Below are 72,089 nucleotides of genomic sequence, written 5' to 3'. Positions count from 1 at the left end.
GAGGCTTTTGCGTTGTTTCGAGTAGATGTCTGGCTTGAATATTAACTTTGACAAGTCAAATATGATTTTGGTTAACTGCGAGCAGGAATGGGTGACGAATATGTGTGGTTTGTTGGGATGCGCCGAAGCTACTTTACCTGTCAGGTATTTAGGAATCTCTTTAGGCGCAAACCCCCGGCTCGTGAAGACCTGGAAACCGATCATAGACAATGTGAAAGATAAGCTCAGTTTGGGGAAAGCCAAGTCCCTCAACAAAGCTGGCAAGCTGGTTCTCATAAAATCGGTCCTAAATAGTCTGCCAGTTTACTACTTAAACTTGTACAAAATGCCAAAAGCGGTGGCAAAAAAGATAATCGGGCTACAAAGAAAGTTTTTGTGGAGTAAAAAAGATGGAAATAACGGTATACCACTTGTGAAATGGGAGATGGTGCAAGCCCCGAAAAAGTTAGGCGGTTTGGGGGTGGGGGATGCGTTAATCAGGAATACGGCGCTTCTGTTCAAGTGGTGGTGGCGTTTTTTGAAGGAAGATTGTCCGCTGTGGAAGAAGGTTGTAAGTTCTTGTAATCTTTTGAACCCTTCTGTAATGATGTCAAAACAGCAATTACCGTTAAGGGGTGGCCCGTGAAAAGATAATTGTCAGCTTAATATTAAAGAGTCACATGCGAGAGATATGATGATCAGTGGATTGGCTATGGAGGTGAAAAATGGCAGACGTATTCGTTTCTAGGAGGATGATTGGCTACAAAGTGGTCCGTTGAAAGATAATTTTCCGAGACTCTTCTCTGTTTCAAATCAACAAGGATCTATCGTAGGGGATTGTGGGTTTTGGGATGGGATAGAATGGGTGTGGAACTTTCAGTGGAGGAGAGAGTTATTCCAATGGGAACTTGAGTTGCTCAATCAACTTCATGACCGGTTGCGACTAGTAAGAATGTCGCCTAGTAGAGATGATACAATTGTATGGAAATTTGATAAAACAGGTATCTATTCTACAAAATCTTTTGTGCAGGTGCTACAGAACGAGACTCTCCCAGAAGACATCACAAGCTACAGTTTCACCAGTGCCATTTGGAGAGGATTGGTTCCTCCAAGAGTAGAGCTCTTTGCGTGGTTTGTCCTAATAGGCAGGATCAACACTAAAGAGAGGCTGAGTAGGCTAGGAATCATACATCATAGCGATAACATTTGTGTTTTGTGTAAAAAAGAAATAGAATTTGTGCACCATTTGTTTCTTGGTTGTGAATTTACTTGACAGGTGTGGTGTGCTTGGTTGACGGGTACAAACAGAGCTTGGGCTATTACGGGGACTGTCAAAAAACTGTTTGAGAGTTGAATTGAAGTGCCTGATCGTAATTCTGAGAGAAAGAGGTGGTTGATAGGATTCTGTGCGGTTATCTAAAATATTTGGTTAAAAAGAAATAGCAGAATCTTCCAGAGATTGGAGACAGGTGTTGATAGAATCAAGAATAAGTCATTTCTGAGTTATAAGGAATGGTGTGGTATAGATCTATTTGGTTGTTAATGGCAATGTCAAAGATGACAAGAAATTCTACTACATAATTATGTATCTTTATTTTGATATCTTTGTTGTTTCTTATTTATGCTTGCTCCACTTTACTGTGTTGAGCTCACTTTCTTCAAAAAAAAAAAAAAATTATCTCATTTTTTGTTGTAAATTTTTAAAAAAATTTAGACAGAGACGTGATAATATCATTGCTATTGTCACGAACGGTGTTAAAATGGCTATACTTGTTGTGTGTCTAATATTTAATTCTTTAACTTTTTCTTCTCATCTAAATCAAAATATTTTTTTTAAATTAAAAATTTTGGTCATAATATATATTCTTACTGAATTGAAGAGATCAAAATCTTAAAATTTATTTAAATGATATAATTTTTCCATACTTAATTAAGAAGTTGCAGATTTGAATCTCCTATTTTTAGTAAAAAAAAATATTAAAATTTGCTGTAATTTTTTTTGTATATTTTTATAAAGTTGATAAAAAAACACGATAAATTTTATAAATTTAATTAATTAAATAAGGTTCACGACTAACTTTATGAATTTAACAAGTTTTGTTCGTGAAAAGATATCACAAATTTGTTCCCCATCTAAAGGAATGGATTCCGAAATATAATTTTAAAATGAACTTTTTTTGGAAATAATTTTTTTTTATTTCAAAAAACAAGATCATAGTGTGAACCGATAACGGAGATTCGGAAAACACAACATAGCATATGATATGATTTGACAGGAAGAATAATTACGGAAAAAAAAAAAGCAAAAAAGAAAAAGCAATTTGAAAAATAAAATAAAATAATAATATGACGAGTGTAAGAAGGTTAGGTGGGATCCACAAAACATGGCGAAGCGCGTGAATGTGGTCCCCGTTATTCTCATCGTTCAAACAAATAAAACCCGCGCGAGTTTCGGAATGCTTTTACCTTTTTTAGGATTAACGTATTATTAAATAATAGAAAAAAAGATAAATAGGTCCCTAGCCTTTTGTCCCGCGGATATTTTTGTTCTTAACTATTGAAAAATACTTTAAGTTCCTGACCTTCACAAAACTTGGACGGATCAGTCTCTCCATCCAAATGCCTCTGTCAGGGACTGATCCGTCCAAATGCTTCTATCAGGGACTGATATGTCCAAGTTTTGTGAAGGTCAGAGACTTAAAAATATTTTTCAATGGTCAGAAACGAAAATGTCCGCGGAACAAAAAGTTAATGACCTATTTATCCTTTTCTCTAAATAATATTAACTTATCCAATTTTTTTTTGGGTTATTTATAGGATACGTATGTTAAGTCTATAAATTAAAATCTTTTATTAAAATATAAAAGATTTAAAATTTAATATATTTATTAAATAAAAATATTTAAAAATTTTTATTAATAATAAATTTATTATCTTAACTAAACTATTTTTTAATAAAAAAATAGAAAATTAATATTTTTTTACTAAAAAAATAAAAGTCAAAATAATAGACTAGTTTCATGTCTAAATTATTAAGATGATGAAGTTTTTTAAAGATTTAGAAAGATAGGAGATTCAAACTCGCAACCTCTTAATTGAGTATAGAGAGTCTATGCCATTTGAGTTATTACTCATATATTCAATTAAGATGATGAAGTTTATTCTAAGAATAAAGTTATTTCACATATTATATTGTTTATAAAGGTAACTATTTTGACTATATAATTGATAATATAGTTGACAGTTTTAGTTTGGTAAAATTTAAAAAAAAATATTTGTTTTTAATTCTGTGTTTAGTAAATCAAAAAGATTTTGTATTTGTCGCTTTTAAAAAATAATAGTACTTTTAAAAATATATAAGGTGAAAATTTTTAAAATTAGCTTATACTTATCAAATTAAAAAATCTAATATAATTTTGTAGTTTAATTAATTTTCAAATTTTTTTATTTTTATATTTATGTCTATTATGATTTTTTTTAATTTTAAAAAATATTTTATCAAATATAATTGTGGTACTTGTACTTGTTGAAAGTTACTTTTAGTTTAATTTAATAAATATAGATGTTACAACTTTAAAAAAATTATCTTTTAAAAGATAATTTTTATAAATTATTTTTAATAAATAAAAACTTTACAAAATTAAACATTAATCCAACTAATATTTGCTTTTCAATTATAACTTATAAGAGTAATTACCTAAATTAGTCGTTAATATTTTAAAATCGGACACTTTAGTTCTTTAAATTTTAAAATACACAAAATAGTCCTTACTCTTTAACATTTATTTTTATTAAACAATACAATTCTTCTTTATAATAGTGAATGTTGATGTAAAATATTAACTCGCACACGTAACTATTAAGTATCCACGTATATGAGTTGAACAAATCAATTTCCAAAATAAATTATAAAATAATCCTAGAATAATTTAAAAATTATCAACCGTCTTGAGAAAATTTAAAAATTTTAAAACAACCCTTTCGAATAATTTTATTAATCAAAATAATAAAATATTATTAAAAAATATATAATAAATAATAAATATAAAAAAAATAATAAATATATATTAAAAATAATTTTATTTATTAATATTAAAATATTATAAAAAATAATATTATTTAATTATTAATCTATCATATTTATATCAAAGTGATATAAAAATTATAATAATAATAACAACTAATTTTTAAAAAATATGAGAGATTTTTATAATTTATGTATATGAGACAAAAAAAAAAAATCCCTAATTTAAAAGAGAAACCATGTTAAAGAGTGAAAACCATGTTGGACATTACAATCAGATGTATTCATCATATGAGTCTTTATAATAATAATTGCTAAAAGTGGGGGGTTTTTAAGTCGCTAGTCTAAGCGTACGGCTCAATTTTATGGATATTGGGCCAATGTGCGTGCTATGCCTGGATATGAATTTGTGGGGAGTTAGATAAATATGTAGGACAGTTCTTTTGTCAGTGCGATAAAGAGGAATTCGGAGGGTGCGTGTTCTTTGTAATGAGTTTTTTAGTCACTAATCGCAGGGTCCGATTAGTGTGGGAAGGAAAAAATTTTGTGGCCTTGAAATCGGACCCTTCGATTTCTTTAGTGGGTTGCATATCGTACGGTCCGATTTCTAAGTGGAGGAGTTGCATCGAGGGACAAAGTAATCGGACCCTACGTTTTCTTGAAGAGTATTGGAACACGGATGGTCCGAGTTGGCTTCCTTTTTTTTTTTTTAAAGAACATTTCAGTTTAACCTAGTCGAAGGGTGTGAGTTCGTCAAGGTTGCTTATATAAAAGAGTGAAGTAAAGTGGTGGGAGCTTAGTGCCGTCTTCGTCCTTCGTGAACGGCTGCTTGTTCTCTTCTTCTTGCTGGGTTTTTTCAGTTTTGCTTTTAAAAACTTAGTTGTTAAGACTAAGCTTATGCTTATTTTTTGTTGAGTGAAAAAAATGAGTGATAGAGTTTTACTAAAAATATATTATTTTGGTCAGATTTTGTTACAAACGAGTGAAGGAGTGAAATTTATTTGTGAAAATCCACTAGATATTGTTATTCCTTTTATTATCTCATTTGAAGAACTCAAAGGTGTAATCTATGAAAAGATTAATTCTGAGAGGGCAAGAAAGATATCCTGTATTCTATATAGATATCCTGTACCGGTGTTTGGTGGGTTCATTCAGTATGAAACCAAATATGTGACGGACGAAGCAAGCATGCAGGATATGCTTTCAATGTATATTGGAAATCGGTCTCAGATCTCGTTCCTCGAGTTGTATGTTGAGTTTGAACAATCTGAGGCTGACCGGAATATTCTACGGGAAGAGTATAATAGTGACAGTGAAGAAGAGTTCGAAAGCAACTACGAATTTGTTGGTCCAGATGGAGATGAAGATCAAGGCGACGGAACCATGGCCCCAGATGTGACAGAAGTGACAAATGCATTCGCAAACGAAGTGCCGTTTGAGGAGCCATCATTCATGCGAGCGTTGGACTTGGAAGCCATGCATGCACTAGAATTTCCGGAATATATGACTGCAGGTAACGTAATCGTGGTGTTAGTGTTTTTTTGGGTGTCATGGATTTAGTAATTAATAATTTACTTTTTTTTAACCATTATTAGTAATTATTCATGCGTTAATTTAGTTTTGAATAATTTAAATAATAATTAAATTCTCTATAATGTGGTTACATGCGTTAAAATGCGTGAGTCACTGGACATTATTATTTGAACAGCTTCGAAGCATGAAACGGTTTAGAGTCCGTGAATCGGACCGGACCGGTCCGGTTTGTGTGGTTTATCGGTCCGGTTCGGTTGGTTTACCGGTTAAACCGGGCGGTCCGGTCTAATTTTTACATTTGCCCTGGATGTTCTTATTTTGTTTAGAGTGACATAATAACATGTTGCCAAATCTGGATTTATATCGTACTAGTTGCAGTGAAATTTGATTTTCCTTTTAGAATTGGTTTTTAAATACTTGTGGATTAATGAAATTTTTTCAATGGTGGTTGTCGCAGCAGAGGTTCCTATTGTCGCAGATGGTGAATTTGCCATCGGTATGGAGTTCAGTTCCAGGGAAGCTGTTATTAAGGCGGTAAAAGAGTATACGATACGACGAAGCGTAGACTACCGGGTGTATGAGTCTGAGCCGTTGACATTTTATGCCAAATGTACACAGTATGGGTCAGGGTGTGATTGGGTTATCAGGGTTAGCTTGATCAGCAGGAAGTACTGTTGGGTTATAAGGAGGTATAATGGTAGCCACACCTGTACCAGAGCCACCATTTCACAGGACCATTCGAAGCTGGATTCTATCACAATTGCAGAAGCAATAAAGCCACTGGTTGAGGCTGACCCCTCCATAAAGGTAAAATCAGTTATAGCAGAGGTGCAATCGAAGTTCAACTACACGGTGAGTTACCGGAAAGCATGGTTGGCTAAGCAAAGGGCAGTAGAGAAAATATTTGGAGGTTGGGAAGCCTCTTATAAAGCGTTACCTATATGGATGGAGGCCATGTGTCACAAGGAGCCATCTGCTGTCATCCATTTTGAGACTATGCCTGCATATCAAGGCGATGACTTGGTGGGTGATATTCGGGTTCTGCATCGTGTATTTTGGAGTTATTACCCTTGTATTAGGGCATTCAGACATTGTAAGCCGATTGTCCAGGTGGATGGGACGCACCTGTACGGAAAGTATAAGGGTTGTTTGCTTGTGGCAGTTTCACAGGATGACAACAACAATATCGTCCCGATTGCGTTTGCTATTGTGGAGGGAGAGACTTCTGATGCTTGGCATTTTTTCCTTAGTAACATGCGTCAACATGTTGTAACTCGGGATGGGGTCGGTCTAATATCGGACCGGCACGAGTCCATTAATGCAGCTGTGGAACGCAGTAACGGAGCTTGGTCACCTCCAAGAGCTTTTCATATGTTTTGCATCAGGCATATAGAGTCGAATTTTCTGAGAAAGTTCAAGGCCCCATACCTCCAAAAGTTGGTCGTCAACATCGGTAATAATTTATTCAATTTAAGCAAATAATTAACAATATCTTCCTTAAATAATTCTTTTTGACCTCCATTACTTTTCTCTGTATATGTTGTGATATACCAGGATATTCAAGGACGGTCCGGGAGTACGAAGTGCGTTACCAGCGGTTACGGGAACGTGGCGAAGCGTACACAAACTGGTTAAACCGAATTCCTCGCGAACAGTACGCATTGGCCTTCGATGGTGGGTACAGATGGGGTCACATGACGACGAATCTAGTGGAGTGCATCAATTCAGTTTTGAAGGGTGCACGCAATCTCCCGATTACTGCTCTTGTGAAGGCAACATTCTACAGACTAAACGAGTTGTTCACCCGGAAAAGAGCGGAGGCGGAAGCCCGGATCAATGCTGGCCATATGTTTTCTGATGTCGTGACCTCGAAGTTGCATGCAAACCAACTTGCATCAGGAAACATCCAGATTAGTTGCTTTGATCGCCAGAATGAGGTGTTTGAGGTTCGCGAGATGCCGAGCGGTATGGAGTTTGCAGTTGATCTACGTGGCATGCGATGTGACTGTGGTGAGTTCCAGGTGGACCGGCTCCCGTGCAGACATGTGTTCGCATGTTGTGCCAATCAGCGGCTTGATTGGCAACTATATGTGCATGATGTGTATAAGATGGACCAAGTACGGCGGGTGTACCGAGCACGGTTTCGGCCACTAGGCAACCCTACAACATGGCCAGCTTATAATGGACCTCGGTTCATACCAAATCCGTACTTGAGACGGGTCACGAAAGGTCGCCCCAGGATGACGCGCTTTCTGAATGAGATGGACACGCGGATGTTACGTCGTCCCAGGCGATGTACGCTGTGTGGGGCTGAGGGACATAGTCGTAGCAGATGCCGTCAGGTAGCTGGTTCAAATACCAATAGAGATGCCCCCTAGGTTCATAGTTTTAAAATGTTATTGTATAATATAACCTGAATGAGCCATCTGAGTTATGACATATTCATGTAACTGCTATATGTAAGCTTATAAATTAAAACATGACCTGCTATATGTAAGCTATTAAATTAAAACATGACCTGCCATATTAGTAAGCTTATAAATTAGAACATGACCTGCTATATGTAAGCTTATAAATTAAAACATGACCTGCTATATGTAACCTCACAAATTATGACAATCTAGTATTATCAAATAATTGTAGCATTATATAATATGATGCTTGATACACGAGTCCAGCAATATCTGTCTGAGCATATTAAGTTGCTTACAACATGATGATAAGAAACATGCAATATAATTATGCCATAGTCCAACTAATTAATACATAATGTCCAACACATACAAATTACTAAATACATAATCCAACACATACAAATTACTCTAACCATAACTCCACAACTACTTTCTCATCGCCCACTTTACATCCTTCACAAAGTTCTTGCATTTCTTGGCCGCTTTTTTGAAGATAGAAGGAGTGAAGCGATTGGCACTCCGACGTGGCGGATCAATCCTCAGATTGTAACCTTTGACGTTGTCCTCTGGAGTGTCTGCCTGACCTGTATATAATTATGAGTTAACAAGTATGTACAGCACATTACATATTCATTATCAACATGGATACCACAATTAAAGAAGGATAACACACTCAAGCATATGCCATGTAAGAAAAAAAATAAAAAACTAGTCGAACATATAAAGCAAAATAGTTAACATACTACCATCATTGCGAGATTCTTCATCCTCATCGAACTCTTCAATTTCATCATCCTCACCATCACCCTCGTGATCTGGGTCGTCTACTAGATAAGCATCGGTTTCTTGTTCGAGTGTCTCAGTGTCTTCCTCAATGAGTCCCATGTTAAGACGGTTAGGATTCTGAGTATTGGTCACACCGCGTCCACCCTCACTTCTACTAGAGTCATCAACAGATACGAACCCCCCGGAAGCAACGGATGAGGTATGGCCTGGATACCTCGCATCCAACGAATACCTGCCTGGCATGAACTCAGGCTGATGGCCATATTGTGATTGTGCAGCATCCGCAGCCATGAACCCAAGCAACTGGCTAAAAGAACCTCCTTCGCCTGTCTCAAACTGTGACATACCCCAATATTGTTGCTGCATTGGAAATGATGGGGTGAACTGTGTCTGAGGTACAAACGGATTTGAGGACTGAGGTTGTTCATGTGGAAGCGGATTTGGAGGTGAAATATGTGGATGCTGTTCTTCGTTGTCCTCATCCATATCCTGACTACCTTCATCGGTATCCTCATTACCCTCATCCATATCCTGACTACCTTCATCGGTATCCTCATTACCTTCATCCATTATCCTCATTACCCGCACCCATATCCTCATTACCCACATCATCTTCACCCACAAGATTCGACAAGCATAAGTGGTTCCGAAATTTTGATCGGTACCAGGTCATGTAACTATCCAATGGATGCTGTGAAGGGATGGGAACCTCAGAAAGAATATAGTGATACCTATTTGTCCAATGCATCACCCAAACTGAATGAGTCGGTGCCGTGGCCCAGTTAAGATTCTTCGGACCAGTCAGAACCTCCCCATGCGCCTTATCCAGATTCTGCTCCTCAGCAGGTACTCCCTGAACGAAACCAAACTGGCGCCTGATCCTATCGGTGGCGTGCCACTCGATACATTCAAATGACACCAACGGAACTGTGGCGCTCCATACAACCGATTGCATGTAAATTTCAGGAGGAATTATGTTCGGATCGACACGATCCACAGCATACGCAACCCAGACAAACTGGAAAATTAAAGGAAACTCATGATTAGAACCCACAATTCAAAGAACAATGTAAATTTCAGGATATAGTTTTATCGAAGACCCTAAACCCGAAACTATAACTTCTTTAATCAAAACGCACCTGGCCTTCCTGAAGTTCATCAAAGGCCTTCCTAAAGTGATCGAGCTTCAGATATCTATATCGTCGGTCACTACGCTCCCAGTTACGCCACCTAATATGTTATTTTCAATTAGCACAACTGAATCTTAATTATCAATAAACAGGTACATTGTAGCATAATATTACCTATTTGCTAGTGGAAAGCTGCGGGGTTCTCTAGGAAGCGGTGATAGATATGGCAGTCGGATCCAAGCCCAACCGAGCAGAAGTGTTAGTGGTCCATCTATTTCCTTACAGTTATAGCGAGATGCCCTACATAGGGCCCTGTAAAGGTGTGCTAGGCAGGCGGATCCCCAGCTATACTGTCCAATACTGACAAAATCACGAAGCAAGGGTAGAAACTTCCAGTGCACGCCTGCCCCAGACTTATCCCCAAACAATATCGTCCCAATCAGCAACATAATGTAGCACCTCACATACCTTTGTATACTGATTTCATCGGTCAATTCTAAATTCTCTTTTAAATTCCGCAACCAGGTCAGTTTTATGCAGCTAGATCTACAGTCCTCCTTACGCGGTGCAACGCCAAATTGAAGCAAACACTCCGCCTCCATGGCTTCAAAGCTACTCATTGTCATTCCTGTAACCGGAAGACCATCTGTGGGGAGACCAAGAATTAGAGCCACATCTTCAAGAGTCACCGAACATTCACCAATGGGAAGGTGGAACGTATGTGTGTCAGGGTGCCAACGCTCGATTAGAGCATTTACCAATGCTTTTTGACACTGCACTATCCCAATCTGAGAGACATGATAGAAACCGGTAACTCGTAGATGCTCCTCTACCCTATCGTTGTACCGATCCGGAGGAAGTGGGTGGTTACATGTCAACATTCGTAATTTCTACAGACAAAAAAAAAAACAAATTACTTGTCAGATAAACAACAACAACTACTAACCTACCTTTGTCAATCACTTTACTGAATCCTAATATAACTAATTATTCTAACTTGTAAAATTATTTAATTAATCCTTAAAAATATTCACAACTGCAAATAAAAATCATTACTAATACATATATTCCTAATCAAAATTCTCAACCATATTACAACATCTTGAAATTTATTTAATATCAACGACTCATTTGTTAAACATTTTTCCCTCAATAATATAAAATAATAACAACCAGTATATGCCATCACTCATATTCTAACAACAATAATAATTAACTTGCTAACAATAATTACGACAATTAAATAAATTTATATATTCTCATAATAAAAAATTTAACATGCCTTAATTAGAATAATCATAGTAATCATTCAACATTAACACTATCTCACAATAACAATAACATTAACATGAACTTCTCCGTCAGTAACAATTATAGTTAAATGTTTAAAAAAACATTCAAATACTAACGTTCCTTCCCACTACAATTATACTAAAATTTAATTATAAATTAAAATAAAAACTACATTCCACACTTAGTTAATATAATAAGTAAGCTTTTCCTATTGACTTCTCTTTTTTAATTTCATTGGCAGTCTTCGGACTACAATAACAATAACAAATTTCACTACATTAATTTTTATAACTAAAAATCTGTAAACATTTTCTGAAAAAATCTAACAAATTTTGAAAAATTAGTAATAATTATTCTATTTTTATTCTTTAATTGCATTTTTCATAACAACCATAATAATTAATTTTTTAGCATTAATAAGTATAAATATAAATATAATAAATTAATAAAATTTAAAAAATTTTAAAAAAACTTACATAATCAGGATCACTGAGATAATGGATAATGTGAAGCTCAGATCGATCATCTTTGATTTTGTATTTTTTTGGCATGGTTCTTGCTCTTCCACCATGCAAAGCAAGCAGAGAAAGGGAGAACATGGATGACCCTGAGAGCGAAATGTGAGAGAGACTGAATTGAATTCGGATGGAGAGAGAGAGCTGTGAGGGGTCTTTGTTGCTCTCTGTGGCACCGTTCGGGGTACAGCGTGAGCGCGCCGCGTGTCAACCCTTCCAACAACTCGGACCGTGCGATAGGGTGGGGAGAAATCGGACGGTCCGTGATGCATGGCGTTTTTGTTGGGTCCGAGTTGCAGGCTTCACTTCACCAACTTCACTCAACTCGGACCGTGCGTTTTGCAGTTTGAACACGGAGGGTCCGAGTACTTCGTCCCTGACATCACATTTTGGTGAAGCTCCTCCCACCCCCATATCAGAGTTCTCCACCTTCCTAGGCTCCATATGTAAATTATAAAGCGCTAAGCGTACTTATATTAGAATTATTTTTAATGATATTAGAATTATTTTTAAATCGCAAATTTTAAAATAAAAAATATAAATAAACATGCATATATTAGTTTAAATTGACGTATTCATATTTTTTTAAATTAAAAATTTTAAATAAATGTACCTGTATTATTTTAAATTAGTGTAATAGTATATTTTAAATTAATGTATTTGTATTTTTAAATTAAAAATTTTAAATAAACATACTTGTATTTTTTTTAAATTAACGTATTCATATTTTTTAAAATTAAAATTTTTAAATAAATGTATTGTTGTTAATTTCATACTTGTATAATTAGTAAATATTAGATAAATATATTGTTGCTAATTTTAAATTTGTATAGTAATACAAAGAGGAAAAAAAAAAGGGTGTGACATCAGAGAGGCTTAAGAAGGGAGAAAAGGCCCTAACGAAAATGTGTATAATGTGAGTCTTTCTCTTTGACTTCGTATCTTTTCTCTCTGTGCACTCTTTCTAAAATTCCCAAATTCTAACTTCAATTCCCTTTCGCAGGTGAACCTGGACTCCGCTCATTGATTTCTTCATTCTTTCATACAATTCTTCTCATCATACTCTAAATTACTAGGATTATTCCTTTTCATTACTATATTATACTTGTACTATTCTGATTCTTCAATAGAATTCTCTATAGCTTGCAATTGTTATCGTTTGGTTCTTTCATCGAGTTATAATGACAGAGAATACTCATCTCCAAACATTGCAAGTTGCGTTTCTCGTTTAACCGAACAGACGGAAGGTTACAGCGAGCAATTCGCCTCCATCACACAAACACTTGTTTCCTTACAGGATCAGATCGCGTAGCACTTGGAAGAATCCCTGAGACGCGGCCCTTCTTCCATTGTCTTTGGCCACCCTCGTTAGACGAAAGTTGATTTCTCCCACTTCTCTGGCGCTGAAGACGTTTCCCAATGGATCTATCGCATGGAACGCTTCTTCCGCGTCTATGATATCCCTGAGGACCAACGGTTGGATCTGGTGGCCGTCAATTTGGAAGGTCGGACCCTTGCTTGGTTTTAGATGTGGGAGAGACTCGAAACTATGGCCGATTGGCTCGCCATCTCCACCGCCTTGTAAATGCAATGCGGGTCATCCCATTTTGAAAACCCCCGGGAGGAGCTACTAAAATTGAAACAATCCACCACGGTAAATGCTTACTTTGAATCCTTTAATGACTTAGTTGCTCGTGCATATGGGTTAGATGATGCACTGCTTCTTGATTGCTTTGTGGGTGGTCTTGATTTAGAACTGAAACGGGAGGTGAAAGCCCGTTTCCCAATCTCATTGTTGTAGGCGGTTTCTCTTGCCAAATTATTTGAAGAAAAGTTTATGCCTCAAACCCGCTCCTCTTTTGCTCAGCTACAGCACTCTTCGGCTCGGCTTACTGCCGCCTTAACCCCGAAACCACTCACTACCATTTTCCCAGCACAGCCACCGCCTCAAAACCCTCCACTCCTTCCAACTCCTCCAAAGCCTAGCACAATGCGTAAATTAACCCCAATGGAGATACAGTTTCGGTGAGAGAAGGGAATTTGTTTTACCTGTGACGAGCATTACTCTCCTTCCCACAAATGTGCTTTCAAGCACTATTTTCTAATCCAAACTATGGAGGAGGTCCCTACTGACCAGGATTCTATAATTGAGATCACCGAAGTGGACCAAGCCTAGCTGATACTGGCTGCGGACACGGTCGAGCCCTTCCACCTTTCATACAATGCCATGACCGGCATCCCTGCCCGACGGTCGATTCGATTCTGAGGTCTAGTGCACGGCAGGGACATCCACGTACTCATGGATGGCGGCAGCTCTGATAACTTCATCCACCCTGCTTTGGTTCGGCGTTTGGCAGTGCCCATTCATCATTCCCCAAGATTCAAGGTTGAGGTGGGTAATGGTGCTTTGTTGCAATGTGAGGGTGAGGTTCGAGATTTACTAGTTAGCATTCAGAATCAACTGCTCCTTATATCAGCTTTCGTCCTCCTTATTGCTAGTGAGGTGCTGGTTTTAGGTGACATTTGGCTTGAAACACTAGACACCCATTTGGTTATTTACCGGAAAAAATTCATTACCTTCATGGTTGGGGATAAGATGATTACTTTGCAGAGTGAAAAAGATGTCAGGCACAATTTCATCAATTGTGGCATTTGTACCTAACTGATGAGATTATGGAAATGTATACACTCCAACTCCAAGGCCCGATTACAGACACCCCTCCTCTTTTGGGATTACTTTCTGATTTGGCGCCAGAGTTGGCTTGTATATTGCGAGATTACTCAGTTGTTTTTCAGGTTCCAAAAGGCTTGTCCCCGCTGCGAGTGCATGATCACACCATTACCTTGATCCCCGGAACGACACCTATTAAGGTCCGCCCTTATCGACATCCTCATAGTCAAAAGTCTGAGATTGAGCAGATCGTCTCTGAGATGCTTACCGATGGCATCATACAACCGAGCACTAGTCCCTTCTCTTCTCCCATGCTTTTGGTGAAGAAGAAAGACGGGTCATGGTGGTTTTGCACTGATTATCGGGCCCTCAATTAGGCCACCATCAAGGATTCCTTTCTTATGCCGACCGTGGACAAATTACTCGATGAATTGTTCGGTGCTCAGTTCTTCTCTAAACTCGACCTCCGCTCTGGGTACCATCAGATTCGTGTCAAACCAGAGGATTGTTTTAAGACGGCTTTCTGAACACATCAAGGCTTATACGAATGGCTCGTTATGCCATTTAGTTTGACTAATGCTCCTGCTACCTTCCAATGTTTGATGAATTCTATCTTTTCTGAGGTTTTACGAAGGTTTGTCCTCGTCATCTTTGATGATATTCTGGTTTATAGTGCTGATTGGCAGTCTCATTCACATCATCTAGTGTATGTCTTACGCGTGCTCAAGCACCATTCCCTATTTGCCAAACTCTCTAAATGCTCCTTCGGAAAAACACAAATTGACTACCTGGGCCATGTGGTTTCACTTGAGGAAGTGAGAGTGGATGACTCAAAAATTGAAGCAATTCGATGTTGGCCGATTCCAACTTCAGTGAAGCAACTTCAAGCATTCTTGGAATTGGCAAGTTACTATCGAAAGTTCATATGCAATTTTGCTATTCTGGCAGCACCACTCACTGACTTGTTGCGCAAAGAGGGGTTTGTGTGGCCGACATCAGCCTCGGATGCTTTTGTGACATTGAAAGAGGCTCTAACTCATGCACCGGTCCTAACACTTCCTGACTTCTCCAAACGTTTTGTGCTTGAGACAGATGCTTCAGGTACCAGTATTGGGGGGATTCTCAGCCAAGACGGGCATCCCATCGCATATTTTTCAAAGAAACTCTCCTACACAGCTCAGAAACAATCCGTCTATGCCCGGGAGATGCAAGCAATTTTAGCAGTAGTGGCTAAGTTCCGCCACTACTTGCTTGGTCACAAGTTGGTGATACAAACGGATCACAAGAGCCTGAAGGAACTCTAGGCTCAGACCATTCAAACACCGGAACAGCAGACTTGGTTGGCCAAACTCTTGGGCTATGATTTTGTGATCGAGTACAAAAAGGGCTCGGATAATCAAGGTGTCGATGGGCTGTCTTGCCAATTTCTTGCTATCACCTCACTCACTTGCGACATTTTCACGCAGTTACGATCCGATCTCCAGCGCTTCAACCCCTCGAATTCATTTTCCGATGTGGATCTTCGGTCTAAAAATTTACAGCACTGGCAGGGTCTTTGGTTTTGGAAAGACCGACTAGTAATCCCTTCTACTTCTTCCCTTATCTCGAAGCTTCTTTATGAGTGCCATGACTTAGCCATTGAGGGGCATAATGGTTACCAAAAGACATTGTGCCGATTAACTCCCCAATTTTTCTGAAAGGATATGGCTCGTGTGGTCAAGGACTATGTGCGCCAGTGCTCTATTTGCCAACAGGCAAAGTACTCAACACTACCTCCTGCCGAGCTCTTCCAACCTCTTCCGATTCTTACCGATGTTTGGCAAGACATTTCTATGGATTTTGTAACTGGATTACTCGTGACAGAAGGGTATTTGGTCATCTTCATGGTAGTGGACCAACTATCAAAGTTTGCCCATTTCCTTCCATTAGCAACTAATTTTACAGCACCCAAAGTTGCTGAAACATTTATCAAACATGTAGTGAGTATTCACGGAATGCCACAGTCAATTGTGTCGGATCGAGACAAGGTATTTTCTAGCAAGTTTTGGGAGCAATGTTGCCTCCGCCAAGGCATTACGTTGGCTCGGAGCTCGGCTTACCACCCTCAGTCTGATGGCCAGACCGAGGTTCTTGACAGGTGTTTGGAGATGTACCTTCGTTGTTATACTCAAGACAATCCCAGGACTTGGTGTAGGATGCTTCCATGGGCACATTTCAGTTATAATACTTCCTTTCATTCGGCAATCGGCTTGTCTCCCTTTAAGGCCTTGTTCGGGTGGGATCCCCCGCCTCTTCTCCGATATGTGGCAACTTCTACAGACGCTCCAGCCATCCAAGAACAACTACAATAGCGCGATTCCCTGCTAACAGCCTTGAAATCCCACTTGGGGATAGTTCAGGCCCGGATGAAGGCCACAGTTGATAGCAAGCGTCGTGACCTAAAATTTCAGCTTGGCGACCTTGTCTATGTCAAGTTTCAACTATATCGTCAACATTCAGTGGCCTTTTGAAAGAACCAAAAGCTATCAATGCGCTACTTTGGCCCTTTTCCCGTAGTGCAGCGTGTGGGCAAAGTCGCATACAAGCCGGAGCTTCCATCCACTACAAAAATATACCCAGTTTTTCATATTTCTCTCCTTAAGAAGTGTGTAGGCAGGCCACCTTCGGTTACTCTACCAGCGCCTCTGACAGTTGATGAGAACGGGTGCAAATTGCTGCCTCTCTGGGTGTTAGGCCATCGAATGATCAAGGTAGATGATACTTGATAGAAGCAGGTGTTAATTCAATGGCAGCACCTTTCGTCTGAGGAAGCGACATGGGAAGGGTATGAGGACATGCGCCATCTTCATCCTTCCTTTGACCTTGAGGACAAGGTCATTGCCCGGGGCGGCGGTGTTGATACAAAGAGGAAAAAAAAGGGTGTGACAACAGAGAGGCTTAAGAAGGGAGAAAAGGCCCCTATCGAAAGTGTGTGTGATGTGAGTCTTCCCCGCTGACTTCGTATCTTTTCTCTCTGTGCACCCTTTCTAAAATTCCCAAATTCTAACTTCAATTCCCTTTCGCAGGTGAACATGCACTCCACTCATTGATTTCTTCATTCTTCCATACAATTCTTCTCATACTCTGAACTATTAGGACTATTCCTTTTCATTGCTATACTATACTTGTACTGCTCTGATTCTTCAATAGAATTCTCTATAGCTTGCAATTGTTATGATATAGCTAGTGAATGTTGGATATTAATTTTATATATGAGTCGATGTATTATTACTGTGAGGAGGTAATAAAAGATGCCATTATACAATCGCATCATCTTTTATTCTCTTATCTTCAAACTGTAGGATTGTATCATATTGTTAGGCTTCACAATTACTGGTTTAAACTTGATGAGATTTTTGTTTTTAGAAACTCATACATTTCATATGTCTTTTGGAAAGTGCATAATTACTAGTTTGAACTTTCTGTAGATGGTAAGTCTGTAAGTGATTATCTGTCTGAAATTGAGTTCTACATAAACTGTTACAGAATGTAGAGATTTACGATGTCAAGATTGACTATTATCATAAATCATTACAAAACGTAAAAGTTCATATAAAAATTAACTACCATCATAAATTTTTATGGATAAATTGCTACATTTTGAAAGGTTATATAATAGTAGTCAATTTTTACATAAACCTCTACACCTTATAAGAATTTATGATGGTAGTTAATTTTCATATAAACTTCTATACTTTGTAGCGGTTTAAGATAATAATAAGTTTTTACATAAATATCTAATAATTTATAGAAAAATGTTATTTGTACACCAAAATCAGCCATTAAAATCAGCTATCAATGTATTTATGTATAAATACAGATATGGTTTAATTTATTTTCAATGTATATTTGTATTCCAATATGTATTTTATACTAATAACTGATTTTGGTAACTAATTTTAGTATACACATAGTATAACTCCTATTTATATATAAATTTTAAAACATCTATATCCTAAAACGATTTATATAGAATAAATAACCATTTTATATAGAACAAATTAATACAAGATAAAAAAATAACCATTTTAAAAAATTACAATTAAATAAAATTGATTCATCCTTTATTTATTTATGAAATTTATCCTAATTAATATATAGCATTTATGTTATATATATAAATTAAAAGTTAATAAATTATATAAAATATTTATTAAAATATGAAATATATATTAAAAATATATAAAATAATATATATTTATATATAAACATATAATATTCGATAATTAATTTTTAATATATATATATATATATATATATAATATTTTTATATATAAGAGGGAAAGAAAGGGGGGTAATTGTTGATGAGAGACATAGAGTTGAAGGGAGATGCATTCTAACCTGGTTTTTTTTTTTTACATAAATAATGAGTTTTTCTTCTATTTTTGATTTTGTATACGTAAATAATAAAAATTTCTCATATTTTATTATTTTTTAGCGTAAAATTCAGGTTGATGTCATGATTTAGAGTTTTTAATTTGAATATGGAACTAAAAGAAGTGTTGAACTCGTGTATGGGGAGAAGGGGTGCTTCACCTCGTTGTGGGAACAGAGGAAGCAGAACTCGGACCATGCAAGTTGTGTCCCTCAAAATGTAAAAAAAAAATTACCCAGAACAAACAAAATGGAGGGTCCGAATTTCATGTTTCAGATTTCAAATTCCATCAGCTGCAAATCGGACCATGCGATTTGTGAAGCAAAATTTCATGACCAAAGAACTCGCATGGTTCGAGAGTTGTGTACTCTGAGTTTTTTCAATTTTTCCCTTTGATTTGTGTACTCTGAATTTTTTTCAACTTTTTCAACACAAATCGGACCCTCCGATTAATGTACTCCTACAATTTTAAAAAATACCAAAAATTATCATGTTAAAATATATCACTCATTTTACTTTCATATCAAAATTTTTTTGCCCATGATTTATGTTAAATGAAAAATTTGACCACTGTATATTGTCAGTACATCGTGATATTTTTTTAAATCCAATAGCATAGCAGATGGCAATTTATAGAAAAAATGTTGTCCTTTATTTAGGATAATTTGATAATTTTTATATTCGATTAGTTTATTTAAGTAATTTATCTTTAAATTAAATTTAACCAATTTGGATTGGTCAAGTGGTAACTCACTCGTCACTTTAAGGAAAAAAAAATGAGTTCATTTATTTTAAATTATTTTTTAAAAATAGTGTCTTTTCAAAATTAATTTATAATTTATTTTAAAAACATAAAAAAATTTTGTCTATAAATAATCAAATTTGATATAAATAGACCAAAAATTTTAAAAATTAAAATTTATTAATTTAAAAATAATTATATATAAATAATTTAAAAATAATATTTTAAAATTTTTCAAAGATTATTTTGATATTTTTAAAATTTTTTAAAAATTGTTTTGTACTTCACTTTAACTATTGATTTGTCCTGATCACACATGTGGATACTTAACAACTATATGTGTGAATTAAAATTTTGTGTTAATAGTTACCATTAGTGACTAATGAAAAAAAATTATGTTGTCTAACAAAAAATAAATATTAAAAATTATTTTGTATATTTTAAAATTTAAGAGACTAAATTGTCCAATTTAAAAAATTTTAGAAACTCATTTGAATAATTACTCTAAATTATAATCTCTTAAATCTTATGCACTAAGTCCCTCTTCATAATGGGAATCAAAATTTGCAGTACTATTTTGAGTACTCAAAGTACCATTTAGTCTAACATCACAATTAGACTTGGTAGAAGTTTTTAAAGAAATGCATGTATTTTTGAAAAGCACCCTACGATTTCTAGGTGAATATAGAAAAATTATGCCATTTAAGTTATAATTGACTGACATATAAAAATTAGAGATGCATTTAAAAATATATAAGGGGGAGCTTTTTAAAATTAGATTGTGCATTTTAAAATTATAAAATTTAATATAACATCATACATTAATAAATATCAAACTTTACTCATATATTTATATATGTATATATATATTTTTTAAAATTTTAAAATTATTTTATCAAATATAATTATTGCTACTTATACTTATTGAAAGTCGTTTTTCGTATAATTTGTCAAATATAAATACTATAACTCTTAAAAAATTATTTTTCAAAAATTAGCTCTAATAAACTACTTTTTAGTAAAAATTTTATCAAATCAAACCATAACTTTAATCATTTAATAAAAGAAAACCTAAAAAAGACAAAAAGAAAGAGCAGTTATTTAATAATTTTAATAAAGAAATTATTGGTTAGTAATTAGTATTGAATTAAATATATAAGAAAAAATTGATTATTTAATATTTTAATCAAAATTTTCATGTAATTTGATAGAATTAAACTTGATATAAATAGTCATTCAAATTTTATTTCAATTAAAATATCAAATTAGAATAAATAACTAAATCGATATGATATCTAAAAAATTTGTTGCTAATAAAAATGATTTCAAAAGATGCTAAGTCCCTTAAAGATAATTTTTTTTTATATTTTTTTAAAAATTAATTACTATGATTAATAAAGCAGTTGGCCCAATATATCAAGATGGACCAAGTTACAAACTTTTGTAGGTGTCTCTTCTAGCCACATCAAATTTGGTCTGGTTAGAGCAAGTTTTGCAAGAGAATGAACTACACTATTTTCATTTCTCTTGATGCGAGATATCTTATAAAACCTAAAACAACACAAAAGGGCTTTACAGTTTGAGATTATAGTACCAAAAGGCCCACCGAATGGGCTATTAGAATTTAAAGTATTGACTACTTCTATGTTATCTCCTTCTATTTCTATTTATAAGAAACAAGTTTGGGCTGCAATATTCACTCTCTGGTAGAAAGCAAATGCTTTCGCTTCTCTAACTGAAAGTGCAGGAGCCACTTCCAACGTGGCAGCAGCTACAACAACTCCATTACTATCTCTAATGACTACACCTACTCCTCCCTTGACTCCATTATTGCTAGCTGCATCCACATTAATTTTGTATCTGTCTGGTGGTGGAGTTCTCCACCCACTCGGACTTTGATTGCCTGGAAGTAGCTCTTGAATCGATGGTGATGAATTTGTTGGACACAGAGCTTCTGCAAAGGAGATGGCTGCTCTCTCCAAAATTGTTTCTGATGTCAAGTTCCCGTTCTCGAATAGGAGTTTGTTTCTACTATGCCATAGGCCATGCAAGCAACAAATGAACAACCCCTTTCTCTCCTTTTCAATTTGGTTTAGAGTTGTCGATACCCATTCTAGCAACGGCATTCCGGCAGCAGCTTCTGTTCGGAGGTTAAAAGGTGACACAAACCAAAAACGAGATGCCCAGTCACAATCTCTGAAAAGGTAAACTTCACTTTCTTCTCTCATTGAGCACCTAGAACAGATCAGGTCACAATTAATTCCTCTCCTCTAAATATTTGTCTTTGTTGGCAAAGAGTTGTGCATTAACCTCCACATGAAATTCAGAGATCTTGGAAGAATTTTCATCTTCCACAGTTGTTTCCACTTCTCCTTTTCCTGGTTATTTGGACAGGTACCTAGTTGTTGGCTTCGGTTGTGATCTCTAATTATGTGGTAAGTAGTCTTAACCTCATACTCTCCTTTCTTGCTGAACTTTCAATAAAATCTATCATCTTGTCTCTGCATGTCAATAGGGAGTGCTAGAATTTGGTTTGCTTCAAAAGGTAGAACAATTTGTAGAATTAGCTGTTGCTTCCATGTATTCTGTTCCTGGTTGATCAGGTTATCCACTGTGGCTTCCTGCTCAAAACAAGTTCTGGGGCTCCAGACCTTGAACCCGTTTTGATTAGAAAGCCATGGGTCTTCCCAAATTTTGATATTCCTGCCTGTACCAACTTTTCATAAACCACCCAAATCCAGCACCTCTTTTGCACCCCAAATGCTCTTCCAAGTGAAACTTGGATTATAGCCCTTCTCAGCTTCAGTGAACCTTTTCCTATTGTAGTACCTGGCCTTTAAAATTCTCGCAACCAGTGAGTTTGGCTTTGACATTAATCTCCAACCCTGTTTTGCAAGAAGTGCTTGATTAAAAGCTTCAAAACATCTGAATCCTAGGCCTCCTTCTTCCTTTAGATTACACATCTTATTCCAAGCCACCCAATGAATTTTTCTCTCTCTCCCTCTTTACTTCCCCAATAAAAATTGCTAATCATTCTCTCCAGGTGATTGCTTAAGCTTTTTGGAATCTGAAAACATCCCATTATATACGTAGGAATAGACTGAGCAACTGATTTGATGAGAACTTCCTTTCCCACTTTGGATAGGGATCCTTCTTTCCAACCTTTTAGCTTTTTTTCAGGTTCTTTCTTGGAAGAATTCAAATATCTGCTTCTTGGATCTCCCCACAAATGTTGGGAGTCCCAAGTAATTTGAGTGAGATTTTACTGCCTTTATGTTAATCCAGTCTTCGATAAGCATTTGTTTGGTAGGAGGCATGTTTCGGCTAAAGAAAATCTCCGACTTGTCCAAATTAATTCTCTGGCCTGATGCTAATTGGTAGTCCTTTAGGATCTCTATCACTGCTTGTATACTCTGGTCCGAGGATCTCAAAAATTATGCTATCATCTGCAGAAAAGAGATGTGTGAGTTCTGGGACAAGTCTTGCAACTTTGATGTCTTGGATTGCTTTCCTCTCTTGAGCTCGCTTCAAAAGGCTTGAAAACACTTCCGCACAAAGGATAAATAAGTAAGGAGACAGAGGGTCTCCTTGCCTAATTCCCCTCCCCGGCTTGAATTCTTTTGTCGGGCAACCATTAATCAGCACAGAGAAGGAAACTGAACTTACACAAGTCCAAATCAGATCTATCCACTTTTTTGGAAATCCCGTGAATTTTAAGACTCCTATGAAGAAGGGCCACTCAATTCTATCATAGGCTTTTTCCATATCCAGCTTAATTCCCATATAACCCTTGCTTCCATCTTTCTTTTTTTTTCATAAAATGAAAGCATTCAAAAGCCACAAGACCATTATTAGTAATAAGCCTTCCGGGCACAAAAGCGCTTTGAAACTCTCCCACAATATCTGGTAAAACCAGTTTCAGTCTATTGGCTATAGTCTTTGTAACAATTTTGAACAGAACATTGCAAAGAGAAATAGGCCTATAATTTATGGTGTGTGTTGGATTCTTACCTTTCGGGATTAGGCAAATGAACGTTTTGTTCATGTCCGAAGGGTCTTTGGCGTTGTTAAGAACATCCAAGGTCCATCTAGTAACATCCTCTCCCACTGTACTCCACATTCTTTGATAAAAAGGCGCAGTTAAGCCATCCGGCCCCGGAGCTTTGGTTGGGTGCATTTGGCTTAGCGCTTCCTTCACTTCCTCTTTTGAAAATTCAGCATGAATGATCCTCAAATTTTCTTCCGTCATCCTACCAGTAACCACCTCAGTGACATCATCAATTCTCTCTGTGCTTTCAGCTGTAAAGAGATTCTCAAAATAATTAATCATCACTTTCTCGATCTTTTCTTCACTCTCATGTAAAATTCCAGCATCATCTGAAATTTTTTGAATCATGTTTCTCTTCATTCTTTGTGTTGCTTTTTGGTGAAAAAATTTTGTGTTTCGGTCTCTAGCTTTTAGCCAAGAAGCTCTTGATTGTTGCGCCCACCAAATTTCCTCTTGCTTTAAAAGATCATCAATCTCCCTCTGGATTCCTTTTGCTTTTGACACCATTTCTCCTGATTGCGGAAGTGATTGTATCTCTTCTAATTTTTTCTGCTTCTCCTTAATGGCTTTGGGGATTTGACCAAACTTCTTCTGTCCCCACTCCTTGAGGCTTCCGCTGCAGCTGGCCATCTTTTTATCTATTTTTTCACATCCTGGAAACCAAATTTTTTTTTACTATGTCTTCACATTCTTCACTTTCCATCCAAGTTTCTTCAAATCTAAATCGATGTGCTCTCTTTCTTCTTGTATGTGGGCTGCCTAACATATCAATCAAGATAGGACAATGATCAAACTGATATCGCTGTAAATGTTTAACCATCGCTTTAGGAAAAGCCTCCTTCCAATCAATATTCGCTACAGCTCTATCTAGCCTCTCTTGCATATTGTAGACCCCTCCCTGGTTGTTTGACCAGGTGAATGTATGTCTTACGACACCCAAATCAATCAGTTCATTTATTTGAAGTACCTCTTTAAATCCTCTTGTTTGTGCATAAGTAACCGGTAGCCCTCATTGCTTTTCTTTTTGCTCAATGACTTGGTTAAAATCCCTAAAAACTATCCATGCCATATTGATAGTTTGTCCTAAGGTGTTAAGTAGCTCCCAGGATTTATGTTTGTTGACAGCTTTAGGACAACCATAAAAACCAGTAGCTCTCCATCTATTATTCCCCCCTTCTTCTTTAACTATCATGTCAATATGATTTGGTGACATAGAAGTAATCTCTACATTAATATTGTTCCCCCATAGGACTACCAAGCTTCTTGATCTACTTTGGCCTTCCCCAATACAGTCAGTAGCAATCACATTTTCTAGGCCTCCTCTCCTCCTTAACCTGTTAACTTCCTCAGCCTTCTTCCTTGTTTCCATAAGAAAAACAAGATTGGGATCTTGCTGTCTCAAGAGCTTATTCAAAGCTCTAACTGTCCATGGGTTCCCAAACCCATGATAGTTCCAGCTAATGAGCCTCATGGTTCCCGGCAGGGCTGTCCAGCAGCCACTGCCAATACATGCACTATTTGGTGCTTTTTCTTCTTTGAGCTATCCTCCTCAGTTTCCATGGATGTTAGTTCTTCCTGTTTTCTTTTGCCTTCTCTTTGTTGTATCTGCCATTTGTCACCCATGCTGCTGCTTTCTACTTCCCTTGCCCTCCTCTTCCATTTTTTTTGTTGTCCTTCTTTCTGGTCCTGCTCCGATATTTCGGTATCTTCTACGCCTTTATTTTTCTCTTCTTCCTTGTTAACAATCTCTTTGTTTTTTTCTTGTATTGTTGCTATGACATTCTCTTCTATTTCCTCCTCCTCATTGATTTGGTCCTTTCTCCCATTCTCCTCTTCTGCTCTTTGTTCGGTCATTGTGAGATTTGCTAGTTTTTCCATTAGCTTTTTGTGGGTTTCTTTTGCTCGTTCTCTTTTGTTCTGCTCAACTCTAATCCTTTCTTCTCCTTTCTCTATATTTTCATCTTTCAGCTCTACTTTTATTCCCATAATGTCTGCTCTGATCCAAGCCCCAAGCTCCTTTGATTTTCATTGCTTACCTTCTTCTTTCTCTTCAGCTTTTTCACATGTGTCTTCGTCATGTCCGAATCTACCACAAAAGTAGCATATAGTTGGCAGTTTTTCGTATTTGAAATCCACCCATGTGATGCCATCCTCCTTATTTCCAATGTTTGCTCCTTTTTTAATGGGTTGCTCTATGTTTATCCTCACTTTTACTTTGATGAAGTGCCCTATTTCTGTTCCACCATCATAGATGTTACAGTTTATAACCTCTCCTACTGAAAAGCTGCCATTTTTTTCCCAACTTTATTGTCTTGCAATGTTCTGGTAGATTTCAGATCTGCATATTAACCTCTGCTTTGTTGAAGGTCATCTCCCTGGAATCTGCATTCCTGTCCCATTTTTCCAGTAACAACCATGAGTTTCTAAACATCCAAGGGCTCTCTTTTAAGATTTTTTTCATATCAGTTTCTTTCTTGAAGAAGAATTGGTACGTTTTGCACTTGATCTCCTTCATCTGGAAGCCTTCTAGTTTCCTCCAGATATTGTACATTGCACTGTTAACCCAGTTTGGGTTGATTGTTTTTCCTGTGATTAGCTTTCTAACAATGCCATATTCACATTTCTAGACCCCTTCTTTAATGTCTCCTTCATCATAGATCACGAGAGACTCTTCTTCTTCATCCATAGTATTGTGTGTATGTTGTTCTTCTACTTTTTCTAATGAGGTTGAGGCTTCTATTTCAGGTTTCCTCCACTAAGGGTTAGTAAGAAGAGCACAAGACAAGAAACACGATTTTACCTAAAACGAAAACTGTTCACAATTTTGCAATGGACAACAGCTCACTACACTCACTGTTTCTGTTCGGACAAACCCTAGCAGAGCAAGAGAGAGAGGTTTATAGAGACTAATTTTTCCTTAAAAATAGTTAAATTTAACAAAAATAATGATTCATCAAGTGATTTTGTTTTCGTTGATGGAAAATACTCACGTCGCAAATGAAATGATAAAATGGACATTAAGTTTTCAATCGTGTTAGATAATCAACTGGAATATCAGCCAACAACAACTAACTAACAACTAACTATTAATTAGTTGGGCTACAAACAAATAAAAAAAATAATTCAAAACCAATAAAAAAATTCAAAATAAAAAAATTCAAAATTATTGTAAAAAAATATCCAAAATCTAACCAAAAAAAAAAAACATTCGAAACGTAATAAAAATTCTTTTAATTATGATTAAAAAAGAATGCATTACTTTCAAATGTTTTTTATACTTAAATTTTAGCGATTTCAAATATTTTCTCAAAATGTATAATCAAAATTAAATGAAAGCAAACTATTAATAAAAAGGCATAATTTTAGATGTTTCTTATTTCTGGATTTAAGATGTTTGAATTTTAGAGGTTTTGAGTATTTTTTTAGGAATGTACAATTAAAAATAAATAAAAGTAAACTATTAAAAAAAAGACATAATTTTAGATATTTTTTATACCTAGATTTTGAATGTTTAAACTTAGAGGTTTTATATTTTTTTAAAAAAAATGTAATTAAAAAGTAAATGAAAACAAACAATACCTTTGGATTTCGGATATTTAAATTTTAGAGGTTTCAGATATTTTTTTTATGATTTTGGATATGTTGTTATGTTAGATTTTGGAATTTTTTTCAGCATTTTTGGACTTATTTTGTTAGGTTTTAAATGTTTTTGTTTATGTTTTTAGATTTTTTTATTAAGTTTTGATGTTATTTTTTAAAATATAAGAAAAAGAAACATAAAAAAATTAAGAAAAAGAAACATCTAAAACTAGTAAAAATAATCATCAAAATCCTAAAAAGAACATCCAAAACATAAAAAAAAAGAGACATCGAAAACCTATAAAAAAGACATATCTGAAACTTTGGAAATAAATATCCAAAAGATAAAAAAAAGAAACATCCAACATTATTAAAAATAATCTTCTTGCTTCTCGATTCTGGAGAGGTGGAACGCATTTTGGAGAGTAGTGGAGGCGACGTATCTGGGAGCCACGAAATACGCAATTTTGCAACAAGGAGAGCTCCAAAACGCAACAAGAGAAACACAAATGCATCAACTTTTACATTTATGAGAGATGCGAGAAAGGCGGTGCACCAAGGTTGCAATGACAGCGGTAGGGAATGTTGCGACTAGAGAAAGAGAGGTAAAGACACAAGGAAAAGGGATAAGAAGGTGAAGGGTGCATGTTTTAGATGTTTGAAATTTTAAAATATGTGTTTTTGAAGAGCAGATTGCTAGTTAGTTGCATATAGAGTTGTTTTCTATACTTTTCCTTAAATTTTATATAATTACAAAAGTTACACAGGAAAAAAGGATAAGAAAGTGAATGGTGCGTGTTTAGATGTTTAAAATTTTAGGGTGCGTGTTTAGATGTTTAAAATTTTAAAATTTGTGTTTTTTTAAAGAGTAGACAGCTAGTTAGTCGCATATAGAGTTGGTTCTCTATACTTTTCTTTAAATTTTGTATAATTACAAAAGTTACCCAATTCTTAATTTTTATAATTTGAAAAGAACTCCAACAATTTATAAAAATCCGTACAAATCCTATCATCTTCAAAAACCCAGAAATATCTTTAGCTTAGCTCTTTCTCTTTCTACGTTAGCCTCGTTTCTTCTCAACTTGGTTAGTGGTATCTCTCTCTCTCTGATCAACCTATGACGGTGACGACGATGGTCTTGCTTGTCATTGGTGTCATCTTGCTTGATCCCTCTTCTCTATCTCATCGTTTTTCTTTTTATGGCCTTATTTGTTCTCCTTTCCTTTATCTCTTTCTTCTCAATACGGTAATAGTTCTTTCCTTGGTTAGCGTTCCTTTTCTTCTCTCTCATTCCTCTCTTCTCTTATTCTCTTCTTTAGTATCCACCTTTTTTTTCCTGTTCTCTCCTTGTTTTGTGCGTATTAGTGAATTTAAAAAATTTGGGTTATGTTTTGATTTAAGCATATAAAATGTTACGAAGTAATAAGTATAAGAAAAGAGAGACTGAAACACAAACAAAGACAGCAAGTGAATTTGGATTTTAGAATTTTCATATCTGTTTTAATTTTGTTATATTTTGTAAAAAATTAAATTGGGTACCCGGTTGAAAATAAAATTATGAAAAACTTAAAAAAATAAAAAAAATCATTTAAATATTATAAATATGTAGTAATTATAATAATAATAAAAATAATATATCATCAATTTAAACTTCAATAATTATCATAATTTGTAACATTTTAGAATTAAGAGATAAATTTATATATATATATATATATGATTAGATTTTATTTATTTTTTAGTTAATAATTTAATATTAAACTAATAGGATAATTGAGTTGGTTTGAGTTATGCGATCCCAAAATCAATACCCAAACCAACTAAGATTGCATTTAATCGAATCTAATCTAATTGTACCTGATTACATGTTGAATTCAAAAATAATATAAGTGTTACCTAGATTATTTCTTTATCAATAATAGGTTTACCATTGTAATTATTTTTTAGTGAGAGTACATAAAAAGTACATAGTATATAAGGTGTAATAACTAAACAAATATTTTCTAAGGGGATTTTTCATTCTCTCCAACAATGAGAAGAACTTATTTATCTCCCTCTCTTAATCCCTTCTGGTTCATCAAACCATCAACATCACAGCTTGAACAGCTTAGGACATGAGATTTTCTTCATGGTGCGGTGAGCGTGGAGAGCAACCAAGTTGTGAATCAAATTATTAAAAAAAAAAGTTGTGAATTGAGATCAATCCAATTTTGCCATTTTCTTTCTATCCCTAATTTTTCTTTCGACATTTTCTTTCCCCCATTCTTACCTCTTCCTTCAAACTCATCCAATAGAGTTTGATGAGATGCTATTTCGCAAGATTCTTTCTTGGTGAACATAGCTGTTCCGATCAACGAGTTGGATCCCTATTACTCTGTGATTCATTGATTTCTCAAAATAGCAAACATGGCAAACAGATCCTCCCATTGCAGAGGTCGTGGAGCTACATTGACTTGCTCTCATTGCAACAAGCAAGGCCACACAGAAGATGTATGCTATAAGAAGCATGGGTACTCCTCCCATTTCTATCAATGGCAGCAACATAACACCACCATCAATCACGTGATCACTGAGGGGCATGATGATATACTCAGTGACAAACAATCCCAACTCAATTGTCTCCAAGAGAACACTGGAATATCAAGATCTGGATTCACTCCAGAGCAAAGATTTGCCTTGTTAGAGTTGATCAAAGACAAAAGTGTGCAGCAACAACCTCATAATGCAAATCAAATTTTGACTAATTCCATTCAAACTTTCACTCCATGTAAAACCATTGCATTACATTTTAATGCGAGAATTATGAGCATTATCACTCCAAAATCTGCACTATGGGTCATTGATTCCGGTCCAACAGATCATGTGACTTTTGACTTAAAAGATTTTGCAAGTTTTTAAAATATTGATCCAATCAATGTGATATTGCCAAATGGGACCAAAACTGTTAGTACCATCATTGGCACAATCACATTCTCTAAAAAATTATTTTTTCTCAAAAATGTTTTATACATTCCTTCTTTTGATTTTAAACTGATATCTGTGTCAAAGTTAACCTCAAACTTACATTGTCAACTGTTAATCAATGATAAGTGTTGTGAGATACAAGATAGATCCACATCAAAAATGATTGACATTGCTGAGTGTATAGAAGGGTTATATACAATGAGTAGAGAACCAGAATTCTCTCACTTTCTCCCTCTTCCAATAAAGCAAGCTTCATTGGCGGCAACTACGACTACTACTCATCCCACCACACCTTCACACAGTGAGCACAACAACATTTGGCATCTTAGATTAAGACACATACCCATGCATAAATTGATTTTTCTGAACAAGTATTATCCTTTTATAGATTGTATTGCTTCAAAATTTCCTTGTGATTCATGTCATTTTGCAAAACAAAAGAAATTATCTTTTAATCTTAGTACAACTAAAATAAAAGATTGTTTTGACTTAGTTCATATGAAAATCTGGGGTCCTATTTCTGTCCCTTCCAATGAAGGACATAGGTATTTTTTTACTGTGGTGGATGGCAAGAGCAAATTCACTTGGATTTTTTTTATGAAAACCAAATCTGAAGCATCACAATTGGTTATTAATTTTGTGAATTTTGTCAGAGTACAATTTAAAAAACAAGTTAAGTGTATAAGGACTGACAATGGGCCAGAGTTCACTCTAAAATCCTTTTTTGCATCAACTGGAATTTTACACCAAACTTCTTGTGTAGAAACACCAGAGCAAAACGGGATTGTAGAGAGAAAACACCAGCATATTTTAGGTGTTGCTAGAGCACTGCTATTTCAATCAGGAATTTCACATTGTTTTTGGTAATACGCAGTTGCTTACGCCATTCACCTAATTAATAGGCTACCCAGCACTAACCTGGATAATGCTAGTCCTTATAAGCTTTTGTATGGTAACTTACCTGACTTTTCATATTTAAGAGTATTTGATTCTCTTGCATATGCCTCCACATTAACAAATTCAAGAACAAAATTAGACCCAAGAGCCAGAAAAACAGCTTTTCTTGGTTTTAAATTAGGAACAAAGGGTTTTCGACTTATTGATTTAAAATCAAAGGAAATTTTCATATCCAGAAATGTAATTTTTTATGAAACTCATTTTCCATTTTTACATTCCACTAGCACTGATATTTCTGTGGTACCCATTCGTACTCCACAATGCATTGATCTTTTTCAATATGATACACCATCCACACATCATTTGCAATCACCCACACATACCACACTCATAGATTCAAATGAACATTTCTCAAGCTCAATGCACTCACCAATTTCCTCACACACCATTGCACCCATTACCACGCCACACACTAACAATGCACCTGCATCACAACACTCTGACATCACACATGACTGCATTACTAGAAAGTCTGAAAGAGTCAAGAAACCGCCTGCTTATTTGAAGGACTATCATTGTATGACAACCCACACAGCTCACTCTAGCAACATTGCCAACTCTAACTCTTTATATCCTATCTCACAACACTTGTCATATGATAAACTAACCCTAAAATATAAGTCACTTTCTCTAGCCATCACCTCAAATCAAGAACCTAGCACTTATGAGGAAGCGGCTGCACATGAATGTTGGAGAAAGGCCATACAAGATGAATTGACAGCTCTAGATCAGAACAGAACTTGGTGTCTCACTGAACTCCCAAAAGACAAGAAGGCTGTGGGTTGCAAATGGGTTTTTCGGGTAAAATTCAATCCTGATGGCACCATAGAGAGGCACAAAGCGAGGCTAGTTGCAAAAGGATTCACTCAAGTGCAAGGAGTAGATTATAGTGATACTTTTAGTCCAGTTGTCAAAATGACTACCCTACGAGTAATGTTAGCATTAGCAGCGGCAAAGAAATGGCATTTGAAACAGCTGGACGTCAACACTGCATTCCTTCATGGAGATTTGGACAAGGAAGTTTATATGAAGATACCACCCGGTTTGGCTGTGTCACAACCAGGTTTGGTTTGTAAATTGCAAAAATCTCTATATGGGCTTAAGCAAGCAAGCAGGCAATGGAACATTAAGCTCACTCAGACTCTTGTGGATGCTGGTTATAAGCAGTTTTTTGATGATCATTCACTCTTCATCAAGAAACAATCTGAACGCTTCACTGCCATTCTAGTATATGTTGATGACTTGGTTTTAACCGGGAATGACATTGGTGAAATCAATTCCATCAAGCAATATTTGGATGACAAATTCAAAATAAAGGATCTTGGTGATCTCAAATACTTCTTGGGAATGGAAGTAGTACGCTCTAACTCTGGAATTCACATTTATCAGCGGAAGTACACCATGGACCTTCTCAGAGATTTTGGTTATCTAGATTGCAAGCCTCTCTCTACTCCATTTGATTATAGTAAGAAACTCTCAAAGGAATCAGGTACCATTTTAATAGACAACACTGTTTACAGACAGCTCATCGGCCGACTCCTTTACCTCACAAACACTAGACCCGATATCTCTTATGCTGTGGGACGTTTGAGCCAATTTTTGGATTGTGCAACCACTTCTCACCTACAAGCTGCTTTTCGTGTACTCCGATATTTAAAAGGCCGACCTGCAACTGGTCTCTTCTTCTCCTCTACTTCTAATATGCATCTCACTGGATTTGCCGACGACGCTGACTGGGCTACCTGTGCCGATACTCGTCGCTCCGTTTCCAGTTATTGCTTTATGCTTGGGAACTCGCTCATTAGCTGGAAGAGTAAGAAGCAAACCATAGTTGCCAAGTCCTCTGCAGAAGCTGAATATAGGTCTCTTGCTGTTGCCACTTGTGAAGCTAGTTGGTTATCTTTCTTAATGGATTTCATTGGCTTGCCGCTTCAAAAGTCTATCACTGTGACAACCAATCAGCCATTCACATTGCCAATAATCCCATCTTTCATGAAAGAACTAAACACATTGAAATGTACTGCCACATTGTTCGTGAAAAGCATTTGTCTGGTCTCATTCATCTTATGCCAGTTCGTTCCAAGGATCAACTTACTGATTTTCTTACCAAAGCTCTGCCACTGGATCCTTTTCTTGCTAATGTTTCCAAGCTAGGATTGTTAGATTTACACAATTCTTGCTTGCGGGAGGGTGTTACCTAGATTATTTATTTATCAATAATAGGTTTACCGTTGTAATTATTTTTTAGTGAGAGTACATAAAAAGTACATAGTATATAATGTGTAATAACTAAACAAATATTTTTTAAGGGGATTTTTCATTCTCTCCAACAATGAGAAGAACTTATTTCTCTTCCTCTCTTAATCCCTTCTGGTTCATCAAATAATCAACATCACAGCTTGAACAGCTTAGGGCATGAGATTTTCTTCACAAAGCAAGAATAATAGGTACGAGGCTTATGCCATATATTTTAATTTTCTAATATAATATATAAGAAATTATATTTCTATTGACTGAGTGTATAAATTGCCAAGCAATCAATATAATAGAATTTTCAAAAGAAATTAAAATGGGCAAAATCAACATAAATAACTATCCATTGCAATAATGATTATCTGCTATAACTTTTTCAATTATATCCTTTCTAGAATTTGATTTTCTGATAGTGTATATACTTTTCTACGTTGCCTATATGTATAAATTAAAAATTAATCTCAATAAATTATATGTTCAAATAAATAATATTCTCTGGTTTTACTTTTCTAAGGACAAATTTATATTGTCGAAAATCTTTAAACATGGTCTTACATTAGGGATGTACATTTTAAATCCTTGGATAACCAATTTTTTAAAATGGTTTTGAAAACCATAACTACGTTTATTTGAATTTAAGTTACCAAAACTAAATTATAAAAATCAGTTAACCAAAATCAAAACTAAATATGTAAGCCTATAAAATAATATTGTATAAAAACTAATTAAAATCATACTTATTAACTCTATAATACCCATAGTGTAATTAGACTCTTAATACATCAATAAAATAATATTATTTAATTAATTTTTTAAATTGTTAAAAATTAGTTTTTAGATAGACTAAAATTGACTTTGCATTAAATCAGTTTTCTTTAAACCGATTTTTCTAAAAATTGGTTTTGAAATAAATCGGTTTTTTAAAAGAATTAGTTTTTATATAAAAACCATTTTTTTAAGGGTAAAAAACAGATATAAGTCAAGGGGTGGCTTATATTACGCAAATCAGCCAAACGAGATTCTTATTCATCAATCAACCAAAACACACTATAATATAATTCGAATCAACAAAACTCGAATTATATTTCTTCATAATTCGAATCGACCTAGCTCGAATTATTCCCAACCATTGTGCCAAAGTAGTTCGAATCAAGTTGGAACGAATTATTCAAGCATAATTCGAATTATGTCAATTCGAATTACTACCATCACGTGAATAGGAGGAAGTTCGAATCATGTTGATTCGAATTACTCCCTTTTCGTTTCAAATGGTAATTCAAAATGTGTTGATTCGAATTACATATATATAGTGCGAATGAGGATGATTCGAATTATTGTGAACTAGACCTGTATATATATGATGTGAACGTGAGTTGCTCTCATTAGAGGGGTCAGATGGCTAGTGAGGACAGTTTTCTAGTGTTGGTTCACCACAGAGGATCGATTAAGAGAAAAACTCGGTCCGGTGTGAAGTTCACCGATAAGGATCCTATGTATTATCGTGAGGCCTACGACGAGCTATGATGACATTGTCAGCTATGTACTGCTGAAACTTGGTCTGGAAGGTGTGAAAAGGGTTAAGAAGTTTTTCTATCGCATTCCAACCACGGTGCTCCAAGATACCGTGAAATATGATTGTTTCACGATCGGGAGTGATGAGGACTTGCAGGTCATGTTTCATTGTCGCCGACAGTTTTCCGAGGTGAGGATACCAGAGCTGTTGGCAAAGTTGGTTGATGTGGTATCCAGCTTGGGGGTTCGAACCGGAATACCAACACTGTAGCCATGGTGGCCGGTTCTAGCTCGAGACCTGCCGTTGCTTCTTCCTCCGTCCCTGCGTACGAGCCACCCATCCAGCCTGTCGTCTCCCCTTTGTTCGCTGTTGATCTCAATGGCAGTGTTGGCAACGAGGTTGGAACTGGGGAATATCTTCCGACCTCAGTACAGTGTGCTGCACCGGCTGGTGTTGGAGACGGATTGTTTGATGATCCAGAGGACGATGATGTTGAGCCGGATATGATTGCTGATGATAGTGGCGATGATATTGGAGCGAGTGACCCGGGAGGGGCTGCAGGGGGTTCTAGCTCTGGCACACAGCAATACCCTCCACATTTTTCATCATTGGACCTGGATGCCATGAGGCAGGAGGGGGTTCCTGGGCAGCCTGTTGGATTTGGCGCTAGAGATGCGGAAGGGTCTGCTGGTCTGACAGAGTTCCAGGTTGGTCAGCAATTTCAGGATAAAGATGAGGCCCTGTTGAGTGTGAAGACTTACAGCATCCACCGAGGGGTACAGTACAAGGTAGTTGAGTCTGGACGAATAATTAGAACGAATTACAAAACCACTAACATATACAATTCACGACGTAAAGAACTAACAAATACCACATGCAATAGAAGATATAGTAAACCACTACCAAAATTGCATACGTAAACCGCAAACATAGACCGCTTCTAAAAACCACATGCAAAAGCAAAATGTAGTAAACCACTAGCAAAACCGCATCCAAAAAATCACTAACATAAACCACATGCAAAACCACTCAGTTAACCACCTCCGATACCACCACCCTAAACCGCTGACATAAACCGCTAAAATAAACCATCGACAAAACCGCAAACAAAACCTATGGAATAAACCGCATGCAATACCACTAACCCAAACCACTAACATAAACCGCCAATAAAACTGCATGCAAAACTGCTAAAATAAACCACTTGCAATACCGCTTTCATAAACCACTATCATAAACCACTATCAAAAACCACTATCATAAACCACTATCAAAAATCACTATGAAAATCCACTAACCTCGTCGTTAATCACCCCGGCGATATGAGCAACTCCATCCAAACGATACAGCCTCCCTGGATCGTCCCCCATCGCCTGAATATGCCGCTCGAGTCTTTGTCGGCCCGATTCTAGGTCGTTTTCTCTGGGATTTGGTGGGGGTATGAGAATGGAAAACTAATTCGAATGACCTTGGTTCGAACTCCTTATATAGGCGACTCCCTTGTAATTCGAATCAACACATTTCGAATTACCATTTGAAACGAAAAGGGAGTAATTCGAATCAACATGATTCGAACTTCCTCCTATTCACGTGATGGTAGTAATTCGAATTGACATAATTCGAATTATGCTTGAATAATTCGTTCCAACTTGATTCAAACTACTTTGGCGTAATGGTTGGAAATAATTCGAGTTAGGTCAATTCGAATTATATTATAGTGTGCTTTGGTTGATTGATGAATGAGAATCTCGTTTGGCTGATTTGCGTAATATAAGCCACCCCTTGGCTTATATCTGTTTTTTTACCCTTTTTTTAAGGTTTAATTACTCTGTTGGTCCTTATAGTTTCACGAAATTTTCAATTAGGTTCTTATACTTTTTTTCCTTTTAATTGGGTCTTTGCACAATTTTTTTTCAATTAGGTCCCTCTTAGCAGTAATTAACTTAATTTTATAGGGACCAAACTAAAAAAAAAGTTGGTGTAGGGACCCAAATTAAACAAAAAAAGTATAGGGACCCAATTAAAAAAAAAATTAGTGTAAGGACTCAATTAAAAGAAAAAAAAAATACAGGGACCTAATTAAAAATTTTGCGAAATTATAGGGACTAACAGAGTAATTAAACATTTTTTTTATATAAAAACCAAATTTTACATACAAAAATCGGTTTTTCATGAAAAACCAATTTAAAACCGGTTTAGTTATTAACTTAAACCAAATTTTTAGTTAACTAAATTTAAGTTTTGTTTTTTTGATTAACCTTAACCGTGTATAGCATGTATACCCCTACTTACATATGCTAAGTACTGTATTTTAGGTTGAGTGTTACAGATAATCAGATAGAATAATCGAAAGAGAAGAAAAAGAATATAATTTTACTTAAGAAGTTAATTACATATATAGTTCTTGTAATAAATTGCAAAATTAGAATAATGGAAACTCTAGTTGGTTTTTTTTTTTCTTTTAAATTATAAACTTATACTTCATTCCCTTTCAGATAAAAACTCTTATTTTATTTCGTCCAATCGTTACTTAGAAGATACTTTAACCTAAAGTAGAACACAAAACACAGGGCCAACTTTCACTTAGCTTAATACATAAAGCTTAGTTAGAATGAAACCACTTGGTATTGTTTTAGAATGTTGATATATGATTGAAGGACTTAGTCATAAGGTTTGTGCGTAATATTATTATTATAGCTTAAACTAATAATAAATATATCTATCAAGTGACGGTTCAATAATGCATAAAGAAACCGTTAATTATGATCAGCTTAACATTGATCACCTAAAGAATAAACATTATTATATGCTTCGTAAGCAACACGAACAGACACGTGAAAGAATACAAATTATTGTTAATTGTATGTTCCAAATGGTGAAGTTTGGAACAGTCAAACAATTAAGTTATTTGATGTATTCTGAGGATAATGAAGCTTACTTGTAACAAAAGAAATGGATCAGATATATACATCCACGTCATAAGCGTCTAGGCCATGTTGGCGAAAATAATTTTCTTAAACGATAAAATTGATAAAAAAATATAGAGTTTACTTTTGATGCACTAATAGTATAAAGTGTTTTATATAGTCGTACAATTATATCCGTTTTTTTAGATGACTATTCACACGATAAATGTAAAAAATAGTTATTTTTACTAATATGACATTATGTAATTAGATGTACATGTAAATTTTATACTGACAGTGGATCAAAATTAAATAATAAAAATCTAATTGTTACTAAATAATTTATATGTTTTATATTATGTGTAACTTCTACTATCTAAAATTAGAGGTAAATTAGAGTCTTGCTATATCAATTTTCAAAAACATGCATGACATATTGTTCTACATAAGAGATACAGGCATATATATTGTTCAACATAAGAGGCACGAATGTATTAAAAAAAAATTGTTATATGCACAGTAAAAATTAGTCATCAAATTAATCGCTATATATTTATGTATAAATATATCTGATATTTAATTTATTTTTAATATATATATATTATAGTAATTGATTTTTGGTACAAATATAATATAGTTGTCCTAAAAAATACCTTTTTTTTCACTCAAATTAGCATTGTTAATTTGTTACTATATAATATATTGGGTTGGTGTGTGGTTAGCTCTTATGTATGCAATAATCTATTTGGCAAGTAAAAAATTCTTAAATTGGGTTTTGATTTCTAATAGATTAGTTCTGGCCTGTTGAGTAAGGAATACCGTGAGGCGTGACCCATGTGAAACTAAAATATATTGGGATAAAGGTCACCTTTTTTTTTTCGCTTGGGTGGATAAAGGTCACCTATTGTTTTTTATTTTTGGTACATATTGGGCCAGTTTTGTAATAGACGGAGTTTTAGGTTGGGCTATTAAAGCCCAATTAGGCCCAAAATCTTTGCACACCAGCTTCAGACACTGCACACACAGAGAGTTCAGTTCAGTGCTACAATCGAAGTTGTGTGTTGAATACAGCAACGCATTAGGGATGGATGAATCCATTAGAATCCAAAGATACGAAGAGCTTCCAACCTCTAAACACTTCCAATCCTTCATTGAATCCACTAATCTTCCCGCTGTAAACATTAACCTTCTCTCTCTCCCCTACTATTATTTATTTGAATTTTAATTCATTTTTAATTAAAAAAAAAACTGAAAAAATAGGTGTTCGTTGGATGCACTAAGAGCTGGAGAGCTTTCTCTCAATGGAACCCATCCAACGGTGGTCTCAACTACTTGCAGGTTCACAACCATTCATTTATTTGAAGTTTCTATTTTATTTTATTTTGTTTTTTAAAATTCTGTGTTATGTTGAATATGAAAATAACTGAATGTGTTTAGTTTCTGGTATATGCTTGTTGAAAATGAAACCTAGGCGCGGGTAGGTTCTGCTACGGTGGAAGCTATGGTGTCACAATCTGCACCCGTCTTTTATGGTGATCTTGGAAGCCATGACCGGGTAATTTCCCACTTAATCTTGTTTTAATTTTATGGAGCGAAATTTATTTAATTCTATATGGATATGGATGTGGCTATGTAAAGTTTGAGTTTGAATTATATTTTTCAGTCTCTGTTTGGTTCAAGTGATTCAGTACTGTTAATTTTGATGTTTGACAGTTTGAGTTGTGAATGATGATTCTATTCTTATAGGGTGTTAGCTTGACTCAAACTAGATCATTCTCATTTTAGTAGATTTTAATTATTGGTGGTTGAGACTGAAAAACAAACTTTTATTTCACTTTCCCTTTTCGATTCCGTTGCTGGCAGGTTCCTCTACCGTTTTCTACCTTCATTGGTTTATGTAAGAAACGAATGCTGACGAAATGCAAGGACAAAGAAGAAGCTCTTGATCCTTGCCTTGACATGGAAAATCATGACGCAGAGTGTGGTGATTTATCCTTGGAAGGTGTTCCTGAACAAATTTATTTGGCACAGGTTGGAAATTCAACAGCAATGAGATAATATGTAATTTTGCCGATCAGTTCAAAGTGCTAAGTTCTTTTCTTTTTATTGTTTTGGGGTGAAATGTAACTTAGGTTCCAATTATGAACAGCGATCGCGAGGAGAGGGTCCAATTGGAGGCTCTAAGGGAAGACATTCAGACTGTTAGTACATTATCCAGCTATTTTGCTATGCTGTCTATATTTCGACATATCATAGCAGGAATTTTTGGTCATAGAAATCTAATTTATAATAGTTGTTTTCTGCAGCCTCCGATTTTGGAGGGAAAAGAGCTGTCTTCTATAAATTTGTGGATGAACAATGCCCAAGCCAGATCAAGTACTCACTATGATCCACACAACAATCTTCTGTGCATAGTTTCTGGCCGAAAACAGGGTATTAAATATTTATATATCTTTCTTTTCTTGATATATAACATTACATCCTGCTATGAATTTTTCCCTCTTTTGTGGAGGTTCTCTTGTTCAGGAATATACTATCAATTATTATAGGAACCTTTTACAGTTTTCATTGCTTGCTGATGTTTTGAACTACCTAATGCCTGAACTCTGAAGCAGTATTGCAGTAAATAATATAGAACTACTGTTGGAATTTTGGAACTTTATTTGCTTCTCCCTCTGTAAACATTTTCATTGTTGACTTTTCCAGATCTTATCTGGTAAACAAAAACTAGGAGAGAAGCTCCAGCTGATTTACTGCTTTTTATTATGATCCGTCAACTATTGATTCTGTGCGTGTTTCAATTACTTTGTTTTGAATAGTTTATTACAGATGAACTTTAAATTAGGCTGAAAAAAACTAAAAACTAAACACTGATAATTGTTTTAATTATGCTTATAAGTTCTCTAGCTGTTTTGTTTTTACAAAAATCCATTCTAACTTCCCAACTCCTTAATCCTTTCTGCCCTTCTTTAACTGGAACCAAATGCTTTGCAGTTGTTCTGTGGCCTCCTTCTGCTAGTCCCTCACTTTACCCGATGCCTATATATGGGGAGGCTTCCAATCACAGGTATGCTTTCAAAACGAATAGAGTGAAAGAGAGGGTAGATAGATAGCTGTTGTATAATGAATACATGAACTAGTATTTTTTGGGTACTTAGGTTCCCTGTGTGTATAGTAGTGAATGGGTTTAATACTTGTGTGAGATTAATAGAACTTTACAAGTCAGGCCCATGGCACATAACACTAACACTTTATCATACTCTAACAGTTCCCTTTTGTTTTTGTTCCTTTTTTTTTTTGCTTTTTTTTCTCCCGTAATAAAATCCATGTGGCAGTTCTGTTGCATTAGAAAACCCTGATTACTCAATATATCCAAGGGCAGAATGGTCGATGGCTTTTGCGCAAAAGGTTGTTCTTGAGGCTGGTGACGCACTTTTCATTCCTGAAGGCTGGTAAGATTGCAAATTCAACTATTTCTATTTATCTTCCTCTGATTGAGGGTAGATTACTGCCCTTTTTAATTTGGGGAAAATGGTTCATGCTGGTTGGTTTTGATGGAGGTGGTTAAACATGTGTGTGCCTCATGCTCAATTGCTTATCCAATGTAAAATCTAGTTGACCTTTGCTTTTCTATTGCAATGTAGTCTTTGTAATCACCGTTTATTGAGAATACAACCTTTAGTCAGCTAAATGGTTTTTCAGACACTTAAAAGTTTATTATGAGTTACACTTCTGCTGTAGACCTTCACTTCCTAAAGTCTCTTATGACTTCCACTTCTATATCTTTTCTTTGTGTAATCTTTATGTTGATTCTAGGACATTGATCCTGATATAATAATTTAAAAAAATATCAAGTATGACCTTGTTCATAGATGCATGAATTTATCAATAAACTATTTCTCATACACATGATAGCCTTCAAGAATTCACATTCTAGAAAGATAACGCACACTTGAGTACATGAAACAGGATCTTCCTCCTTTTTCCCCCCTTGTTATTTGTCATTTTGTTGTGATCAATATAGCGTAAGATTCAAACTTAACATGCTCTGCCTTGTCAAGATACATATTTCAGATGCAAATAAACTGTTTTTGTTTTTGTCAATCACTTGATCTGGAATTCAAGTTCAATAAGAGGTATGCTAATATTCTAGCTTAGAGGTGAAAATGGGTTATCATATCATCCTGCAAGTCACATGGTGTAAGTTCCTTGGGTGCATCCTCCTAAATGAAGGGAAAATAGAAAGAGATGTAAACTATAATTTCAAACTAAGTTGATGAAATGGAGTCTGTCTGAATTGTTGTTACTTATTAGTGATAAGAGATTGCCATTCAAGCTTAAGAGAAAATTTACTGTACAATTATAAGACCTATGTTTCAGTGAATATTGGGCAGTAAAAACCAATAATAGAATAAACTTAACGTTGTAGAGATGTTGTATTATGTTGACTGAGTGCACACATTAGATAATATATAATTAGCAATGAATACATTTTAGAAAGAAAGCTGGGGCATATGTGAAAAATATGGTAGAATTCTACCTTAGTAGTTAGATAATGTGAGAAGATCACCTGTAATATCCCTAGGAAGAAGAGTAGAGTAGAAATTCAATATTGCAAATAGTTATGGGGGAATATGAAAGACTAGAAACCCTTAAAAATGATTTAGATTTTAATGGCGTTTCTATAAATATGGTTCTTGATAGGGACCCATTTGATGCACATAGCTGATTCCACCCAATGGAAAAAGAAGTGTTTGTTGTAGTTGTTGGTACTTGTCTTCTTCCAATGTCGCTAAAGCATGGGATTTGATGCACTATGCTTCATATTGTAATTTCTGTATGTTTGGTTTTTAAAATGCTTTTATCATATTGCACTTCTTAGTCTGTATGCTTCATTAGGCAATCTACATTTTCTTCATCTCTGTAAACTTGATAGATGTCACACTTTTCCTCCCATATATCATTGGTTTATTATTTTTATTATTGTACAGGTTTCACCAAGTTGACAGTGATGATTGGACTATTGCTATTAACTTTTGGTGGAGATCCTACATAATGTCTTCCATGCAGGAACACATGGATGCATATTATTTACGCAGAATATTGAGAAGGTATTGGCTAGGATTTATTTCTTATACTTGTGATAGTCTGACTTATTGACTTATGAATAATTCTATTGTTTTATTTTGCAACCATCATTTGCGCATTGGCCAATGGACACACTTCAAGATTGATCGACAAAGAAATGGTAGGTGCTTCATTTGTATATCATTTACTACAAATAATAAAGCCTATCGTTATTCATTCATTCATTAATCAATTGGGTGGTGGGATATGCCAAAATTGATACCTGAGGATTTAGGTCAACTTTATTAACTTGTGAACACATCTGAATGTAGGTAACTGATTTACCTTTTCAAAATTCTTCAGATTATAGCTTTGAGTGCATTACCTTTACTTCTTTTTCTGTGCAAGTAATTCTTGCTGGCTGTAAACTTTCTGATTCATCATGATTTGATAGTTATTTGGTGTTGAATTACAATATTTAGAAACCTTTCATAGCTAAAGTTGAGGATTAATAGATTTGAGGGTAGTGTATAAATGGCGTGATCATCTAACTTGTCAAAATGCATTTTGGAGCTAACCATCCTGTGGTTATTTCTTTTCTCTTGTTTTTATTTTTATTTTTGTTTGGTAATTAGAAGTTTCTGTAAGGGGCTTGTGACATATATTTTTAATTTATAGGACAGGACCAGGTTCTGCTTGAGTTGGGGATGGGGAAAACTAGGACATTAACACAGAAGTTCCCTAACGGTGGAGAAGCAGGTAAGTTAATTATAGAACGACTTCTCATGAAGTTATTTTCCATATTTGTTATCTGACTAGAAAATAAGCACCCATCTTATGGTTTCTGCCATTGCCATTACCAGATCATGGGGATGACAATTGTGGTAAGATGTTAAAAGGAATGGATATTAAAGAGAAACGTCTGTGTGAGGGGAACACACTGGTTGAATTGGAACCTGCTGCAGTTCAGGTGCTTCATGAACTTGTTTCCTGGGTTCACAACTGCATTAGCGCGAGTCAGGATCAGGAATCACACTCAGCTTCTACAAGTGATCATAACCTAGGAGAGAATGATGAATGTAAGAAAGCAGTGACTGCTGACTTGAATGATGATCCAGTTGCTAAAATTATTTGGGATGTCAAGCCGCAAACTCTCCAATATGTCTTTCTTGCAATGGCAGTGAGTTTGAATTCTCTTACAAAGTTTGTAAATGTCAAAGCAGTTTGGTCTTTTAATTCACTACTTGGTAGTTTTAACTGTGGCTTTAGTGCCTTAATTATTATTAGACAACATGACAAAGTAAAGATTGAAGTATGACATTATTATTTTTTACCAGATCACACCAAAGGAATCTAGGTTGACAGATATGTTTTGTTTTATATTTCTTCATGCTTTTGGGATGATTTATGCCATTTTCTTTCTGGGAGAATAACTTTCTTATTTGAAAGGGAGCTGCTTTTGCTTCAATATCTTGGATTCATTAGAATTTAGAATTGATTCTTGGAGTGGACAAGATTGAGAATTTTGTTTGTCTTATTAGGATAGGACATTATTGCCGCTTCTTTCAGTTTTATATATTGTGCTTTGTACAGTTTTCCAGTTATCCATGATAGTGTAGCTAGTTCTGCATCTGCAACTGAAATCATATGCTAATCATCTCTTTTGTTTTTCATCCATATAGTGCATATATTTGTTTCATAGTTCTAGCCTTCTAGGCCATATAATATTTGCTAGTTTCAAGCATGTTGGACTATTTACTATTTTCAGCACAACTTTCCAAGGACTCTAGAGGCACTTGTATTGCATGTACTTTCTCCAGTTGGGGCTGAAGTGCTTACTCGGAAATTTGATGAGATGGATCAACAAATACTTGAGGAAGATAGGTACATACTAATACCTACGGGTGTTTCACATTTTTGTTTGTGATCAAGATAACATCCAGCTTTTGCCTACTGTTGTGATTACAGGAATAGATTTTATGAGGTCTTCTACAGTGCTTTTGACGACCAATCAGCAGCAATGAATTCAATTCTAAAAGGGAAGGAGGCATTTGCCCAACAGGTAATTATTTCATAGAATCTTGTATTTTTCATTTATTGTTTTTAATATTAATTACGAAACTGTTATGTTGTTTTATTTTTCTTTCCATGATTGGTGAGAAAACAGTAAAATATCGCCTAAAATTTATGTGTTTGGTTGGGTATTTGGGCCTGTTTGTTTGAGCTTTTTTTTGTTTTTATGTTTTTTTTTCTATTCTTTTTAAAAGAAAAAAAGAAAAATGGGCTTCATTGATTCAAAATAAAAGATATTTTAAAAATTTAAGATAATTGGATAAGTTTCCCTTGAAATAAAGGCCAAAACTCCACAGAAAAAGAAACTCTTTCTTATGCTGGAAGCGTAATATCTGCAATGAAGCTCTAAAATAAAACTATATCTCACAAGTCTTTTTCTTTTTGGCCCTACGTTTAAATGGACACAAGGGCAGTGTTGTTCATCTGAGTGTTAACACATTTAATAGATTTCTAATTTAATATTTTAAAGAACCTCTTAAGATTTTTTTCTCGTTGAGAATTTGTTTTCTAATTAAGTTAGTATTACTTTCTCTATTTTGAGACAATGAACGACCTAGCAGCCTCTAAAAATGTGTACTGGGGAAGTATATCTGTTTCTTTTAGCAACCTTATTCATATAATCAGTTTACTTGGATAAAAAAAACTGAATATGGTTGTTCACAATCTTATTTATTTTCACTTTATAAATGTTACTCCATGTTTTAATTGCTGTTGCTGTGAATGGCTTGCAATCCTGAGATATTACACAGGATCAAATTTCTCCCATGCCATGAAATACTCGTTCCCACCCTCCCACTTGTGATATCATTTTGATAATTTACACTAGGCACATTCTTGTTTCTGTTTGGTCCTTAGTTCATTACAAGGCTACTTAATGGTTTCAATTTGGCTCTAGACGTCTCTTGGATTGAGTAACATTCTGAATTTGTCTTAACAAATCATGAATATAAATATATAATTGTGTGAAAATTATGCCTATCAACTGTGCCTTATCTGAATGGTGCCATTAATTGCATCACTTAAAATCTTAAATACATCTCATGTTATCTTCTTTTCTACTGTGTGTCATTTTCAGTTTGGATTCAAACTCATTATGATTTCCTGACCAAACAAGCTGTTTTTCCATTTCTTGGTATCAAGTGATTAAGACAATCTTGACTGTACTGTTTCATTTTTCTGTATTTTTTAATTTTTTTTTTCCTCGAGAAGGACAGATTTCCTAAATATACTTTGATGACCACATCTTTTCTTTTTCCAAGTCTCTATCCTTATCATTATTTCAGTGCATGAGTCTCTGGCATTTGTTGCCCTGCATGTGCGTTGAGACTTTAGTTTCACTTTCATGCATCATGAGAGAGAATATATGCAGTTGGGTTAATGAGATTTCATAGTTTAATTTCAGGCTACTGTATGGTCCTTCAAATGTAGAATTTGTTAACTAAACCAGTCAAAGCCAACTATATCAGATGTTGAATAACTTTAGGCAATGTGTAATTTAAAGTGCATAAAATTGAGAATACTCATTTTCTTTTTGTTGCATGATGATGATGCAGGCATTTAAGAATGTGTTGGATAAATTTGTGGGAGTGAATCTTGAAAGCTAAAGCCAGGTGTCATTTTAGATGCTTAGTGACATGAACCTTATGGAAGAATTGGCCCACCAGGTACCCTCAGAGCAAAAAACATTGATGCATATTTGAAATACAATCTTTTTTTCCATTTGGGTCTGTACTATGTACTTCTTATATTTTGTCACTTTGTTTGAATTTCAGTAGATGATCATCACTGATTTGAACATCATTCAGTGTTGTGTATATATAAGATTACAACAATTTTTTTTACCAACTATCTCTTTAATAGTACATTGAATTATCTCAATAGATTTTGAAAATCAAATTGTACTGAATATTAGAGATTGGTGGTTCATTCCTTAAAAAAAATACTATAAGAAAAAATTATATGAAATTCTTCAAATTCCTTGAAGTTATATTTGTCGTTACGAGTTAACATCTTGCACTCTGCAGCATAAGAGAGTGTCAAACTAGTATGGCTAATGTATCAGAATATATATTATAACATCTTAGATGCCTAAATTGACATTTGGTTATTGTTGTATAAGTATGAATTTTACTTGTGTTAATGTTGAAGTTGAACTACTATTGTAACTCAAAATATTAGTATAATTAAATTGAAATATTTAGAGTTTATTTGGTTGTTTTTTTTTAATCTCATTTTTAGCTTTTATTTTATATTTTCAAGGTTTTGTAAAGAATATATTAAAAACAAAAATTAAAATTGTATTGTTTTTCGCTATATTTACGTTTTCTTCGTAAAGTGCTAAAAGTAGGAAATAAAAATAAAATTAGGGTAAATTACAGTAGCATTTTCCATAAGTAGGTATTCGTACATACGACACTTTTGTATTTGTGAAATTATATTTGTTAGGTCTTTTTTTACAAACATAAAACATGACAAATCAAAGAGTGTTGTGCCTAATATTACCTAACTTTCAGAGACATTCGGTATAATTATTAACTCTAGAAACTAAACACATCTTTAATGTTTTTTTTTAAATGATGCTTAATGAAAATTAGTTTTCTGTTTTAAGTTCCAAGAATATTGGTTCTGAAATAGGGTGAGCAAAGCATATCACCTTCCAAGATTTTGCCATTTAATTTAACTACAACCTTTACATCTGTCAATATATTGTCTGATTCTTGTGTGTTTGTGTGGAGTGGATTGCATTGTGTCTAGTGTGCAAGGATTTGCAGCAGAAGGGAGAAAAAAGGGTAGAAAATATAGCATTGAAAAGAAAGTTTAGGTAATAATTAATTCTCAGTATTTTGTAAAGAAGAAAAAGGAGGTAGATTCCCTAGTGGAAGATGACATATGCAATTAAGGTGAAGAGAGGGGAATAGAAGAAAGAAAGAAAGAAAGAAAGAAACAAGAGGATGTTGGTTTTGTCTACTTGTGCTTCTTCTTCTGCAGAGGGAGAGATATTTGTATTGAAAAAAGAGTCACTCACTCACACTAGTTCTTTTCTTCTTTAGTAGGCAAATGGGATGTTTTGTACCTTAACCCTGCAACTTATGCCATATACTTTCTAAAAGATTGGATATACCATAAAAAATAAAAACTTTTGTTAATCCCTATGTTCTTTTTTTGTTTTTTTTTTACCCTTGTAGTAATTGTACCTCCTCTCTTGTAGTTGTAGTTGCATATACCGAGGATTTAGTGGCAGTGAAACTTTTCTCCATTCCTTTTGTAGTTTTGTTTATATGTTGAGCATGCAAAGCTCACAACTTTATTTAATGCCAACCTCAATGGTAGTTTCCAAACAATTTGCTATATTTATGTTTTATTTTGCTATTTTTTTCTTTTGGCTCCATTTTTCAATATGGAATTCCATTTTGAGAAGCTTTATTATGAGATAGCCAAAGCCAAATTATGAATTAGATTATACTATTAGGATCCGTCGTGGTGGTGGTCCTTTTTAAGAAAATTATGAAGAACTAATGGGTATTATTATTAGGGGAGTGTTAGGTAAACAATGATCATTTTAAACAATATGAACAATCACAAATCAAATAAAAATACACTACACCTCTAAATTAATTATCTAAATCTTAATATTAGAATTACCATCCGTACACCTAGTGAAATGAACATCCGATATATCTAATGTTCACATTGTTTAATATTTTTATTGTCTACCTATACTTTTTCTTATTATTATTATTATTATTATTATTATTATTATTATTATTATTATTATATGTGCACAAAAAATTAACTACTAAATTAGCCATCTTATAAAATATATATTAAAAATAAGTTAAATAACACGTATATTTAAACACAAATACATGACGATTAATTTGGTGGGTGATTTTTTATATGCATGTAGCATTTTTGTTGTTGATTAAGTGTACTCTTACTATTATTGTTAAGAGTTTGACAAGTAATTGGTGGCATCCTTTGAGATAAACATATGTTTAGGGCAAATGTAAGATATCAAAGACGAAAGTTTTCATCTTGAGATAATTCATAAAGCAAATCTTATACTTTTAAAATAAATTGAAGGACAAATAATAAGTCATCTGATCTCAAGAACAATTTGAAGTCAGTATTTGTATTACCACACAATACATATGATACTGAGTTTTTCATCAAATTGACTTAGCTAATGTTGAATTTGCATTTGTGGATTTAGTTGCCAACCAAAGGCTGTGTGATGTTGGGGGAGTGTGTGCACAAAATTTGATAAAGTATTAACAGAAAAGATTGCTCAGAATTTTAATTCAAGCTTTCAAAGCTACAATGACCAATTTTTCTTTCTTTCTTTCTTTTTTTCAACCCCCTTAACCGTTGACATTTATTTTTTCACCTTTTCCTTTAATTATTTTCTATTCTCTTCTTTACTCTTTTCCTTTTTAATTGATTACTATCTTGTGTCTGGACCACTATTACACTTAGCACAAATATATATACATACATACACCATGGGCTTAATTTACCTTTTCACTCACGCTTGTAAGATTTTAGGGTTGCGTCACTTGCTTCTTTTTACAAAAAAAAAAGTCTCCATTAATTTCTTAAAATTATACCCATTTCCCCCCTTTCATTTCTCTTTTTAATTTTTTTTTTCACTTAAACCCCCTTGAAAAGAAAAAGTGCCAAGGAAAAGAATTTCTTGGAATTTGGTGTAATGCTGCTTTGTTCAATAAATTTTGGATGGGGTTGGATATCCCCATAACATTCTTAAAATTCCTAAAACCATAGTTGGAAGTGGAATGATCCAATATTGCATTCTTCGTTGGAAGTGGAATGGAAATAGAAAATAGTTTTTACTATGAATGAACACTTGTATGTATTTAGAAATGCTTTTATCTTTGACTTGTCTGCTCCAAATTGTTAATAAGCTTAATTTGTTTGCAATGTCTTTGAATCTTTTTCAATTTTAGGGACCCACATACACATAACTCTCATCATTGTCATATGGAATTTAATTATCTTCTTTAAATAAAGTTTGATAATGATAGTTTGAGACTAAAATGAATAATAATCTCAATGGTTGATAAGAAAATTAAAAAGCAACTGATTAATAGTATACATGCACAATCATCATGTTGATATTTACATTTTATAAGAGTTTAATTTTTATAAAGTATAGATTTTTAAATTTTAATTAGATATTTTTACATTAATAAAAATAGTTATTTTTTTTTAATAATTGCTGGTATCTATGTGGCAGCACCTACTAATTTGATATCGCTGGAAATTAAAATCATTTGAGAATATTAAACTTATTAATATAAATTTAATTTTGATATATTGTTAGTGTAAAGCAGTTTTATATGTATATTTAATTACGTAATATTATGTCAGTAAAAATAATAATTTTTTATATTAATAATGTGAATAATCATTAAAAAATAGATATAATATAATGAGATGATTGTGTAAATTAAACTCTATTAATATTTAATTAATAATTGATATTGTGAAAAGTTACACTTGAGAGGACTCATGATGCTTGGTTGCATAGTACAATTTACTTATTCACAATAGACTCACGGGCAACAATATAGAATTTATTTCACAAAAGAATATATATATATATATATATATATATATATATATATATATATATATATATGATGAGCTGTTTCGGTCTAAACCTTCTTTCACATCCTTAAAAATTTCATTTGAGGTTTTTTTTTTTACTTTAAAAAATAAAAAAGAAGTGGAGTGAACTTAAAATAATAATGTCCTACTTGACCCAATTAGGGAGCCATGATTTTAATTTGCAATTTACACAAATAAAGACAAAAGCTAGAGACGTGGAACCCTTTGGCATTTTTAGTAGCTAAGTCCAAAATTACGTCACTTCTTAAGAACAATCTTGACAATTGACAATCTACATCGTTCACTATCTACAGAGACTTGAACAAAATCATTGTCAAATAATGTCCCAAAAGTCACAAGTTTTCACCAACACCACTAACATTTTTTTTTAGTATTTAAATTCAGATTTTGGTGATTAATTTAACCAATTGCAGAGGGATCAGGCAAGTTGATATCTTCTATATGTACCTTTTGTTTTATTTAATGTTAAATGTTTTTGGTTAAACAACTAGTACATAAAATCTACTAAAGAATTAATTTGACCTTAGTTGAACTGACTTACTATAGAAGTAGTAAAGCTTGTTGTTGTTGTGGTTATTATTTTTAAAAAAGAATTTAGAAATTTGATTTTCATGCTATTTTTTGAATTTGATTAAATTTTTTTTTCACTTTTAAAAATTTGATAATTTTATATTAAGTGAATTTTTTATATTTTTTGTGAATAACTAGATTTTTTTTAAAAATTAAAAAAATATCTATAATGATTGATTTTTGGTTACATGCATATTTTAAATACTTATTCAAATGTTCTCTAAAAAATATAGATAAAATATATAAGTTATTTGTTAAATATAAAATTTATTTGTTATTTAAAAAATGAAATTTTTTATTTTTGTTATATTTTTAAATTTTTCAGAATTTATTTACCATTTATATCGTTTTGAGTTAATTTTTATCAGCGACATAAATTTTTAGTACCATTTTACGGCTAATTTTTTTATATGAAAAAATATTGGTGTTTTTGGTTAAAAATGAGATTATTTGATGTAATTACAGGTGGATAAATTTTGCAAGTAGAGAGTCAATACGCAGGATGCGTGTTGCACACGTGTCATCATCTTATTAACACGCAGAATATGTATTAAACACCTTTTTACACCTCCACAATACTGTAATACACTTTAAATATCAATATTAAACTAAAACACCATCTTTATCTCCATATTAAAAATAATTTCTGCCATTTTACACGCTTATCTTATTATTTTCTTAAGATGGTGGGTTGAATATAAGGGCATTTGAGTCTTAAAAAATTGCATGGTTGTGGTTGACCTCTTTTGCCGACATATGATAACCTCATCTATCCTCTATTCCTCTTCGACGTGATAACCTACTTCATACTCATAATTATTTTTATATTTTATATCTTTCATTAGCAAAAATAATACAAAAACTATGCCCTTCAAATTTTTATATCTTTATAACCTATTTTGAAATCTTTATTTTTACAGATTCAACTTCGTTGATCTCTTTGTATGTGTATATATGTATGATAAGGATGCGATAACCTATGAAATAAAAATTATTATAGGTAAAAAATTTATACAACTAGATAATTTGTTTATACATTTGTCACTAACTGAAGTTTAGTAGTAAACAAATTTAAATAATATGTAGACAAACAGTTTAAGTTTTGGTATTTATGATAACAAAATAGAATAATGATTGGAATGATCCAAAATCTTTTATGTACTTCTAATATTTTGAGATAGAGTTTTAATTTCCAAGGATTCAATATTCTCATTATTTGATGAGATTTTGCTGTGTACCATACCAAATTTATTAGATATATGTACCCATCTGTTGTCATTGTTTTCCAATTTCCTCTCCGAATTTATAGCATATATAAATAGCTGAATTTTTAGTCATAAATAATTAAATATTTCAATGGAATGGAATTATGGAAGGAAAAAAAGAAAAGAAAATGGATTTAATTTGAACAAAGTTACATCACTAACAAAATGTTTCACTTACCATTTGTAGCTCAAATAGCATAGTTTCTCCGTACTCAATTAAGAGGTTGCGGATTTGAGTCTCCTATCTTTGGTAAAAAAAAAAAAATTTCACTTTTAATCAATATTCTAAACTACTAAATACTAAATTTTAAACTCTAACCTCTAAAATCTAATAATATAAAAATAAAGTATTGGATTGATAAAAAAATATTAACTCCTAAATTTTTTTAAAATAAATATTTTAAAGATAATAAGTGTAAAATTTAATTGTATTTTTCTACTAGACAATATCTTTTAATTTCTAGTATAAAAATTGAATAAGCAAAAAAAAAAAAAATTCAAATTAGGATTTTTTTTATTATCAAAGATATTAAGGTTTTTAAAAATACTATGTACACAAAAAATTAATTATTAAATCAGTTATTATATATTTGTATATAAATGTATATATTGTTTTAATTTTAATATATTTTATATTTTAACATATTTTATATTATTGACCAATTTGACCATTGATTTTTAATATCCACATAATAAAATGTTCACTACATAAAAATCTTTATAATTATAAAGATTTTGAACATTTTAATAACTTTCAACATGCATCAAAAGAGATTAATAACTTAAAGTTATTATCTTTTTAGTTAAAGGATTTGTAATTAAAATCCTGATAGAAAAATGGGAAGTAAAGTTGATGATTAATGTTGAAAGTAAAGAGAATAAAATGGATGGGAGGAAGAAATAGAAACATAATATTTGCAAGTAGCAGAATAGAAGAGAATCAAAAGCTGTCAAGACAAAGAAAGGACATAGCTAGGTGTGGTGATAGCAACAAAAAGGACTAATGATTATGAATCTCTCTCGCATGTGACATTTTCTCTGACAACAAAAGAAAGGCCACCATCGTCCCCTCTTCCATTCCCCCCTTCTATACATCCCTTCACACTCATCTCATCTATACTCACTACATAAATATAATTAATACAACATATTTATTCAAGTTAATAATGTTTCAGAATTGAAAACGTTTGGTAAAAAAATAAAAAATAAAAAATAGTTAAAATTTATTTTATTTATTTTCTGATAAATTTTTTTTTTTTTTGTCTTTTCAATATTATTGTTTTATAATAAATATATGCAAATACTTATATGTTTAATGAAAATATTATTTACTATAGTAGTTATTATGTATTTATATATAAACATATATATTATTTAATTTATTTTATATATATCTTTTATATTTTAATATATATTTTATAAAAATTATTAGTTAATTTTTTGATATAAGTAATATAATTATATATTTAATATATTTATTCGCAAGTGAGCGTTTTCTTATACATCTAAGTTTTATTTTTTGCCTTAGAAAAAATGATAGTAATAGTCGAATTTTAAACATTTTAGTTATAAAAATTTAAATATGATGTTATAAAATTATTTAAAAAAAAGTTAAGAGCCTATCAAAATTTATTATTTTTTATCATTATTTAGTTATTAACTTAAAATTTTTAGTTTAGTAATTTAATAATATATTTTATTCTAAATTTTTAAATATTAATGACTAAATTCTGATGGTCCTCCATCATTCCTCAATTACTTAATTATATGATTAACTATTTCAATCTACTTATACAATAAATAATGAATAGATATCAACACAATTCCTTCATGAAAAATAAGAACATATGGTAATTAACCTCTAATATAATATCAATAGACATAGCAAAGCTACTCATTTAGGTCCATTATATATTAATTGCATATTATAATATAAATTTATATTGAAAGTTGATAACAACTAACTAAGCACTATAATTAAGTACAATAAAGGATTGCACCTTTAGGAAAGAAACAATAATAAAAGGCTTAAAAAGAAGCAAAGACCGAGGAAAATAAAAACAAATCTTGCTAAATAAACTAAATAAATTCACACTCATGCATATGGTTCATTCATTAACGAAAAATCGAAACAATTAAAAACCATTGTAACTAGCTAGCTAGTTCAAAGAGAAAGGAAAATACACGTTCATCATGACAAGGGTATAAGTGACAATTCATATTCAGTTTCCGATTTTACCCCTATAGTTTTGCACTCTTGCATTGTGAAATGGGTTCGCGCAAATACAACTCTAACACATCGTATTTACACACGGAAGAATACGAGATGTTAGATTTGTATCTGTGCGTTAATTTTTTTTAACATAATTGCATCATCATCAACAATTGCCCCATGATTCTGGGGCAGTTGTTGTTCCAAGAAATCCAAAACCTTGTTGTGGTGACTTAAACAACGGGTGTCGAAGATGATGGTGGTGTTGTTGTTGGTAATCTATGTTCCCGGTGTACGTTAGCATGTCCTTCATATTCATGCTAACGTCAACTGCGCCAGCATTTCCTCCGTCACAGCCGCCGCCTCTTCCGCCGTTGTTATCTCCGGTTAACCCTAGAAAGTCTCTTGTAAGATCATCACTACTCTTGAGGCTCCTTGTGTTGTTGTTGTTGTTGTTAAACCCTCCCACTCCCATGTTGTTCATGAAATGAACCGAGTCAAGCTGAGTCATGTCGCCGAGCTCAGTCACGTGACGAGTCACGTGCTGGCCAACTCCAAGTGAGGCATTAGGGCCCGTGATGGCGGCCGCGCCCACGGTCGCGGCCTTCTGGAGGAGTGCAGTGGCTGAGAGATGTGCTGACGTGGCAGCAGCAGCAGCATTAGCACTGTTGGATTGTGGTTGCATGCGCACGTGCGGGTTGTTCCTGAAGGGTGACGTCATCATGATGGTGTTATTCTTGCTGGGGTTTTGGTGAAGGAACAATGGAGGGGCATTATCGGAATTTGGGATGTGAAAGCTTTGAACTTCAGGCTTAATGTTGATGTTATGAAGAAGTGTATTATTATTATTATTATTAGGGTTAGGGTTTTCTTGAGATGATTGTGGGTCCCATGGATTGATGAAGTTGTTTTGGGTTGGGAAAAGGAAGAGGGATTGGAGTAATGGATTTGAAGGTGTTGTGATTAATTGATGCTGGTTTGCTGAAACTCTTGCACTCTCTTCAGCCAATGCATCACAGAATGCCCTATGAGTTATGAAGCTGTCCTTCCTGCATTTTTTTTTTCAATTCAACATCAAATTCAAAAATAATAATCAAAATTTCTCTTATTCCTTTTTCTTCTATTCATTCTGTACTTATACTTTTATTATCACAAATCATGATAAAATGATAAGTAAATCGGTGAAGACACACGTGTAGTTGTCTTCGTGAAAAATTAATAATTAAAAATAATTAAATAATAATTTAGTCAAATTTATCAAATTATTTAACGATTTTTAAATATTAACTTTACATCAAGAATGCACGTTATTATATGAAAAATAAGTCATTTAATCACTACTGTTGTTATATATATATATATATAGCAAAGGGAGAGAAAAAGAATGATCCAAAAACGTCTCATTATTGAAATATGGGAATTTTTTTCTATTGAAATTACAACCATTTATTTAAGTACCATCAACTGGACTATCATAAGGATGCTATAAAAGGAAAGAGGAGAAGTAAGAGAAAAAATTGAGTCTTACATGAACTTCTTGTACTCATAATACAAATTATGGGTGTGTTCATCAATTGTAATCTTAGATTAGGGTTTAAAGTTTAATATCCCAAAATTTCATGTTCATAGCCTTGTTTTCTCTCCCTCATTTTGAAATCTAACCTTCCTTGTTTTATAAATACAGGGAGGAAATTAAAATTACAGTGATGAACATGGAATTTTGAAAAACTAATATATTGATGATGTAGTAAGTCTGTAGCATATATTAGAAGAAAATTATTAATTAATTTTTTTTATAAAAAAAAACATTTTAAACTTTTTCATTATTAATAATTAAATACATATTTGTAACACACATATTAACTAAACCTTGTGTAATACTAGGTTGAGGAATATATGAAATGAGGGTAAAATAATAATGAATGCACATACACACACAAATCATGCATGCAAAAATGTAATGTGAGGACATCACAATAAGCAAAGTAGAAATTATATTACGTCCTTGGGGATTGTGCTCCGTTTGGCCAAAAAGGTATTTGTGGGAAAAACAAAAGAATCATGCATAGTATTCCACACGCAATACCAAAGAGTGTGTCAAAGGGTTTAATTAATAGTAAAGACCAAGTGGAACATCACCTATAAGTCATAGGGTCAAATTTTATGGGAGAGTTTTATAGTATCAACCATATAATCATGCGTGGTCACAAATTAGATAGTGACATTGTATATATATGTAATGCATAAAATTGGGTGTATTATATATTTGAGACACCAAAAAAAAAAAAAAAAGCAAAGAGAAGTGTTTAATTGAGAATATATATGTTGACACTTTTGACATAGAAGCTAAGGTACAATATATATATATTTGGATGTGAAAAAATATTTTCCTAATTTGATGGCCTTTATACTTTGATGTATACATGCATGAAAACTATAGTACATAAAATTGAATTTAATTTTGATTCACTATCAGTTTAAAATAATTTTTAAAAAATATAAAATATTAATTTTTAGTTAATTAACATGGTTTAATTTTAGTGTTTATATTTATAATTTAGAGTCTAAAATTTAAGATAAATAAGATAATTTTAAAAAAATTTGATTGATATTAACTTAAAAAAAATAAGTTATCTAGTATTATTCAATAATTTTACACGTACATCTAATTACGTGACAAGATATACACATCAAAGTGTATTGAAAATTAAATTGTATAAAATTATAATAATGGATTAAAATGTTGGAAGATATTTGGTAATGTTGTGATGATGATGGGAAAGCAAAAAGTGTTTGGGAACTAGAAACTCATGCATGACACACAAAGATAAGCATAATTGAAATGAGTAGCAAGTATCCATTGATGAAGAAGCAAAGAAAGCTACTTAGCATATCAGATCTTTGGCAGATTTATCAGATTTTCAGAATGATGATGAAAGATCATCAACACATACACTACACAATATGCAAATGGCGTTTTCAATATTATAAAATAAAATAAAAAATTATTATTAAGAGAAAATTTTAAAAAGTAAGAAATCATCACAATTTTTTTAGAACAAGTATTATATATGTATGTGCTTCTTTATTGCTTTTTTCAGTGGACAAAAATAGATGTTCATCATTTTCTTAGAGACTGCAGCCACTCCATTTACACACATATTTGTGCATAGAAAGAAAAAGAGAAAGAGAAAGAAAATAAAGGAGAGAGAGAAATTAAATATTAAATAATAAATAGTAGTAGAAGTCTTGAAAACAATTGAGCACCAATTCTGACACACTTGGAATTTTTGTGTAGCCTAAATAAAACCCTATTAATTGAAAAATTTATAAATTTTTGGAACATAATGTAGAAATAGTATATATCATGCTTCTCATGCAGACATGCATGTGAATGCATCATAAGGTTATAACATGCATTAAATAAATAAATAAATAAATTAAATATTATATTATATAAAATAATTAAAAATTAATTATATGAAGCTATTGAGTCACAGATAATACAGTAGATAAAAACAAAAGATGTGTGGATTGGATTTTTTGTTGTTGCCGCACATTCATTTGGCAGTTTTAGGATTCAGAAAACAGGTAAAAGTTTTTTTCAGTCTCTTCTTTACTTTGCAATTGACACTTGTATAATTAGTTGTGTCCATTTCCATGCAAACTGCCATAACAATTAAACATTTATTGCATAGATAAATTCCAGGAGATACATGTAGTTTACCATTCTCATATAAGAACAAAGATCCACCGAAAACAAATAATTAAAATAATTAATAAAAATCCCCTTTTTATGTAACATGAGGACACCCCATGTTTTTTTATAATTGCCCAAATAAAAAAAAAACATAATAAAAACTAGCTAATCAATTAGGGTTAATTAGAAAAAGATTAATCCAAATCATCCAACAAGAACACATCAAACACCAAAATATGGACATTATTTTCAAATTGCTAGAAACATATTTGGTGTAATAATATTCATGGTTTTAATTAAATTGTGGTAAGTAATTATCCACAACATTTACATCAAAATGCAATTGTAACAAAAATATTTACATGCATTGCAAGTATGACCATAACAACAATTTAAAATCATACATATTTTATTACGTATTATCACTTCAATAAAAATAACTGCCCTTTATATTAATTACGTAAATATTCATCTAAAAAAATAATAATAATTAAATAATTATAAAAAATATTTTTACTTTCAGTTCATCAAAATTAAATTCGCATAAGTAAAAATAATGAATAGATACCTGGAGAAAAGGGTTCCACAATCACATCTATATTCTCTAGTACCACAAGTTTTAGAATGAGCCTTCCAATCAGATTGAACAGCATAGATCTTAGAGCACTTGTCACATTTCCACTTCTTCTCACCATGTTTTCTACAATAATGCTTCTTGATTCCAGTGAGGTCCCCAAGAGCCCTTGAAGGATTGTGATGGACACATGAAGGTTCAGGGCAAACATATGCTCTCTTCTTCACTTCTTTGTTGTTCCTTTGCTTCAGCTTCCATGGAAGATTGTGCCCTCTTCTATGAAGCTGAAGGTTTTGATCCCTTTGGAACCCTTTGTTACAGATCTCACACACAAACCTATTTGTTGCTAATAGTGTCTTTGGTGATAAAGCTATCACTTCAGCATCTGGGTCTAAAATCATATCCCAAAAAAATACAAAAAATAAATAAAAAAAGGAAAAAATTAGAAAATTTTTATTATATACTAAAAAGTGATCAATAATAATATCATGAGTTATTTTTAATTATTTTTTTAATAATATAGTTAAGAATAATAGCTTAATTCTCAGGCAGACAATATATTATTCTAAAACTTAATAAAAAATAATGATAATAATAACAAAAGCTTGTATATATGATATATAAAAATTGAAATTATTATTGGTACCTGGATTTCCAGGGAGGCTTCTCTTTTTCTTGATCTTTTGAGGAGGTTGTTGTTGTTGTTGTTGTTGATGAGGAGAAATGGTTGAAACAACATGGTTTAAGGTAGCACCAAAGTCTTGAATTCTTGTGCCAGAAGAGACACTTGCTTCTTCAGACAAAGAAGTAGAATTGGACATAACTGCTGGGAACATTATGCCTTAAGAAAAATTCTCCAACTTAGAACAAAAAAAAAAAAAAAAAAAGAAGATAGTGGGGAAGGGGAAAAAAAAAAAGAAAAAAAAAAAGAGGAAGCAAAGATACGATATTCTAATGTCTTGGTTTGTTTGTTTCCAAAATCATAGCTCTGTGTATATTAATTTCTTTGGTTGTGTCTATAATTAACAAACCAAATAAATATATAAATAATATTTAAGCTTTGGAACACAAAATAATTAAGAAGAAAGAAACCTTGCTAGTGAACATAGGTGGAAGATATATATAGATAGAGAAAGGAATCATTTGCTTTTGTGATGCAATATCATAAACAAAAAAAAAAAAGATTTTTTTTTTTAGAAAAAAGAGAAATTAATTAATCTCGTGAAGAGAGGAGATGATGATGATGGTGGTGTGTGTATTTTTTTTTTTTTTTTTCAAGTCGCTATCTATGCCATGGATTACTTGTCTGAACAACTCTGAACAACTATTTCAGACATATCTCTTTCTATTTCTCTATATATGTGTGTTGTGTTTATATCTATGTAGAATTCATGAAGAGAATCATCATTAACATGCAATAATAATAATAATCAAAATTAAAGAAATTGATGAAAAAAATATTAAAGTAGAATTATTATATGTATAGCTCAATATATAAAAATCTATCTAGCTAGCATCTAGTTACTTTTTTTTCTTTTTTTTTTTGCCCTTAATCTATAATTGAGTGTGCAAAGAGAAATTGTAATGAGTGGTATTTGTAAGAGAAGAGAAGAAGGTGATGATGACAATTAGAGACTAATAAGGAGGAAGTGATGGTGGCAAAAAATTGAAAAAGGCATGGCAAATTAAAATTTTATGAGAAACAAAATGAAAAATTAAAATTAAAAAAAAAAAAACATGGGTGATTTGATGAGGAAAAGGTGTGCAAGGAGACTCAGGAAAAAAAAAAAAGCTAAGAACTAAGAAGTCTTGAGAGAGAGAAAGATAGAGAAGTTAGATAGATGGGAGTAGCAAGGCAAAGACTAGGAAATATCCTAAATCACTTTACTCACAAATTTATAAATTTATTTATTTATTTTTTTGAAAAATAATCACTTTAATTTTTCTTTACTTTTGCTTTCATTCTTTTAAATAAAAACTAATGGTAATGTTAGGAAGATAAAAAAATAATCTGACTAAACAACTAAACTTGTTTTATTTAGTATTTATTTATAATAAAATTTATAAATAAAACTAAAAAAATACATTTTAATAATTTTTTACTAATATTTTTTATTATCAAATATTTTCGAAAAACTAAATTGGTTATTAATCCTTGTTTTTGATGAGAAAGGGCCAGATGCATGCATGGAACTTTCTGTCTTTTCCTTTGTTTCTGTTATAAAACACCCAAATCTTAAAAGAGCCATGGAATGATTTTAAAAAAGAGACATATACACATTCTGCTTAATTAAGATTTAAGAGAACTAAAAGTTAAATAATAATAATAATAATAATAATAATAATAATAATAATAATAATAATAATAATAATAATAATAATAATAATAATAATAATAATAATAATAATAATAATAATAAAGGGAGATGGGGGAAGGTAGAAAGGCAGAGATAAACCCCACAGCAAACATTATTGATTCACTGATTGATATTCAACTTATACAGTGCATATATATAATCTCTAGCCACTATAATATTTTGCATAAAATATCTACTATACAAATATTATTTAATTATATGTGTTTTCACGTGAGTAAAAATATTTATTATTTAATTCAATTACTTAGTATCTTAAAAATTTTATGAATTTGAGTAATGTTTCAAAGTTTTAATTTATCCTCTGATCTAATTACCTTCTTAATGCTAAATGAGTAAAAATTTAAATATATATTATTTGTTAAAAATATAAAAAAATAAAAAATTTCTTTATCTAAAATTAAAAAGAATAATTTAAAAAATGAGTTAGAACTCCTAATTTTTCTCTATTATAAATATAGTAATTCAATCTATCTATCTTCAAAATGAGTTAGACCCTACACATATTATATATTTTATATAACATAATAGATATATAATAATCCATAATGTGATCAAAATGGCATGTTCATTTTTTCTATTAGGTACATATACTTTCCTCATGCTTATTATTTGTTTCGTGGAATTTTATAGCAAATGATTGTTTTCCATTATAACACTTGAGGATTTTGTGTCACTCTATCTTTCAGTGTTATATATTATTATTCTCTTACATCCTAGTTTGTAGAGAAAGTGTGTGCTCTACAAACCCCACCAAGGAGAATTTGCAAAGGCTTCTTTTTTTTACCCTCTTTATTCCAAACCCAAATCTAAAGCTACAAAAGGGGTAGCACAAATTGTCCATTTTAAAGGGTAAAATTGTCTTTGTGGTCACAAAGCATTGGTTTTCATTAGCCACCACCATGCAAAAATCACATTCCATATAAACCTTAGGCGTGTATGAAATTGGACCCATCTCAAATTAGCCCTTTGAAACTACCCAAGGACAGTTTTAGATTTCTTCTATAGAAATGTATATTTTTTGTTCTCCATTAATTTAATTTGGAATCCTATGTGGGCTTTTGTCCTCCAAGAGTTTGGAATCAGCTGGAATAATAAGGATTAGATTATTCATCCTTTTCTTTAATTATTTTCTCTATGGGAGATGAATGACAATGATGATATTATATGTATGCTACTCAAGTGATCATTTAGTTTTGGATTATCATCTCATGATCAAGTTATTAATTATTAAAGTTAGTAGATTCTTAAAAGTTAATAGCCTTTTCATCCCTAATAAGTACATGTATATATATATATCACCATTCTAATATATAATTATAGTATATGGTGACTATAATATTTTTAAAAATATTACTAAAATTAAAATAACATTTTTTATTGTTAAATAATATTTTTTAAATAATTACTTAAAAAAATATAAATTTAATTTTAATAATATTTATATAATTATTATAATTACTATAATATAATCATACTAAAATTTAATATATATAATATTTTTATTTCTTTTTTCTCCCGATAAACATAAATTTAGGTAGGCTAAAGTAAAAGTTCAAATTATCAGTATTTTGGTAGTCTTTAGTACATGTATGAGTACATGATTCATCAAGTGAATTGATTTACTAAATAAATTGACCCGTTGATTTCAAAATTAGTATACCAAACTTTCAGTATAAAAAAAAAAATTGGTGTTATAAACTTTTTAGAAATTTTACCTTTGAGAGATTTAATGTAAAATTTATAATATTAATCATAATTCAAAAAGTAAGAAATCATTTATTTGGGATGTAACGAATTATTTTCACATAATAACCTAATTTAATTAATGACGTATCACATATAAGTTGATCTGTAGTATTTTTGAAATTGGTCTCTTTTATATATTATATTGATGATTCTTCTCCAAGTTTCTTGTAGGAATTTGTTAATAAACTATTGAATATTATTATGGCTATTATTGAGTGATCTTTTATTTTGACTAATTAATTAAGATATTATTCGATATTATATGTGGGCGCCTAACTTTTATTGTTTTATGCAGAAAATCCAGTATTTTGCTGAACGGTATGCCAAGAAATTAAAGAAGAAAAGACAAGAAAATCCATTTAATTATGTTTAACATAAGAAAGTAAAAATTTAACTAAAATATTTCCTTAAAAATACTTTTTAAAAAATAAAAACAAAAGAATATATTTTTCTAATTATTTCACCATATTAAAATTTTAAATATCTTATTAATTACCTTTTCGATAAAATTATTTCTTAACAAATATTTTATAGCAATATAGATTCATTTCATTTTATGCCCTCCGTTTCATCTTATACGGTAAGGGTACATTATTGATGAATGGAGTTACAGGTTATTTGTCACTTTAGGTTTTGGCTAAATACATAATTATCAGAAAACTTTAAAAGTAATAATTTAAATATAATGTCACTAATAATCCTTAATTAATTACTTTAAAAGACAATAATAGAATAAGAATTTTGATGGTTATTAATGTCTAAGAGAAAGGGGAGTTGAATCTTAGTTTTTTTTTTTTTTTTTTTTTGCTGAATATTACTTTAACTTTTTAAAGAATCTTAGGAGATATTTTGATTTTTGTCTCATAACGAGATGAGAGAGACTTTCATTTTGTCTTCTGAGCAATAAAAACATAATTGAAGTTGAGAAAAAGGAGTAACACTCAGATATATCCTGGTTAAACTACTTCTTAGTGCAATGTAGCCTACATCCAATCTCCATCACAATCATGATGGAATTTCACTATCTCTTTTATAAGATTACATACTCCAATGCTTTTCCTAGTATCTACCCAATTCTATCTGGGACAAATCCAGATTTCTAACCCAATTTGAATTTGATGAGACCTCAATCTAGCTTTCAACCGCAAAGTGCTAATCCAACTTGAAAGGGAATCTCCACAGGATCATGATACAAAACAGAAAGATGTACAAAGCAAACCTGAGACATCTTATAGATTTTTCTCCTAGTTTAACTCACTGCCTTTTATCTTTTATTGGCGTTTTCTTACAAACCTCACCTTGTTTGCCTTTTTTCAGTGAGACTCAGTCAGATTAAACTGAGAAAAAGAAAATACTAGATGAACTACATGAAGGAGAAGAACTCAAACAGCTTGGGTAGCTATGAGAGTGAACTCTGTGCTTTTCACTTACTCTCCTTATCTTCAACCCTTGACCGTTCACCCTTAAGATAGAAGAGTGAAGCTTCCAAGGTTGAATCACGTTCAACCCTAACAATGTCTTCTTCTCCAACATCAGAGACTAGCAGCGGCTTCATCAGAGAAGAGAGAGAAATCCGAATCTGTTGCATGCAACTTACCTATTCTCTCTCATTCTTTTTCTTCAAACTTCTTCAATCTTGACCATTGAGCTTGACTTTGGTCCCAAGTTTTGATTTTGAACGTTGATGAGCTTCTGAACCAAGATGACTTCACGTTCTCCATTGTTGCTTGTTCCGTGCTTGTGACCTTGTGGCTTTCTTCTTAGTTTCTCGGTGTAGCACAAATGAAGAAAGATACTTTTTGATGTGTTTTGATCTTGTGAGACTTACTACTTGGCTGTAACTCCTGTTCTTTGTTTTGATTTGACAATAATCTTTTTTATTTTCTTCATAACCTATTTTCTGTAATTTTCATTTTTTTTCTTTCTTCTTCTTTGATTGACATGACCAAAAAAGAGAGAGGAGAGAGAAGAGAGAAGTATTGACTTTCGGTGGAAGTTTCAAGAAAGTTAATCAAAATAAATTTGGGTTTTAGTTTCTGACGGTGAAAAGTGTAGGTTACCAAGCGGGCTTTGAAGGTCTTAGGAAAATTCTTTTTTTTTTCCTTCATTTGGATCAAAGGTTTGTAATGGAGCTTGACTTGGTTATGATGGACCATAGTGTATGAATAGTTTGGGCCAAGTTTCCAAACTTATTTTCCTGCATACAAATATTACAAAATCATATAATCAATTTATAATTTTTTAATAATGTTTGTTCGTCATACTAATATAAAATAGTTATATATATAACTAATTGTGTATTATGTAAAAATGTGACTTCAGAGAGAGTGAACACTACAAACAAAACACTGAGTATCATCGGATTTATCGTTGGATTTAGCATTGCAGAACATCGACGAATTTATCGTTGAGTTTACCGTCAGTAATGGCGTCGAATTCGTAAGGTTATATAATTACCGGAGGATTTAAGTTTCTGATGGTAACTTCTCCGAACTCCGATAATTTTTGGAGGGAAACAAAAAATAAATTGGCGCGTCCTTTAGGGTTGAATTTATTATCGAAAAAAATCTGACGATAAACCAACTTAGTGAAACGATGCGTTTTGGTGATCTGCAATGGTTTACCATCAGCTTTTCTGACGGTAAATCCGACGGTAATTGGGAGGTAAATTCAAAGCACAAACCCTCTTCTCCTTATTCAAATTTCACTCTCTCTGTCACTTCTTCCACTCTCCCCATCACCACCATTTGCCACCGCCGAAACCACCACCGTCACAGCCCATCTCTGTCACCGTCAACCCACCGCCGACCCCTCCCTTCTTCTTCTTCTTCTCCCCTCTTCTCCTTTCTCCTTGTAGCACAGCACCATTCTCCTTTTTCTCTCCTTACCATTTTACCCTTTCTCTTCCCCCTTCTCGAAACTGCCGCACCACAAAGCCACTGTCATCATGCCACTGCTGCCCAGCTTCGCCGCGAGTCCAGCCTTCTGATGAAGGAAAATCGATTCCACACAAACTAACCGGCAAGTATACTGGGTCGCATCAAGTAGTAAACTCACATGAGTGAGGTCGATCCCACGAGGATTGATGGATCAAGCAACTTTAGTGTGGTGATTAGTTTAGTCAAGCTGATAGTGGTGAATTGAGTGAAATTGACTAACAGAATGTAAATGGCGAGGAATTTAAGGTGTTGAAAGTAAATGAGAAATAATAGAGAACAAGATTCATTAGGGATTGGAGATATCATAATTCACAATGAATCAAATGGATCTCAACTTCTTTTCCAATCATATGAATAGATCTATGGCAGGTTGAAATTGATTGGATCCCAATTCCTTGGTAATCCAATCTCTCTAATCATAATCAATCTTGCCAATTCCTTGATCTAATTGTCATGAGAAGAGGTTAAGTGCATGTCTCTCAGCCATAAACCACACAATCTCTCAAGATCTCAATTCCTCCCGAATGGTGTTGATCAAGAGAGTTGTGAAGGATAGAGCCTCAGTTCTAATGCTCATGATTCCCCTTCTGAGGCTCACACAAGCATTCAACAGATTTAAACCCCCTTTCGAAGTGAATTAATCTCAATCAAAATAGAGGATATCCAAAAGCTACACAATTGACTTGAAAAGAAGAAGAATTTTACTCAATTCATATGAATCACAATAGAGCTCCTCCCCCTAATGAGTTGGGGTTTAATTGATCATCGCTCTAAGAATACTTGCAGGAAATTTAAATTGCATAAAAGTAAATCAAGCTCAATAAGAACAGAAATGTAAAATTGGCAGAAAGGAAATTGGCTGAAAGGTAGAAGTGCAGGAAATTAAAATTGCAGAAGAGAAATTAAACTCAATACAAATGGAAATGTAAAATTACAGGAAGTAAAGTGTATCAGAATCCTATACTAAGCTCTCTAGAGTCTCTAATCCTCCAACCTGAGCCTTCTATTCTAATCATACTCCTACTGCCAGCCTCCACTACCCAAGCCTCCCTTTTCTTTCTTCAACAACTCTTCTATTTATACCCTCTTCTCATCTCTAAAATGGGTCTTCAAGTACTTTGACGTGGGCCCTTGGCCTCTATTGAAGCAAGCTAGAGTGGGTCATTTAATTTGAATTTCAATTCTGCTCCAGGAGAACGTAGCGCTTTCAGGAAAACGGAGCTCTCAGGCATCGACGCGTACGCGCCATCTACGCGTGCACGTCATTTCTCTCTGTAGCCCATGTCACACGTATGCGTCTTCTACGCGTACGCGTCCTCTTCATAGCGCTCTCCTTGAGAATGTAGCGCTCGCCTTGAGAATGCTGTCCCACGCGTACGCATCACCAACGCATACGCGTGGCCTTCAAAAGTGCCACTTCCATGCTTCTGCCTGGTTCATGCATTCTCGTGATTTTTCTCAAACACCACTCCCATGCGTACGCGTACGCGTCGGTGGCAAATTTTCAATCCAAATTTTGAAAGTGTCGCAGGTGCTCGTTGGTGGAGAACGGAGCGCTCGTTGGTGGAGAATGGAGCGCTCGTTGGTGGAGAACGCTCTTCATATCCACGCATACGCGTCACCCACGCGTATGCGTCCTTAGCAAAACTTTTTTTTTTTTTGAGGAATGCAGCGCTTTTTGAAACAAACGAAGTGCTAAGGTGCTCTTTTCCACTTCTCTGCTTCTTTCTTGCCTGTCATCAACCAAACAGATACATCAAAGCCTTGGCATAATCATCAAATCTTGCATCATTCATATTATCAACTAAATCTTGCAAAAAATCTCATGAAAATGCATAAAATCAACAATGTTTGATTGAATCAGGACAAGCATGAATTTCTCATCTAAACACTTACTTATTGCCTAAAAATGCATGAAAACCAAGTAAAAATTGCTAGTAAAACATGCACAAAATGACTTGTCATCACAACACCAAACTTAAATCTTGCTTGTCCCCAAGCAAGCAGCAAAACACAAGGAGAATGAATGAAAACGGAGAGAGGTGTAAGCCCTTATTGGAAGACATTCAATTCTGGTTAATGGGGTTTTCATGCATGGTATCTTAGAGACTTTTATTCTGTGGCTGAGACATCAACACTCCTTTGGATCCTTACTTGAATTACAAAAAAAAAATGAGACTTGTTATTGCTTGGTCCTTAGGTTTTTTTTCTTTGGTTTCTTTCTTTTGCTTGAGATTTATTGTTTAGCTGAGGCTTAATACTATGTGATAAGGCAGCTCTTTAAAGTAAGCTTTCAGCCAGCATTCCCGCCCCAGTTGGTTCAAGATGCTAGGTGTTGAAACACCCCTAAGGACTTACTTGCTCAAGCCTCTCCTTAGCACACACACATCACAGACATTTAGCTTGTTTTGTTCTTTGGAAATTGATGCCCAACACCTCTTTGGGTCACTAAATGCTTTGTCTCAAAGTAGCTCTTGATGGTGGACTTTCGGTTGGCAATCCCGGGTTAGTTAACCCAAGTTTCCGGGTGATGAAGCACCCCTTAGAACCTAGTTATCCAAGCTTATCTTTGTACAAGAACATCACAGACATATATCTAAATCTCAAGCTATTGGTGCCCAGCCTTGTTTATTTCTTTTTGTTTCTTTCTCTTGCATTTTCTTTCTTTTATTCTGGACCTCTTTCATTTGTCAAGTCTCATAAAATGTAACTCAAGTTCATATCTCAAAGTTATGCCAACTTCTGGCCTTATTTATAAATCAACTAATGAACCAGCACATACCACTACATAACCCTCATTTTGTCTCATATCAAACCAGACCTTTACTCTTTCTCTATTTCACAATCATTTTTCTTTTATTCAAGCATGAGGAACAATGCAAATAATTCAAGTAAGATGAGATGATAAAAGCACTTAGACTAGCAAGCTTAAAAACAAACAAACAGTAAATAACTCATAACTAACAGGACACTAATCAACAGGGCACAATTACACTCTCAATTGACATATTTGAGCTAAAGACGGTAAAGTAATAATACAACCTCTTGGAGTCCACTTGTTTCCTATTTGTCATTACCATCTATAGCTTTTGTGCTCTTTTTCACCTCTTTAAATGATGGTGTCCGTTCTTTCCAAGAGATTGAGTGTCTTCCTGCAAGAAATATTGGAAGTTGCTTGTTCTCCAAGCACTTGAGAAACAGTTAGCATGCATGTATGCTTGTGATTCTCTGAACTTAAGTTGGTGTGGGAACACCAAACTCAGTTCCTTGCCTACTTCTATATGCAGTAGAGTAAATACATGCATGAAAAGTCAAGTACTTTTATTATGAAAGTAAACTATGAACTAGAAAACAACTATGAACTAGAGAACAAACTAGGAACTAGAAACTAAACAATTGTTGAGTAGTTTCTCTGATTGTTTGAAGTTGATAACTAGTCATGCTGAGGGTGTAATGTGATCTTAATGAAATCTGTGGTGGAACACCAAACTTAGAATTACACATTCACCCTTAAATTTTTTTGGTGTGCAATACCAAACTTAGCTCCTTGCAATGCAGAGAAATCTACTAAACTTTCTTATTGAAACAGTAAAGGAAAAGAAAACTACCTTTGGTTGGGTTGTCTCCCAACAAGCGCTCTTTTAATGTCATTAGCTTGACATGTTGCTCATGACTTTCTTCCTCTTCTTCCAGTTTGTTAAGAGGAAAGACCTCATGGGGTAAGGAAGAGCCAGTCAGTGCCCCCCTTCTTGGTCTCTTCCCAACAAGCTTTCTTTTGTTATCTACTTGATTTGCTTTGCTTGTTGGGGGCAGGGGTTGGATTGTTTGCAGTTGATCTTTCCTTTTTCTTGAATGTTGTCCTTGGTATCTTGGTCAAAATTCTCTTCTCGGTGTTCTTGTTAGTTACCTTCACTTCTTCTATATCAAGACTTGAGTGTTGTGTGATGGTTGGAGTGTCCTCTTCATCAAAAGCTTCTTGCATTGGTGGTTCAATGAACCCTTTTTCTATGTAGCTCTCTGCTTCAATTGAATGTAGATTCCCTTGATTGTCTTCCTTCCTTTCTTCTTCATGATTTTCTACTAAGTCCGTTGGGAGTGAGTCTTCATGTTCCTCTGTCACCTCAAGTAGCCTCTGTGGATATTGAGTTACAGGTTTAAATGCCTCCACAACCTCCTTCTCCATTGAAGTTTCATTTGGTACAGGGACCTTTTCATCTACTTTCTCACTCACAGATTGGTCTTCATCCTTAATGCTTGAAAATCCTAAGTTTCTCCTTATTTGCTCTAAGTGCCCATCCATATTCTTGAAGAGGATTTCTTGTTCTTTCCAGGATTGTTCTTGTCTTTCCAAGAATTCTCTAGTTCTTTTCATTGATTCTCTGGTCTTTTGAAGGTGATCCTCAACTGCTAGCTCAAGAGATGAAGGTTGAGAGTAATTTTGTGGACTTGGATGTGTTGTGGTGAAGTTGTTTTGAGGGATATGGAATGAATTTTGTGAATTATGGAATAAATTTTGTGAATGTTGAAATGAGTTTTCTGTGTAGTGTAATGAATTTTGTGGTTGGTGAAATGAGTTGTATGGATGTTGGAGAAAACTTTGTGTTGGGGCATAGTCAAGTGATGAAGAATTTTCAAATGAAAAACTGGGAGGTGAGGTTGGATAATTTTGCATAAATGAATTTGAGGCATAATCAAGTGATGATGGCTCTTGATAAGTGGAGTATAAAATATTGAGTGCTCCTTGATTCTGACCCTCCCAATCACAACTTGAGTAATTGTTGAATTTATTACAGCATGGATCATTTTGTGGCCATGGGGAGTAATCTTGCATGAATGTATTGGCAGCATAATCAAGTGATAATGTCTCTGGATGATTAGAATATGAAGCATTGAAATCTCTTTGGTTTTGACCTTCCCAGCCACAATATGAGTAGTTGTTAGATTCATCAAAATGTGGATCATTTTGTGACTCTGGGAGGTGTTCATACTCCATCATTCCTTGTTGATACTCCCATCCACCATGAGGATAATGACCTGAATCATTTGGTGGTGGACAATATCCCATAAAATTGTCTTGATCATTTTGTGGCCCTGGAGCATATCCCCACTAGGTGGATTGCTCATAATCTGTTATTTCTTGGTGATATTCCCAGCCACCATTAGGATAATGACTTGAATCATTTTGTGGTGGTGGATAATATCCCATGAAATTTGTTTGATTAAAAGATGAGTTGAACTCTATTTGAATTTTGTAAAAAACAATTACCAATGAAAATTGAAATTCATCATGTCACAGATGAAAATTTCTTAGCGAGGCAATAACACAAACACCTTAGTATCAGTAGTAGAAAATAGAAAATTAAAAAGAACCTAAATAACAAAAACAAAGAAAATGCTTAATCTAGACTTATCACCCACTTAATCATTGTTGATCTAAATTAATCCCCGGCAACGGCACAAAAAATTTGATAAGGGAAAATCGATTCCACACAAACTAACCGGCAAGTATACCGGGTTGCATCAAGTAGTAAAACTCACATGAGTGAAGTCAATCCCACAAGGATTGATGGATCAAGCAACTTTAGTATGGTGATTAGTTTAGTCAAGCTGCCAGTGGTGAATTGAGTGAAATTGACTAACAGAATGTAAATGGCGAGGAATTTAAGCTGCTGAAAGTAAATGAGAAACAACAGAGAACAAGATTCATTAGGGATTGGAGATATCATAATCCACAATGAATCAAATGGATCTTAACTTCTTTCCCAATCATATAAATAGATCTATGGCAGGTTGAAATTGATTGGATCCCAATTCCTTAGCAATTCAATCTCTCTAATCATAATTAATCTTGCCAATTCCTTGATCTAATTGTCATGAGAAGAGGTTAAGTGCATGTCTCTCAGCCATAAACCACACAAGCTCTCAAGATCTCAATTCCTCCCGAATGGTGTTGATCAAGAGAGTTGTGAAGGATAGAGCCTCAGTTCTAATACTCATGATTCCCCTTCCGAGGCTCACACAAGCATTCAACAGATTTAAACCCCCTTCCAAAGTGAATTAATCTCAATCAAAACAGAGGATATCCAATAGCTACATAATTGACTTGAGAAGAAGAAGAATTTTACTCAATTCATATGAATCACAATAGAGCTCCTCCCCCAAATGAGTTGGGGTTTAATTGATCATTGCTTTAAG

The 72,089-nt window shown here is 33.5% G+C and overlaps 5 protein-coding genes across 6 annotated transcripts; 2 read left to right on the top strand and 3 right to left on the bottom strand.

Annotated features, from left to right (window-relative positions):
- Window positions 1-4,927: 4,927 nt before the first annotated feature.
- LOC107647282 (uncharacterized) lies at window positions 4,928-7,914 on the top strand. Its single transcript, XM_088506361.1, has 3 exons — window positions 4,928-5,516; window positions 5,997-6,989; window positions 7,091-7,914. The coding sequence occupies exons 1-3, from the start codon at window positions 4,928-4,930 to the stop codon at window positions 7,912-7,914; spliced, it is 2,406 nt and encodes an 801-aa protein (XP_088362487.1).
- Window positions 7,915-8,376: 462 nt separating this feature from the next.
- On the bottom strand, window positions 8,377-10,492 carry LOC148573088 (serine/threonine-protein phosphatase 7 long form homolog). Its single transcript, XM_088503430.1, has 5 exons — window positions 10,041-10,492; window positions 9,876-9,966; window positions 9,348-9,754; window positions 8,697-9,307; window positions 8,377-8,534 (listed from the first exon to the last, which is right to left on the bottom strand). Exons 1-5 carry the CDS (start codon window positions 10,490-10,492, stop codon window positions 8,377-8,379), a joined length of 1,719 nt encoding a protein of 572 aa, XP_088359556.1.
- A 10,676-nt stretch (window positions 10,493-21,168) lies between these two features.
- Window positions 21,169-21,729, bottom strand: LOC107626829 (uncharacterized). The gene has a single exon (XM_016329725.1). The coding sequence runs from the start codon at window positions 21,727-21,729 to the stop codon at window positions 21,169-21,171; it is 561 nt and encodes a 186-aa protein (XP_016185211.1).
- A 17,007-nt stretch (window positions 21,730-38,736) lies between these two features.
- On the top strand, window positions 38,737-46,752 carry LOC107624912 (2-oxoglutarate (2OG) and Fe(II)-dependent oxygenase superfamily protein). 2 transcript variants are annotated; one of them, XM_016327398.3, is made up of 15 exons: window positions 38,737-38,895; window positions 38,982-39,059; window positions 39,193-39,276; window positions 39,585-39,752; window positions 39,854-39,922; window positions 40,028-40,154; window positions 40,716-40,788; window positions 41,057-41,173; window positions 42,713-42,832; window positions 42,951-42,969; window positions 43,472-43,547; window positions 43,652-43,968; window positions 44,557-44,672; window positions 44,757-44,850; window positions 46,415-46,752. In XM_016327398.3, exons 1-15 carry the CDS (start codon window positions 38,806-38,808, stop codon window positions 46,463-46,465), a joined length of 1,599 nt encoding a protein of 532 aa, XP_016182884.1. In that variant the 5' UTR covers window positions 38,737-38,805; the 3' UTR covers window positions 46,466-46,752. The 2 variants fall into 2 exon arrangements, with proteins under 2 accessions (XP_016182884.1, XP_020971177.1); XM_021115518.2 differs by having other exon boundaries at window positions 38,775-38,895; window positions 39,159-39,276.
- Window positions 46,753-54,402: 7,650 nt separating this feature from the next.
- Window positions 54,403-60,676, bottom strand: LOC107624914 (protein indeterminate-domain 12). The gene is made up of 3 exons (XM_016327399.3): window positions 59,478-60,676; window positions 58,826-59,222; window positions 54,403-55,606 (listed from the first exon to the last, which is right to left on the bottom strand). Exons 1-3 carry the CDS (start codon window positions 59,665-59,667, stop codon window positions 54,724-54,726), a joined length of 1,470 nt encoding a protein of 489 aa, XP_016182885.1. The 5' UTR covers window positions 59,668-60,676; the 3' UTR covers window positions 54,403-54,723.
- Between the last annotated feature and the right edge of the window lie 11,413 nt (window positions 60,677-72,089).

The sequence above is a fragment of the Arachis ipaensis genome, chromosome B2 (genome assembly GCF_059453495.1).
Source record: "Arachis ipaensis isolate K30076 ecotype BB chromosome B2, ASM5945349v1, whole genome shotgun sequence".
NCBI classification, from domain to species: Eukaryota; Viridiplantae; Streptophyta; class Magnoliopsida; order Fabales; family Fabaceae; genus Arachis; species Arachis ipaensis.
This window is presented reverse-complemented; position numbering and strand designations above follow the sequence as displayed.

Bases quoted from the DNA above. Each gene is read 5' to 3' on its own strand.
- LOC107647282 (XM_088506361.1), top strand. From the start codon at position 4,928: ATGAGTGATAGAGTTTTACTAAAAATATATTATTTTGGTCAGATTTTG. The intron at 5,517-5,996 runs GTAACGTAATCG...TTGTCGCAGCAG, and splicing joins TCCGGAATATATGACTGCAG to AGGTTCCTATTGTCGCAGAT. The intron at 6,990-7,090 runs GTAATAATTTAT...GTGATATACCAG, and splicing joins AAAGTTGGTCGTCAACATCG to GATATTCAAGGACGGTCCGG.
- LOC148573088 (XM_088503430.1), bottom strand. From the start codon at position 10,492: ATGACAATGAGTAGCTTTGAAGCCATGGAGGCGGAGTGTTTGCTTCAA. The intron at 9,967-10,040 runs GTAATATTATGC...ATAACATATTAG, and splicing joins AGCTTTCCACTAGCAAATAG to GTGGCGTAACTGGGAGCGTA. The intron at 8,535-8,696 runs GTAGTATGTTAA...AATTATATACAG, and splicing joins TGAAGAATCTCGCAATGATG to GTCAGGCAGACACTCCAGAG.
- LOC107626829 (XM_016329725.1), bottom strand. From the start codon at position 21,729: ATGAGAGAAGAAAGTGAAGTTTACCTTTTCAGAGATTGTGACTGGGCA.
- LOC107624912 (XM_016327398.3), top strand. From the start codon at position 38,806: ATGGATGAATCCATTAGAATCCAAAGATACGAAGAGCTTCCAACCTCT. The intron at 39,060-39,192 runs GTTCACAACCAT...AATGAAACCTAG, and splicing joins GTGGTCTCAACTACTTGCAG to GCGCGGGTAGGTTCTGCTAC. The intron at 41,174-42,712 runs GTAAGATTGCAA...ATTATTGTACAG, and splicing joins CTTTTCATTCCTGAAGGCTG to GTTTCACCAAGTTGACAGTG.
- LOC107624914 (XM_016327399.3), bottom strand. From the start codon at position 59,667: ATGTTCCCAGCAGTTATGTCCAATTCTACTTCTTTGTCTGAAGAAGCA. The intron at 59,223-59,477 runs GTACCAATAATA...ATATGATTTTAG, and splicing joins AAGCCTCCCTGGAAATCCAG to ACCCAGATGCTGAAGTGATA. The intron at 55,607-58,825 runs GTATCTATTCAT...AAAAAAATGCAG, and splicing joins TGTGGAACCCTTTTCTCCAG to GAAGGACAGCTTCATAACTC.